Source organism: Patiria miniata, unplaced genomic scaffold (assembly GCF_015706575.1).
Source record: "Patiria miniata isolate m_02_andy unplaced genomic scaffold, ASM1570657v1 HiC_scaffold_19, whole genome shotgun sequence".
NCBI lineage: Eukaryota > Metazoa > Echinodermata > Asteroidea > Valvatida > Asterinidae > Patiria > Patiria miniata.
The window spans coordinates 2,920,784-2,981,731 of NW_024037057.1; the positions used below are offsets into that span (position 1 = coordinate 2,920,784).

General features: G+C 40.2%; 2 protein-coding genes across 2 annotated transcripts; one reads left to right on the forward strand and one right to left on the reverse strand.

Moving 5' to 3' along the window:
* Nucleotides 1–35: 35 nt before the first annotated feature.
* Nucleotides 36–1,085, forward strand: LOC119726014 (neuromedin-U receptor 2-like). The gene has a single exon (XM_038197634.1). It carries the CDS (start codon nucleotides 36–38, stop codon nucleotides 1,083–1,085), a length of 1,050 nt encoding a protein of 349 aa, XP_038053562.1.
* Nucleotides 1,086–16,295: 15,210 nt separating this feature from the next.
* On the reverse strand, nucleotides 16,296–58,473 carry LOC119725327 (nuclear pore membrane glycoprotein 210-like). Its single transcript, XM_038196718.1, is given in 25 exon segments — nucleotides 16,296–16,430; nucleotides 16,824–16,952; nucleotides 18,488–18,589; nucleotides 23,520–23,621; nucleotides 25,157–25,260; nucleotides 26,221–26,413; nucleotides 31,282–31,381; nucleotides 33,518–33,638; nucleotides 35,311–35,482; nucleotides 36,250–36,312; nucleotides 37,179–37,324; nucleotides 38,165–38,251; nucleotides 40,431–40,539; nucleotides 40,943–41,098; nucleotides 42,358–42,498; nucleotides 44,142–44,282; nucleotides 46,942–47,054; nucleotides 47,953–48,015; nucleotides 49,531–49,659; nucleotides 50,364–50,496; nucleotides 52,079–52,229; nucleotides 54,133–54,229; nucleotides 55,449–55,580; nucleotides 56,160–56,296; nucleotides 58,301–58,473. Coding segments are annotated over 25 exon segments (3,126 nt in total). The 3' UTR covers nucleotides 16,296–16,298.
* Nucleotides 58,474–60,948: the final 2,475 nt, after the last annotated feature.

Below are 60,948 nucleotides of genomic sequence, written 5' to 3' on the forward strand. Positions count from 1 at the left end.
GTACTCCGCAAAAAGTCCCAAGACAATTTTTGAGAATGGAACCGGCTGGGCCTGACGGTCTGGTGTGGGCCAACTTCACGGAGTACAGTTATTACTACATGTACTACGTAGATCCCGTATTGCAGGATGCCTACGATTGGTCGGATGTCATCAACGCCATATCGACGAAGGGAATCATTCCGTTTGGCCTACTGACAAATTTAATCTTCCTGTTTGTGGTGATTCGAGTGCGTGCCATGCACACGCCGATTAACATCCACTTGTCCAATCTGGCGGTGGCCGACATGTTGTTTCTGCTTATCAATGTGTTCCAGTACGCGACGGGAATCGCTACTTTGGCCACCGGCGTCTTAACTTATCTCCCTTACTTGGCATCAATGCTTTTTGTCACCGCAATGGCTGCGGGTCGCTGCTTTGCGATTTACTGCCCGTTCCGGGCGCGGACGGGCCCAACCACATGCCGCGCCGTTGTGGTCGCAGTTGTGGTCTGGGTGGTCTCGCTCCTGTTCAGCGTGGCTTTCAACCTAATCGTTTACTCGCAGAGCGTGGATGGCCTGGTTCTGAACCTCCTTTACCTGCTCATCAACCCGATATTTTTAGTCGTCAACGTGGTTCTCTATGCTTGCGTGATCGGTGGGCTCTTCAAGCACCGGCGGATTAACGCGAGCACTGCTCTCAGCCAGCGTCGACTAGTCTTCATGCTGGTCACCAACACAGCGGTGTTTTTCGCATTCCACATCGCCGCGACATCCTTCAACCTCTACGCCATGTTCAATCCGATGCCGAGGGCCACCGCCGTGATTGGCCACGCCCTCATCTACATGCTCTCGTTCCTCAACTCCAGCGTCAACCCACTGGTGTACACCGCCACCAACGCCGAGTACCGGGCGGCCTTCCTGAGCGCTTTCACGTTTCCATGTTGTCGTGGTTGTCGGTTCGGCAAGAACAAGCAGCGAACAAACTACATCGCGATACGGGAACGTGCCCGGACGGCATCAAACTCAAACGGACCAATGAACTGCTACGAACTCCGGGACATTAATCCAAATTCACTCACTACAGACGTTCCAGAGTTTGTGACTTAATTAAAGAGAATATATACAACATTTCTTTTTGCTGTAATTTTCAAAAATGGATGGATTTGGTGGTTATCATTTTGTAGCAAATATTGTCACACGGCCCGGTTTCAAGTTTTGTGTCCGTAGATGCAAGGAAAACCAAGAACAAAAATCATGTTCTTGTAGTCTGGTTCCCTGACCCCTTTTCAGATGAAACGGAGCAATTTATAGACGTCGGGGAATTGTAGGGTCAGGAAGCTGGCTTGTACCCGTACGCGTGTTTTATTATATTTTTTGCAGCAAACATCGTATTTTAACCAATCACATCACGCACCCTTACTTGAATAATTTTTAATTATCACGCTGTGTGGATGGAAGACACTTAGGTTCTCGTGGTGTTTTCCCTTCAACTAAACTTATCCCAAGCAACAAAAAGATTTGATGAAAATGGCATGATGGGTTTGAACCACAGATCTTGCGATCTATAGCTCACCCCGCTATCCACTAGGCCACTGAAGCAGCTTGACGAAAGCCGTTCCTTGAAATGCTTTAAATGTACATGAATGACTGAGTGATAGCAATGGTGTGAGGTCATTGTTATTTTTTTATTATGAATAAACATCGAACTAGCTGAATAATCATGATCCATTGACGATGTGTGCTGCAGATAAAAACCCGTGCACAGCTGCGTAACCGATTGCAAACAAAATGTAGACCAACTAAATTTGGTAAATTGGGGGCAGTGTTTTCCAATGATGGATCGGCCGACCATCGTTGGAAATTAATACAAAAATTTCACCTTTCTTGAAAATGTCAGCACAACAGGTGCCATGAATTTACAGGATGCTTTAGACTGTCATTCACTAACAGTCCAGTAAGCTATTTCATAATAATTCGGCAGATTTGTTTTTTGATGTTTGCAAATGTTGTATATACAAAATGTATACAGGGTGAGTCAAAAAAACGGAAACCCAAATGTCTGGCCCATTGTTTTCGTGAAGTTCTGCATGTTGCACTTTCAAAATCCAGGATATGAAAGCCCAATTCATAAGCTTTCTTTTAGTACAAGAATTATTCAAATCACTTACGTACTTTTCAATTTACAGGGTTTTAAACACAACCGCCGTTTTAAGGTTCTGTCCACGGAGCACAAGAAAGTTCAGTGTTCTTTCAGCAAAACGAAAACAAATCACATAAGGATGTGTGTGAATTGTTTTCGTTTTGCTGAAAGAACACACACCTTTTTTGTGATCTGTGGACAGAACTTTAAAACGATGGTTGTGTTTAAAACTCCGCAACTTAAAAAGTACATGAGTGGCTTGAATGATTCTTGCACTAAAAGAAAGCTTATGAATTGGGCTTTCATATCCTAGATTTTTAAAGTGCTACATGCAGAACTTCACTAAAACAATGGTCCCGACATTTGGGTTTCATCTTTTTTACTCACCCTGTATTGCCTTTAAGAATTCTAACATTTACATGTATCTTTGCTTTTGCACTGACTTCACTTGAACTTTAAAAGTAATGGACACCTTTGCAAACATTCAAAAATGAGACTTCCACATATGAAATATGCTATTGTACTTGATTGTAGGAATAATGGTACTGTATCAAGCATGCTGTGAAATCATTGCACCTGGTACATGTATGCTGTCATTTTCAAGAAAGGAGGAATTCCCATCATTTCCTTGTGATGGTACGGACCAAACCATCGCGAGAAAAGAAACGCCTTTTTCAATACTGCCCCCAAAGGATGCGAATTACTTTTCCTGGGGGAAAAATAGGCATCATACATCACAAGAGGGTGCAAGTCAAAAGCTGTTCAAACAGTCACACACAGTCAAAATTCACTTCCACTTCCCCTGCTAAACTTTTAACAAAGGCTAGTCACCAGCAGTCAGATCATGTCAAGCAAGCACTGTGACTAGTCAAACTGAGTTGTGGTCACAGCTGTTTTATCACTCACCTGGAGTCAAAGTACAGCTAAATCGAGTTACATTTAGTCACAGCCAGTCAATCCTGCTTTATGTACTGGGAGGCTGGGAGCTCTTAACTGTTGAAAACAGTCACTTAATTGATTTTGACTGAAAGGACAACTTGGCACAGAATGTATGTTTGCATAGGAGGGTTAATAAACATTTCCGAAGGGAAGTCGAGAAAAACAAAGATGCATTACAGACTTCTTAAAAGTATACATGTGTCATTTTGGACAGACTGTTATTTTTTGTTTAAAGGGAATGTACAGCATTTGCTTTTGCTGCAATTTTCAAAAATACTTGGATTTGGAGGATTAGTATGTTATAGAAAACATTGTTAAACTGACTTGTTTCACGTTTTGGGTTCGGAGATGCTGGAAAATCCAAGAAAACCAACCATGTTCTTGTAGTCTGGTTCCCTGACCCCACTTAAGATGAAACAGAGCAATTTTTTATACACTTTGGGGAATTGTAAGGTGAGAGAATCAGTCTAGCTGGCTTGTTCCATTTTCACAGGTGTACAATGTAGAAACAATTGCAAAGAAAATGCGGAATAACTCAATATGAAAAATTAGGAGCACTTTTTGAAAACAGCCAGTTTTCTCCAACACTGGTCGGCCGACCAGCGTTGGAAAAATACAAGTTTTCTTGAAAATGTCAGCACACCAGGAGCCACGATTTTACAGCATGCTTTGGACTGTCATTCCCTGACAATCCAGTAGGACATTTTGTGATAATTTGCTCATCTCGTTTTTTGATGTTAGCAAATGTTGTATCGTCCCTTTAATATTTTTTATTATATTCTTGTGCCTTGAATCGCCAAAAACACAATTTTTGCAAATGGCGTCCATAATATCTGTAACCAAGTACATGTAATGTACCGTATGTACATGTACATTATAAATTTAAAATATTTATTTATACTGGTATGAAATGGTAGACAGCCCCTGTATTGTTGGGTTCATAAAAAGTGCAGTACTCATAGCAGTTGTTCATATTTGTTTAATTTATTAATTTATGGTTCAAATTCAATTATTCTAACCTAAAGCAAGGGCTTACATGTGTAGATGTACATGAATGTTTATAATCAACTTAATGATGTTGTCTGCATATGCTGGATTTGTAGTCTGGTAGTGGCCAAAATTCCAAAGTTAAAGCTAGAGTAGACCAGTTAATAATAATGCGTATACATAAAGCGCACGTTCGGTATCCACCATTATTAGTGCTCAAGACGCTACATCATTACCGGTATTACCCTACTCATTGGACCAACGTAACATTCCAAATACCATCTCAGCTCCCTGGGGAGTATACAGCTGCATGCTGCCATTTTGAGGCACAAAGCAGCTAATATCAATCACAATAACCATCTCTGCCCTTACAGGTACCCAATTTACTCCTGGGTATTAAAGAAAGTGTACATGTACATCATTGGCTTTTGCTGTAATTTTCAGAAATGAACTATTTGGGGGGTTAGTATAATACATGTAGATCAAATATTGTTACATTGACATGTTTGAAGTTTTGCGTTTGGAAAATGCTGGAAAAACCAAGAAAAACAAACATGTTCAAGTAGTCTGGTTCCCTGATTCCACTAGAGATGAAATGGATCAAAAATGCCGGAAAATTGTAAGGTAAGGGAACCAGTCTAGCTGGCCTCGGTGCACCCGTTCATATGGAGTAGTTGAAAAACAGTTAGGTTTTCCAATGGTGGTCGGCCGACCACCGTTGGAAATGTATACAAAAGTACCATTTTTCTTAAAAAATGACTTCACACCAGGTGCCATAATTTTACAGGATGCTTTAGACTGTCATTTACCAACATCCTAGTAAGGTACGGTATTGCATAACAACTTGGTAGATTTATTTTTTGACGTTTGCAAATGTACATTTTTTGTAATTTCCCTTTAACAGATACCCGGTAACTTGTAAAGACTTGCTCAATTTTGTATCGGTGTTCAAACCAATCAATATTTAAAATATAAATATAACGGACCGAAATCCTGAATAGTTCTGAATTTTTTTTTCTCTAACCCCCTGTTACTTTTATCAATTTGCACAAAAGCCAAAAAGTCCTGTTTTTGAGTACAAAAAAAATCTATGAGAATATACGGTAGTAATGAGATATAAAATATACGGCTCGGGTAAATATTTATTACAGCATTTTATGAACCCTCTCCGACTCTCTGTCTGTGTGTGGTCATTAAAGTGGAATCACAAAAAGGTAATTTACGAACCACAGGAACAATATTTCAAAATTTAATTGGGATTCTTCTTTGGGGGGGTTCATAACAATGTATACATCTACACAGAGTAATTGTCAAACTAGGGAATCAATCATTATAACTTTTAATGAGAAGTTTCATCAAAATAAACACACCTGAGGGGTAATTTCACGCAAAAGTGGACACGGCTAGAATGTGGAAACTGTATGAAATCTTCCAAACTACAAGCATCACAACGTCAAATGTGGTGTCAAATTAAAGGGGACAACAAGATCTTTCATTTCAGTGGTGTGCCAATGAGATGGAATGTAGTTAAAGCTATAGTCCATCATTTGCAGCCATCCGAAAAGTAACTGGCATAATTATTGTTGAAAAACATACTTGGTTGAAAGATAGTAAGGGGACTAAACTCCCTGTGAAATTATTCTTTCTGGCAAGCTGTCATTTTGAAGTAATCAATGAAAGAAGGCCTTTCCAACGGTGCGTCTTAAGACGCACCGTAGGAAAATTTTAATTAGTAGTTCGTTTTGTTATTCGGCGAAACGCGCGCAAGCGTTGGCACGACGCACACGCGCGCGCAGTTGCTATAATTCGTCGGATCAGTGCGCGACATCGCGTAGCTGCAATCGGCTCAGTGAGAACGTGTCTCGGACGCTGAATTCAGGCCCAATTCAAAACATGATTCAGCAACTTTTGATTTGAAACTGAGATCCTAGAATGCTGTTTTTCTCGGAATATACAGCTGAAACTGACCTGAAACTTCATCAGGTTAGCTGTTCAGTATCCTTCATTAGATTTTGAACACTTTTATTGCTTCAAACGAACAAAATGCACAAATTACAAATGATGGACTATAGTTTCAAGTGTGATTTTGGGTCCCCCCAAAAAACTTGTTTTTTTGGCTAAAATCAGTGATTTGTTGAACCTTGTTTTAATGTGCAAAATGTGACTGTTATTGAGAGTTTGTGTGTGAAAGGCAGAGAGAAAGGTCCATATATATTACGAGAAAAGAGTTTCATCATGTTGCAGTTCATCAAACTCAGATTTATGCCGTGTTAAAAACCAAGAAGAGGAAGTAACGTGAGTGACGTAACGTGAGTGACGGTACCTCCCTGTACTCTAATGTCCCTTGCATCTAAAATACACACTTATTTGATTAAAAATGGGTTTTTATATACATACATGGGTTGAATGAAAGGTAAAATAATGTTACTTCTGTACATTTGAGTACATGTACATGTACATTTGTATAATTATTTGTACAATTAAAGGGAATGTACATCATTGGGTTTTGCTGTAATTTTCAGAAATGAATTATTTGAGGGGTTTAATAGTACATGTATAATAGATCAAATATTGTAACACTGACATGTTTGAAGTTTTGTGTTCGAAAATGCTGGAAAAACCAAGAAAGACAAAAATGTTCAAGTAGTCTGGTTCCCTGACTCCACTAAAGATGAAAAGTATCAATTTATAGATGCCGGAAAATTGTAAGGTGAGGGAACCAGTCTAGTTGGCCTGCACCCGTTCATGAACATGTAACCAATAGCAAACAAAATTTGGTCTGAAAAAATGGTAAATTTGGCGCAGTAGTTAAAAATAGTTAGGTTTTTCCAAAGGTGGTCGGCCGACCACCGTTGGAAATGTACACAAAAATACCACTTTTCTTGAAAACGACTTCACACCAGGTGCCATAATTTTACAGGATGCTTTAGACTGTCATTTACTCACATCCTAGTAAGGTATTTCGTAAAAACTGGGTAGTTATAGTTTTCGATGTTTGCAAATGTTGTATATTCCCTTTAAAGTGATTTATCAAACAAGAACTTACAAACACAAATTCTCTTTGTTTGGCACATTACAGCACTTGCACTTTTGTAAGCTATATTGTAATCTTCCCCTTTGCAAACAAATGCACGTATACATGTGTCGCACGGTCAATTAAAAAAAAAAATTCAAGATGTTACTAGCTGCCCGTCAGTGAGCTTTTAAAGATCTCCAATAAACATGATAAATCTGCACTCATAATACTGGTCCTCGTATCTTATTTTTTTCCCCATTTTTTTGTTTGGTCAAAGTTGTCCCCAGAGACTGACAAAACAGGCATGCCCATGTTATGCGATACAGGCCGTAGGAGCCAAATAATTGGTTTTTGAATGAGGAGTCTTCATTCTGAAGCACGCCTGCCATCGATAAATCATTCGCTTCATCAGCGTTTCAATAAACATGAAAAGTGCACACGTGTTGTTTCATGTTTTATCACATGACAAATGGTGGGGGGGGGGGGGGGGGAGTGTACTACATTGTAGGCACCTGTATTTCGTATGTGATGACCAAAAAATTCCATTAAAACTAAGTGGATTTTTATGCCGCGATGATGAAAGTACATGTAGTCCCTTGTAAAAGTTGCATCGAACCTAGCCTTGGTCAATGCTCTCGTCGTTATTCGTCCCGTACGCGGTCAATCGTCGGCATATATCCTCACGCGCTATGCACATGCATGTAAAAATACAGCGCGAACAGCGACCTCACGCGGCCACTATTTTTATGCAAATCAGTTGGAGACGATGTCGAGCCTTGGTTCAATCGTCGGCCAAAGCTTATGTTTTTCTTTACTTTGTGCTAGATTTCTAGCGCACGACCTCGTATGCGAATACAGATAATGTAGGCGGGGCTAATATGTGGAGTGTCCAATCACACTTTGGTAAATCCGGACGTCATCAAATTATTTGCAGCTTTTCCGCCTTTTGCGGACGTGACAGGAACCACAGTTTTTGTGCATTGGTGCCGTGTGCAGAGACACACAATGTGTACGTGTATGGACTATGTACGGTGCTACGTTTCACTATGCAAGTTTCCACACAACGATCAACCAATAAGAAAACGACATTTAAGGTCAGCTAAGGCTATTAACATAATGAGCACCACCCCCAAAACCTCACATGGACGATTTAACCAAGGCTCGACATCGTCTCCAACTGATTTGCATAAAAATAGTGGCCGCGTGAGGTCGCTGTTCTCGCTGTATTTTTACATGCATGTGCATAGCGCGTGAGGATATATATGCCGACGATTGACCGCGTACGGGACGAATAACGACGAGAGCATTGACCAAGGCTACATCGAACCCGCTGAATTGATACTGAGACAACATGTTTAAAGGATTTGGTGTGCATTTACAGGTAGTACAAAAACTGGTATCCTATTGAAGTAAAACACTGGGTACCCAGGTACCCGTAAAAGAAAGCCAACCCCAAAATTCAAATCCCGGAAGTTGTCTGAAGAGCTCTATAGCTGTACAGTTAAACTGCAACTTTCGCGATCATTATCTGCTGCGCGTATGGTAGAAATGCAAATAAATGTTAAATGTATGTTTTGGGATTCCATGTAGCCTGGATTTCATTGTAAAAGTTCACCAAGAATGGCATTCAAAAGCTTTTTTTTTTTTCATTGTCTGAGAAGTTACTAAGTAACTTGTAAAGTTGGTTAGGGGTGTCCGATCCCATAATCTGGAACTGGTTCCTGACATTAACCCTAACCCCCTAGGCCCTTGTTGCTTACAACCATCCTCAATCCTCCAAAATCCTCCAAAATTTTCCAACTCCGCCTAAATTTTTCAAAACTGTCAGACAGTCCTGCCTCAAAATGCATTCATCCTCAATCCTCCAAAATCCTCCTCATCCCAAAACTTTGCACTCGTGTTTAAATGAAGGATAACCAACGCCAAATCCTTCAAAATCATCAGACAGTCCTGCCTCAAAGTGCATTCATCCTCAATCCTCCAAAATCCTCTTGTGCTTCAATCACCATTCATCCTCAATCCTCCAAAATCCTCATGTGCTTCAATCACCATTCATCCTCAATCCTCCAGAATCCTCATTTGATTCAATCACAATTCATCCTCAATCCTCTAGAATCCTCCAAAACCGCCAGGAGGATTTTGGAGGAGTGAGGTGGGTTAGGGTTGCTACCGGTAAATAGCTAACCACGGAATTGTGCACTTATGATCCCCATTCTGTTCTAACAGCGCTAGCATCAAATCTGCGCTAACCTTGTAAGCACAAACTCCATAGTAACTGGATGTGTGCAATGCATGTACCGGTACACACAGTACATAAAACTAAAATTCCTTGCTAGCCCATAAAATAAGCTTAATCGTATAATGTATACACACAGAATGTTCTGCTTACATGTAGACCTAAGCAGGAATTCTCTGTGTACTGTACCAGTAAGCACTGTCAGTGCACAGATAAGTGTAATTCGCGCCATACACGTTCGTGAACACGCACGTTTGTTTATGGTGTAAATCAAGGATTTTCTTTTGTTCCTCTTCCATTTTTCCTTTGTTTGAACTTGAACTTTGTTGCAACAGCTCTCATTGGTTTTGTACACGTTTTACACGATTTGGTGCCTGTCCTCGGTTCACCGATGATGTTGCACGTGTGTGTCCTCGATTTACACCATAAACAAACACACTGGTACGTGTTAACCCCAGAGGACCGACAAACGAAGGGAGAACAACAGATCCTTTCAGTCCTCGGGAGTTGGGTCTTTTGTTCAATAGTCCTCTGTAGTAGGTTTGTGTGCTTAGTCTTTGGGAGAGTGCTTTATTACAGGGACAAAGGGGAACACAAAGCATTGTCCTCGACAGTGTAGTAAAACAAGAGTGTGTCACGCGGTGTGTCCCTCCCCCTAGATTTCTCAATAGAGGTCATATATGTACAAAGCGCCGTTTACTGTTCAAGCACGGACTCCCTAAATTACACATCTACCACTATGAAAATGTTGTGTTTTTCTTTATATTAACATAAATGTGTATAGACACATCTGGCATCCATTGTATGGGGAAAGACTTTCAAATTAATAACTCTTTATCCATACATGTACGTATACTTTATGTTGAAAGGAATACAACGCCCAGGTCCCATCTGTTTGTAAACGCACACAGTGTGTAATGAAAACAAGTTCTAAAAAAGCGAAAAAGCATTAGCAAGCCCAAGGTTAGATAGAACGTATTTGCAATTCTGGTAATTGAATCAGGATGGACTAATTCTGTGTCTGTAAAAACTTGGACATTGATCCTACCATATAACAACATAAACAAAATAACTGAAAATAAAATTACTATGGCCATGATTACAGTATAATCGCATTTGAATATTTCAATGAAAGGAAACAATTTAATAATCTCCCTAAATTTTTTAACAAATTGGGATGGTCCATTTGCACTGAGATTCTTGAGGTTATTGTCTGCACAAAATCAACCCCAACGTCCAGGGCTGTGATCACGCGATTTGAAAGTAATCAATTTAAAAAGGGGGAACAGACAAATTACATGTATGTTGCAATTTACAGTGACTTTGTTGGCGATGGAAGTGAACCCAAAAAACCTCTCAAAAAGAAACAAGAAACAAGAAGAAAAAACAAGAGAGAAAAAAATCCTGCAGATTATATTTTCAATAATGCTTAATATTGGTTTTCTTATGATTCTATGAATAGTTTGGTTGCAGTACCCTCTACTACGTCAGACTCGAACCAACCATCCAATCCCGTTAGCTCCGTGGTCGAGTGGTAAGACATCTGCATTAATAAGCAGGAGGTCGTGGGTTCAAGTCCCACCCAGAGTGATTTTTTTTGTTCACACAATCACTATCACAAACCCAATATTGAATTTACATCCCCCGTCACAAAATTCCATCTTATGAAAAGTAGTTAATTCAACTCAATACAACATCTATTTCCACACTGTGGAGGCATCTTCCTAAAAAGCCGAAGTTTGCGGTGAATGTGCCCAACAATACAAGACAAAACAAGACAAACAACACTAATTATAGAATTTAGAAAATAATAAAAAATATTTCAATATGTAAGGGTTCAACAAAGTAGACACGACAATAAACAACAGATCAACAACAGCTAAGGCCAAAAAAAAAAAGTCTCCGGTTTCTGGTAAGCGCGCGCGTCGCCGTAGCCATGCGCGTCGGCAAAATGAAAATGTTTTTTTTTCAATAAAAGATGATGTCTCAAAACCGCCAAACTCACTGGTTTGACTGGAATCCTGCTGCTGCACAATTATAACGTGTTTTTAGATGGGGTTATGATCGAGAATAAGTTTTATGTGGCCTCTCCGGACTCCCATACATTTGCACTAAGTTTAGTCGGGCACCATTTGCAATCATCAACCGACATTTGAAGCAAAAAAGACAGGTAAAAAAAAAAAAGCCGCGTCGCCGCACCACAGAAACACATACCAGAAACCGGAGACTTTCTTTTTTTGGCCTAAGCCAACTTAATAATGAATCGGGCACTCTGAGAATTAAGTAAGAAAGTTGCTAGTTTATATTTGAATGTACATATGTATTACTTGAAGGGCAATTAGTTAAAGACGGTGAAAGACAGTTCCAGTTTTGTTGGTCCGGAGAAAGAAATGGTATGTTGAGAAAGAGTTGTTTTGACTTGAGGCATACAATTTGGACAAGGACCTAGTATTATAATCATGTATGGATCTATTAAATTGAAAAGGTTGTGTAACGATCAAGGAAGTTGGTTATTTACAAATTTATACATAAAAACATCTTGCTGAAAGATATTAATATTCGTAAACAGAAAAAAAAGGGAAAAAACATTTATTGTTCTGGTTCCAGCACTGACATATATTGTTTTGAAATGAATTAAATCAAGAGAATTTATTGTTTTACCATCATGTCGGATTTGCCATCATTCTGTTTTCATGTTTAAATGTTCAGGAGTTTTGTTTTTAAATGATAAGAACATTAAAGGGACACTAGGTCCTGGAACAGCCCCATTGGGCTACAAAACGCGCATTGAACGAGACTATGGTAACCGGAAAGAACAAGTAAAACTAGGATAGAAACATCCACACAACTATTCTTTAAAAAAACTGGGCGTTTTTGTGTTATTCCTGTATTATGCGTGCGAGAACGAATTTCGGGGTCCACATTTGCGACCCCATAAATTCGAGCCGTTTGGATGCTAGTTGTGATTTTCATTCGTACGCGTAAAATGTCCGCCTTTTGCGGATGTTGAAGAAACCACAATTTTGTTGCATTGGTGATTGGTCACCACTGTTCCCGAGACACACAACGTGTATATCATACATACACTGTATGAGAACGACACGAAAAAACGTATTCGTACTCCGTCGTGTCCGATGTAAACAACCGGGGTTTAAGACATTAGGTTTGTTTCCTTTCAACCACATGTTTAAAATAGGATAAGTAAACAATCCAAAACATGAAATTTTCGGAGATTTCAGGACCTACCGGTAGTGCCCCTTTATATGTAGAGCCACAGCCTAAAAAAAAAATACAATTATGTCATTCTATGAAATTTGGTTCCAAAGTGTGACGTTTTTCCTGCTACGCTGGTACTTTGTAATTTGCCATTGAAGTAGCATTAAGAATGGCTTCAAATGATTTTTAATTTACAAAAGAAAATGTAGTTGGGTACATATAGACCTGTTGTTTGCTATTCATAATCACTCTTGGAGGAAAATATTAAAGACTGTGACATCAGAATTATAAAATCATAAATGTCAGATGTAACAGGGACAGGAAAAAATAGCGGACCCTAAATTTGTGACTGGCTCCTCAAAAAAGGGTATTGTGTCGCAAAAAAGTGAAATTGAGTTATATACCGTACATGGTTGGAAAGCCCATAATGTAATCTTTTATTTGGTGTTTAATAGAGCTCCCTAGCACATCCAATTCTGGAGATATGACGTGTTTGCATATAAATTACTCCTTGGAGTTCAAATTACACAACTGAGAAAACAGGCTTTGAAATAGCTGCCGTTGTTGAAGAACAACAGAACGATGCACACAAAATGGATGTTTTTCCCACTCTGTTCATCAAAATCAACATTTATGTGAATGAAACTTTAAAACTGTAGATATTAAAGATGACATTCATGACAAAAAACAAAAATCACATTTTGACAAAATTTTCACCCTCTCAATGTTGAGCGGACCAATACACAATAATGCTCAGCGTGACTTAATGTATACCATATTTTGTGAAGCCGATCACATTTATAGAATGACGCATGCATCTGATAACTTTAGTATCTTCGCATGAGAAAAGGTCAGACATGGAAAAAACGCTCTTTTAGAAAGGTCGAACCACTTTATTAGAGAAAGGCGTAACGGGAATAAAAAAAAAAACCGGCGCCAGCGAGTTTTGCATTATTGATGGAAGAAACGAAGTAAATATCTTGATCGTATCAGCTCAGTAATTTGCAGGTCAGTGCTTGGCAATGAGGGAATGCTGATGATGAGTAAAGCCTCGTTTGTGGGAATTGCAACAGTACTATTCCCGACAAATGACCATGAAATGAATTGCGGCAAGAATTTGTACGTGAGTGCATCGTTGCAGAACGCTGGCCACTGTCCATTCGTGAAGGGACTATTAGTCATTTTCTTTTGACGGCACGACATTTCAATTCTGCAGGAATCTTTTAGGTCACTACAGTTGGGAAGCAGTTATATTTTTTATTATTTTTTTAACAAATTTTGCAGTCAAATTGAAAAAAAATATAAAAAGCAGGATTTGAATGAATAAGTCTCAGAAAATGCATACTACGGTAGCATTTGACAAATAGTCCAGTTCTTATCTCCAATTTTTTTCAGCCCCTCACCCCCCCCCCCCCCCAAAAAAAAGGGGGCCGTTGTTTGGGGGCAAAATCATCAGCTATTAATACAACAATATTTTGTGGTTTAAATATTCTTTTAAAGTTAATTCTTTTACTGTTTATAATGTCTCTGTTATTTCCTGACACCAGAGGGCGCTGTTAAAAAAATGTATCGGAACTGTGATGTACATAAAGGCACTTAACCCTAACGCTTTACTAAGTAGAAAAAAATGTCCGTCAAAATCCATCACTCACTCTGATTCACATGCTTCAGGACTAAATCTGTTGAAATCCACCACTGGTGCTGGTGGATTTTAATGGAATAGGCACACATGGCTTGTCTGCCAACATCCTCCAAATGGGGGTAAGGGTGGGGGGGATTTTGATGGAGTTGGTAAGGTTAATAGTGTTATTGTACAATTTAGTTCATGTACAAATCTACCAACTTTCTTATTTTTTCCTCAGATTTATGTATACTGTACACATTACGCATACTGAACATGTAAATCAGCTTCGACACCGTACATATGTAAGAAACACACACGCAAAATAGACAAGTCTGGCACTACATGTATGCATTGTGTGGTCAATCTGATGACATCACTATTTTGATTATGAATACAGAAATTTGAACTAGCCTTACAAACAAACAGCAACGCAAAGGCTGAAAAGAGGACAGCTGGGACAAAAATTGCAATGCAAGAACTGCAGTACAAAAAAAATATCGATTGTGTGGACAGTTTGGTCTTGAAACAGGCTTGTCTATAGTCTATGTAATAGACCACGGTGAATGACGTGGTCTATGTTACGAGCAGATTCACTGATTAATTAGGCAAGACAACCGCTTCTTGACCTCTAAATTTTGACCAATCAGCAGGCGCTTTCTATATCTGGTCTTCGGTCATTCACCCGTCATAGACATGGATAAAAAAATCCTGTGTCACACACCCTGTATCATGTTACACGCATATGCCCCCGGCTGTTGTTGTACAGTCAAACAAAACATTGTATTACAAAACACTGCATTCAAGTTGACCAATCAAACCATTTAGTCCTGATTTGGGAATGAAATGACATCACGATTTAGTAAGGTCAACTCCAATTGGTTGGGTCAACTCCAATTGGTTGGCGCGCGGCTTGCATATGCATGTCTAGACATATCAGACGTTAGGAGACTTGCTCCGTGGATAACGGGTGATACTCAGACTAACTTGTCTAGTCTCGCATGCCCGAAAGTCCATTTTTAATATGACACTATTGATAGTGACACTCAGTGACTTGGACAGTCAGTCCGTTAGTCTAGATTAAACCCAGTCTCAGGACAATAGGGCTGCCCTTCGGGTCTAGACATAGGGTGTTATCAAAACCATGTTCTCTTGTTGAGTAACACGAAAACTGGGTTCCAAATGATGGGAACCAATACAGGAACAGTGTTCGCGAACAAGATTCTCACTCCCCACTTATTGGGAAGTAGATGTAGAACGTCGAGAGCTAAGATGGCGGACTTAGGCCCCTACCGGAACTTGCGTTAATATTTGTGCATAAAATTGAAAGCACTCACTCAGTACAGGAGTAGTACTTTTAAGTACATATTTGAAAGGCGTATTCGAAACCAAATTCTCGTGTAGAATGAACACGAGAACGGGGTTTCGAATGACGAGAACCAACACGCGAACGGTGTTCATGAACAGGATATCACTCTGGACCCACTTAATGGGAGTAGATGAAGAACATCAAGAACACAAACAACAAAGATGGCAGACTTAGGCCCCTACCGCAACGTGCGTTAATTTTTGTGCATAAAATTTAAAGCACTCATTCGATGCAGGAGCTGTACACAAATGTTTATACTTTAAACGATAAAAAAAAAAAAATACTACGTGATCACTGAGTGCGCTTGTCTTTGCCAATTTTTTATAGCTGTTCCAGGATTTAAAATATGGGCTCCGTGCGCGAACAAAACAGGGCACCCTTTTACCTAGCACCGTTCCTTGTGTGTCACACACGTACACCAGGGCATTTTTACAATGTACAGGCAGTCAAAATATTGTAGTCAGGCAAGATGGCGTTGTTCGGTCACCCCCAACTGTACTTTCTTTGTCGGTGAGGAGGTACTTGTTAATGGAGCAGATATTCGTAAGATCCTTGGTTTTTCCTTCTTTTGATTCAGCGTTTTTGTACGGCGGCTGCCATCTGGAATTTTTGCCCAGCTGCACTCCACATGCACTTGAGCATTGTAATCAGCAACACAAGAACACTGTTCATGGGTCACTCGAGAACGGAGTTTCGAATACGCCCAAAGTGGTGGGATCAAACTATCACAGTCATACAAAAATGCAGCAAACATGTACGCTGTATGATGAAAAAAAAAGTAGTCTCGAAAACCAGCCTACCTTATGGTGATGATGTCAGAGCCAGTCTTGGGTTCCAGATTCATCAGAGGGAAGTAGGAGACCGAGAGCGGCTGACCGGTGGAGTCTAGCACCTGGACTGCCGCTGTGATGTCATGATCAACTTGGACCTATCGGGAGAGACGTGTCATGTTGAATTGCAAGAACTTGGATTTTACATCAGTTGTGATTGGTTAAGAGTATGCACCAAAATATTCTCTTCACAAATACATAAATCTAGCTTTGGAGTCTAGCACCTGGACTGCCGCTGTGATATCATGATCAACTTGGACCTATCGGGAAAGATGTGTCATGTTGAATTGCAAGAACTTGGATTTTACATCACTTGTGATTGGCTGAGAGCATGCACCTAAATATTCTCTTCACAAATACGCAAATCTAGCTTTGGTATATTGTTATCATTCATCAATTATTGTAAAAATTTAACTTTTAATCTCTATGGATTTTAAATTTAAAAACAAAATCATTAAAACAATTGAAAACATTTATAAAATTGCCCCTACCTTGTCCACAACTTTGAGCTCAATGGTGTGGACCCCGGCTATGTGGATCTCCGCTGAGGCATGCTGGGAAGTCTTCAAGCAAAGGTCAAAGGCCGTCAGGGTCAAAGTGCCGTCATGCATGGGCGCCACCTGTAAACAAAACAGGATTGAAAGGAATAGGTTGAAGATGCATTTCCCGTGCTATTTTCACGTTTCACCTCGAAATATAGATTTCGTTTCGGTTTGCGGTAACACCATGTGGTAATAACTACTGCTTAGAAGATATTAGTTCTGAAAAGAACTTTCTCCTGACGATGACTAGAGCAGGCTAGTCGAAACGTTGAGACTAAAGACAAGTTCGTTTAGAACTTACAGCAGGACTGTTCTTATCAGAACAATTGATAATAAGCAGGACAAGTTCTTTTCAGAACTAATATCTTCTAAGCAGTAGTTATTACCACATGGTGTTACCGCAAACCGAAACGATACCGATACCCCGCCATGCAAAGCCTCAAATCTTATAGAAATATAGATTTGTTTACTCAATTGCTATTTTCGTAGCAATAATAAAGAGTTCTTCACTTTTTCGCGTGAAAAAAAAAATGCACTGATGTTTGGTTATTGAACTATTTCTTCACAAAATTGTCATAATTAGTGGACAGACAATAATTCGGTTCTCGCAGAGCGGGTCCAATTGTGTACAAAATGAAAGCCTTTTTCATTTATAATATACAAACTTCTCTGCTAGAAGAAAAAAAACCTGTTTTGTTTAAGAGCAAGGGACTAGCATTTTTAACAACCAAGTACTGACTAATACATGTACTTTGAAGTTTGTATGTCTCTGCTTCTTGGGTGTGGGACTTTTGAAAAAATGAATTTCAACATTGTTCATGCAAATTGATACTTCCTGCATAATATCAATAATGGGCTTTCCAACATAGGCACATAACATTGGCCCGGAATAAAGTACATGAAACATATGAAGTTTCCAGTTTTGAATAATTTCTATGTACACTCTTCCGTATATCAATCTTTGCATGCATCAAAGTAAAAAATATATATTCTTGGAAAACCACAAATGCAGAGTGTTTTGTTAAAAAAAGTAAAGTCATTTGCAAGAAAATTTGACTAAAATTGCATGTTCTTTAATATTAATTCTTTAATAAGCTTGGATGGTTACCTTTGAGATCATTCGTGACCTACTAAGGCAAAATGAGGAATGTCCCCCAAAACCTTGTTTTGAGTAATCGACGCCTGAAGTCGGATATACTAGAAAAACAATGTGAAAATCGTTTTGACTGTTCTGTATTTTTGAGTAGCCAAGGTATCCAAGGTTCACACTATGCATTTTTGTTGTAAAAAAACACCCTCAAAAGTGGGAAAACTGAAGAACTTTTTTTCACTGCTGTTGGCAGCACAATGCATGTCTTTTTTCAAAGTCGTTTTTCTCGAAATGAGGTTAGCGAAACTTGGCAGGACACTGTTGAAGTTCCTGCGTCATTATCTTTGGAATAAATTAAGTTTAAGCAATAAATTTGGTATCATTGGAAAGCCAGTGATTTGCGCTTTAACATGGTGTACATAACGTGAAAAGTCAATGGTTGGGGTTATTCCTCATTATGCTATGGCAAGTCACATTTTAACTCCTCAGTGAGGTGGCGGGAAAGTTAAAGGGATGCTCTCACCTCAATCTTTTTCCTCTTGTCGTCGTAGTTGATTTCTGCAATGCCTGGCATGCTGGGTTTGATCAGGAAATGGCCCGAGCCTCCTTGCAGCATGAAGTGCACCTTTAAGGACCAAGCAAAGAATATGAACCAAATAAAGATTACTCAATTTTGATATTAGGGACGTCAATATTCATACTGTCTTTTTGTATTGTTTTCTTTTCCTTTTTTGACACCAAAATGTATGGGTATCACTAAACAATATACACGTTGTATGTCTGTAAATGTGTTAATGAAAATAAACAAACAAATAAACAAACAAATATTAACCACAACCCCTTGGATATCTTTACTAGAATCTGCCAAAATCCACCAATTATGTCACGCCAAAAATGTAGGAGTTGGTGACTGCTCAATATGGAGATATCCTGAATCCATCAAAATCCTACAGTACCGCTAGGCTTACAATCGTCCATCCATCAAAGTTCACCAGTTTTCAATATGGAGGCATCCTGAATCCATCAAAATCCTGCAGTTACGCTAGGCTTACAATCCTCATTCCATCAAAATATGGAGGCATCCTGAATCCATCAAAATCCTGTAGTACTGCTAGGCTTACAATCCTCAGTCCATCTAAATTCTTCAGTTTTATATATGGAGGTATCCTGAATCCGCCAAAATTCTCCAAAACAGGGGTATGGATTTGGATGGATTCAGGGAAGTTGGGGTTAAAAAGTTACAACTTTCACATTTAAATACATTGTAGTGTCGGCATTTCTCATTGAAAAGATGACGTATCAAAGTATTTGCAGTAAAAAATTCATCAGAGTAAGCAGCAGCCAATTTCACAAAACTGGGCATACACGTAGCTTATGCCATGTGTAGGATTCACGCAACAAATTTGTTGCAGGGCTTTCGTGAAATGTGTCATTACTGAAATGTTATGCAATGTGAATATCAAAATGTTGCGCGATGTGAATGTTGTACAACTTGTGCAATAAAATGCAGCGTAAAGTGGAGTTATGCGATAGCGCAAAGTTTCGTTCAAAGCGGCTGCAGGTCATGAGTCCCGGTCAAGGAAGCCTGTAAGTACATTTTCTGACTAACTCACTAGTAAAGTTCTTACAACATGCAATTTCTTACAACATGCAATTTCATCCAGAGTTAATGAGCTGTTGATTGGCGGATCGATAAAGGTAAGAAATTCATTGCGACTATTGAGAGTATCACAAATAAATCCAGACTCAATTTTATTTTCCCCCGAACAAATATAGGAAAGAATGTTGCAACCTGACGCCATTTTTTCCTTCATATCATCTCAAGAAAGGTCAGTCATTGCAAAAATGCTCAAAAGACATGATTCCGATTTTGTTAGGAAATACTTGGAAAATGTTCGTTGAAGTGGCGTCCGTATACTGCATTCTTTCCCAAATATAAATTCTGTCATTTCAGTGTGTTTTAATAATCAAATCCTCATTTTCAATTAACAAATTTTACTTTTCCTTTGCGACTCATGGCTCTTAATAAATTTTCCTTTTTAAAGATAGAGACCCATCTATTTTCTAGCAATTCGGTGAATGAATGATACGCTCAATGACTGCAATCTTAGCTGCTGGCCCCCAGCGTTCAGTGCCTATGCCATACGTGTGGAGCTGCCTAATCAATCAAACTAAATCCGTAGATTAATTTGGATTTATTCCAAGTCCTGCACCAGAAAGCATGAAATATGAATGGCTTTTTAATACTTGTGATTTCACAGCTGCATTTTGGTGTCTAGTTCACAAGAAGAAGTAGGGTAGTCTCTTGGATTCGTTGGCCCATTTTCGTGGAGCTCAGAACAGAAATTCATTAGGCACTGGGAAAGTCATACAGGCGTGAACCAGAACGTACATGGGGTACTATGTACCGTCCACGGGGCTCTCGAAAGTGGTCAAACCGCGCCCTGCCCTACCTTGTGCAGGCGCGGAGCCATTACTTCGAAACTACAATTTACCATGAAAAGATAAATTGTAGTGCCAAATAGTGATCTGGTACACGGTACCCTCTGGAGACATGTGCACAACAGGGAACAAAAGATTGTGTACGTCTCCACAGGGCAATTTCTATAGGTTAATACATCTCCACAAGGTTATCACGAAATAGATATATATGGATTTTACTCAAAAACTAGGAATTTCCAAGGCATGTTGATCAGTCGCAAATTGAAGTATTTTATGTAAGGGATATTAAGCCCGAATTTGAGCCCAGGAAATTAATTCTGGTTAAAATAGTGCATTTTGAAAGTACACTTTTAAACTCGAAAACTTTAGTACAAGAAAACAAAGAAATGACTCCACAAGGATACAAATGCCAGAATGTCAGTAGTAGAAAATAACCTTGTAAGGGCAAGGGTTAATAAATAAATTCATAAATACCAGAAGACAATTTACCCATTCCTATTGGTCGAGAGCAAGTCACGTGGCTGGTTTTAAACGGTTGATAAAACACTGACTTGTTTTAAACACTTTGTTCCTGCACAACTGCATTCTGCGCCACATCACGTAATACGCGCTGTGCGTGCACCACCTTCCATAAAAGGAGATGTTTAGCACTACGCGCGTGAGGCAGATATCATAGACATGGCAAGAGGGGCGTTTCACGAAACATGAGGTAAACTTGTTGAACAAATGTTCGGCCGGTTTAAACAAGCACGTTTAAAACCGGCTAGGGCCTGCAGGGCCCAATTTCATAGAGCTGCTTAAGCACAAAACTTGCTTAAGCACGAAAAAACATTGCTTAGTAAAATTAGGTTACCTGCCAAAACTCCATGTGATGTACATTGCTTGTGACTGGTATTTAGCTGTTGTTTACTTAGCATAACAATCGCATGGAGTTTTAGCCGGTAACATGATTTTATTAAGCAAGACGTTTTTGTGCTTAAGCAAATTTTGTGCTTAAGCAGCTCTATGAAATTGGCCCCTTGTCGCGGATAATGGCTCAAGCCGAATATCAGCGTCCAGGCCCCTGGCCGGTTTTAAACGTGTTTTAAATGTTGGTCAATTCACCACAGGCCAACTTGAGGAAACGTCAAAGACTACAATGTCAAAATCTGGAATACCTCATTCGCTGATGATCATGATGTCAGGCTCTTTACGGGCCATTTGCGTGATAGATGATGGCAAGGCCCAGCCAACCATTCAATAAGTTATGGACCATTACCCAAGCGAAGAGGCTAGGGCTAGCATGGTATCAGGTGCAGATAGTCAGTGACCATTTCCCCAAGGGCTATGACTTACGGCTAGCCAGAATAACGTAAGGCACAGATTAACCCAATGTAGCCATTTACAGAAATGTCTAATGGCTAATGGCTGGCCAGTCATGGACAATTACCCAAGGGCTACGGCTAGCACTAGGCAGCTATCAGATACAGGTATTAAAGTTATTAGCCATTTATGAAATAGTTAAGGCTTTGGCTAGCCAGTCAGGTATGTTACAGACCTGTACCACAGGGCTAAGGCTAGGGCCAGCCATCAGGTGATTTATGGCCAGTTAGCCAACAGCTAGGGCTCAGCTGTTTCAACAACCCAACCTTGTTGATAAGTGAGGTTTCTACATCGAAATGCCATGCTATAAGTGTGCTGGTACTTTATCATCCTAATAATGCTGATAACCAAACCCCCGATTTCTACACCACTCGTTCAATTGAGCCCAAGTTTCAAAATAGCAAACGTCAATGCTACAAATTTGGGCAGGTATTGAATCATCTTTCAACTTAACCTTTTCCCAACAGGAAAATGAATTTAAAAACGGGGAAAAAAGTCCATGGACAGGATTTCAAAATAACAAACTTCAATGCTACAAATTAGGGCAGGTATTGAATCATCTTTCAAAGTTAACCTTGTCCAACAGGAAAATAAATTTTAAAACAGGGAAAAAGTCCATGGACAGGATTCAAACCACTTTCAACATGTACCTCCTTAATATGAATCCTTCCCTCTGTCACAAGTTGGCCATTTTTGTCGAGTTCCCTGAATGTATTTCATTAATTGTTAACTGTTGAGTGGGATGTCGCCAGACTATTTGTGCAGGCACAATGCAGCCTTATTTTACTGTCATTTCTTTTTAAAATCTGGCTAAACATTAGGGAGCGTTTAATTACAAATTTGAAAGTATTCATTGAAGCAGACTGGAATTAATTAGTAATTAAGTTGCTTTCATTTCTCTACACAAGTTCCAGAAATCAAGATTTTACCTCACTCTCAATCCAATATGGCCGATTCGTGAATAAAGCCCATACCATACGACCAGTTCGACTAATTTTTCTTGTTTTGTTTGTGCCCACAATGTTACATTTACACAATACTGCTGGTGTGTGGCTTTGGTCTGCGGGTAAAGCTGCAGGTTGTGGGTTCGAATCCAGCCTGGGATCATGGTGCGTGTGCCCTTGAGCAAGGCACTTTGTCACTCATTGGTTCTCTCCACCCAGGAGTAAATTGGTACCTGTGAGGGCAGAGATGGTTATTGTGATTGAATTAGCTTGCTTGCGCCTAACAGGCAGCATCGAGCTGTATACTCCCCAGGGAGCTGAGAAGGTATTGGAATGTTTCATTGGCCCAATGATCAGGGGTAGTAATAATGTAAAGCGCTTTGATATTAGTTAAAAGCGCTATATAACAACCCGTTATTATTATTATTATACGTGTAATGGTACCATTAGGGAGACACAGTATCGTAATTTCTTCGCACGATGGGAGACATCGGTCATTAGGGAGACATTTTCATATCTCCCTAATGTCACAGCCCCCCTTTAGAGGCAAAACTGTGCTGTCGCAATTAGGTTATATTTGTTGCTCGTGGTCTAATTAGTAAACATACCGAAATTCGTGGGAAAAGGACAAGGGAATATTGGGTTAGGGCACATCTAAGTTTGAAAAATTTTGTGCACAAGTCTATGGGGATGTCTCCCAAATGTCCAATCCAGGGTAATAGTTATTATTATTATTATTATAGTCAGCCAAGCCATAAGTCGTGGGCCATTACCCAACGAGTCATTCACCGGATGATGTGTACCTACCCTGTTGGACGGATGGTTGAATATGGCGATTTGTTGCGGGTCGATGGTAGCCTCCTTGACAAGGTTCAGGTCCAGCGAGGCGCTCAGTGGGTTGAGTTTCAACTGTTGCAAAATAAGAGGAAAGTTAAGTCTATACTAGCGGAAAAGTTAAAGGAATGTACAACATTTGCTTTTGCTGCAATTTTCAGAAATAAATGGATTTGGAGGATTAGTATGTTATAGCAAATATTGTTACACTGACTTTTTGTTCACGTTTTAGGTTCGTAGATGCTGGAAAAACCAAGAAAACCAATCGTATTCTTGTAGTTGGGTGCCCTGACCCCACTTAAGATGAAACGGAGCAATTTATAGACTTTGGGGAATTGAGAGATCAGATAATCAGTCTAGCAGGCTTGTACCCCTGAACAGGTGTGTAATCAATTGCAAAGAAATGCAGACGAAATAAATATGAAGAATTAGGAGCACTTTTTGAAAAAGAGCCAGTTTTCTCCAATGCTGGTCAGACGACCAGCGCTGAAAAAATACATTTTTTTCTTGAAAATGTCGGCACACCAGGAGCCTTAACTTTACAGGATGATTTAGGCTGTCATTCCCTAACAATCTAATAAGGTATTTCGTGATAATTTGATCTTCCCTTTAAGAGCCCACTTCAGACTGAAGCGCAGGAATGGAAAGCAATTAAGGAAAAAAAGTTACTGCTGGAACGAAACAATTCCACATCCATGGGCGGAAAACCACACAGAGTTATGTAGATTGATGAGAAAGGTTAACAAGGCTACATGTACAACACCATACTCTCTTGCATTGACTGGTCAGAATGCAGATTTATTGCACGGTATTTTGAAGGGAAAAAAAATGTACCTCAGACTTTGGATACATGGGGCGTTAACTAGGCCTGGGCGAGTAGTGGATTTTCCTACTCGGGTACTCGCACAGAAATTACTCACGATTAGTCGAGTACTCACAAGTAGTTTACCAAATTCTCATAAAAAAAACAGAAAAGAATGGCATAAACACATACATGTAGCGCTATATTAAATTGCTTAGAGCGCTAACTCATGTACATGTACAAAGTGATGCCTGCTGGGCGCATCCATGTTTGTACACAAACCTATGGGAACTAGAAATTGTGTACGTATTTTGTACGTCTATTTGCATATCTGTGTTTGTATCCCGTACCAGTGCATCGTCATCAAAGCCGATACGCCCAAAACTGAAACGCACGATCAGCAAATGAGCATTTCATTTTGCTCTACGAAAACGGTGCAACGCATACGCGTATCTGCTGCAGATGATTAACCGTGACTTTTTTCGTTAAAACCATCATGACGCGCTTAAGTTGTTTGCGTACGTTCTACTTGTGCGTTGCATTTAGAGTACACTTTTAAAATTCAATCCATCTATTTTGATTGTGTTCTACAAACACGCACATAAATTCAAAATGTCTGCGCCCAGGACGGCTTCAAAGCGTCTCCGCACGTAAGAATGAGGAGTAAGCGCTGTAATAATTTAATATAGCTCTTTGCATAAACATTACTAAGGAAGTTACTACGAATAAAAAAGCATGAAAGACACCACATTCTCCAGCACATTCTCCAGCACTGAGATATCTTTACTATACAAAATTTCAAACTTACTGGCTGGATGTTGTATTTCTTGAAGAGGGCAGCATCGTAACTTGAAGAAGAGGCGGTGACAGTCACTGTGCCGAATTTCTCACTCATTTTGCACACTTCCCAGGCTGAGTTACAAAAGCAATAAAGGAATCAGCAAGTCAGCGTCGCCATTGTAGTAGGCAAAGACATTTTAAGAGCTCAGTGAGTAACCCTTAAAATGTATTTTTCAAGTCTTATACAGTGTGTCTTTAAAAAAAATGCAAACAAAATACAACGGAATGCGGACATAGAATGTGTAACCAACACAGATAATATAGGTATGGTTTGAAAGATACGCCTTTCCACTTTAAAATGAGACATCAAACGTCCAAATCTGATAATTTTTGACTTAGTTATGTGTAATTTCACAAGAGAGGTCAAATTGACCATGGGAGTGGGACCAAGTTTTTAAATGCAGTGATAATCGATTTTGGATGTGCAAGTGTTGAATTGCGGATAAACTGTCGTTGATTACATCCATTCTCCCTCAACATGTCCTCCCTCTCGCTCGATACACAGGCGACATCGTCTCTCATGCAAAAAATGTTTAGTACGTAAACATGTTTACAAACTGATAGCAAGAAAGTGTTTGAAATTGTGTTCACTCGCTAAACACATTTTTGTTGTAGGCCAGTCAATTATCCACAGAGGCAATTAGGTCACCTTTGTCCCAAAGCCTAAAATTGAAAACTTGGTCCCGTGGTCAATTTGACCTCTCTTGGGCAATTACACATAACTCTGTCAAACATTATCAGATTTGGACGTTTGATGTCTCATTTTTAAGTGGAAAGGCATATCTTTCGAACATACCTATATTATCTATGTTGGTTACACATTCTACGTCTGCCATTCCGTTATATTTTGTTTGCATATTTTTTTGAGACACACTGCACATCCATCATCTAGCAACGGTCAAGGAGACTACAGACTAGGAGTTTTGGATCATTTTTTTCTGAATCATTAATTAGCTATTATGGTTAATTGGATCTGTCACGGACATTAAACTGCCTTTCATTACACTGAAATTGCCCATTTAATTGACACACCTTTCAGAATCTTGGATCCCCTTATCTCGCCGTCCACGTCCGAGTACATGGTCAGGGGGTTCCGGAAGGTGGCCAGGGTGGTGTCAGAGCTGGCCCAGGAGACTACAGTCGAGGAGAAGTTGTGGAAGAAGTTGCCGTGGCTGTCCACGGCCCGCACCATGATGTCAAGGTCCGCACTGTTCAAAACCGGAAGCTGGGACACACAAAGAACAGTAAATTGAGCATTGGGGAGCAGATTTCTAGTTGAGTCTAATGTTGTGCAAACCGAACATGAAACCGACACTGACCCGGATGGGTCGGTTTTTCCATCATTTCAGTTGGGTCGGTTTGGTTTCAGTTTTGCATTTGTGATTTTCAGGTTGGGTCTGGTCGGTTAAGCCATTTTGGACCGACCTGAAAAAACCGACCCGGGTCAGGTCGGTTTGTCCATAATTTCAGTCGGGTCGGGTCGGTTTCAGTTTTGTGTTTGCAATTTTCGGGCCAGGTTGGATCGATTCGATTAAGCCATTTTTGGAAAAACCTGAAGTAAACCAAAATAAACGGAAACAGAATGGATATTCACATGGTGCACTATTTAGTGCAGAGACACTGCGCGTGGTGCGACTACAAATGGTGTGCGGTACGTTTCAATCGGTATATAACATAATAGGCCCACCAGTAGGTTAAGTTGTTGCGTGCCGCACGGCATGATTCAGTTATTGAAAGCCCAGATTTTTTATGCAAAGCAGATCAGTTCAGGCGCAAAAGCGGACACATTTGCCGAAGCTACGTATTTGGGGTTTTTCGGGTCAAGTCGTTTTCCTTGAATTGTTGTCGGGGTCAGGCCAGGTGGGTTTTAGGTAGTCCAGTTCGGTTTTGGTTTGGATTCTGTTTATAAAATAAATGTCTCGAGTCGGTTTGGCGTCATCAACCCGACCCGATGCACATCACTAGTTTAGTCCTCACAAGTCAATCAAAAATCCTCACAAGTTCTTACAAATTGGGAATGTCTTTTGTGGAGAATTTTCAAAGTGAAAACCAGGCTTCATGGAAAAAAAAAACAGATTCATGTTGATGACGCTTGCAAAATTCAAATTACACCATAATGCTACATGGATTGAGCTCACTGTACACACTTTTATCTTGCTGTATGGACTTACCAATGAGGTAGTATTATTGTGCAAACCTTTATGAACAATGTATATAGCAACAAAGTGAACTATACTAATTCATCTATTCCACATTATACAACACCTGAATAAATCCCAGTCATTTGATTGGTGGATCGTTGATCACATGTCATTGAATTATTCGTACCATACTGTGCAGCGCACAGTGCAATGGAACTTCTATTGCACTGTGAATAGAACTTCCATTGCATGGTGTCGCTGCTGCTGGTGGTGGCGCTGTTTTAAATCGAGATAAATTGAATATGATTGTTCTTAACCTGTCAAACAGTTTGCATTAATATAGATATGATGAACTTGTCGCACTTTTAAACAGTTTTTAACCTGAATAAATTGGCTATTAAAAGTCAACCAATCAGATGACAAGGATTTATTCAGGTGTGATGTAAAACAAATAATGAATGTTTCACGTTCGTGCAATGGAAAGAAAAATTTCATTCGCCTCGTGGAATGGAACATTTCATCTGTCACCTCATGAAATTATTCTTACCATTGCACTCACAAACATTCATTATTTGTACACAAACGCTAATTGTTTCAGAATATGTCAAACTACAGTCCAACTTAATAAGCACCGTCGATATCAGAATGTTCAATAATCAATACATTGGAAATCCAATATCGAGAATATTCGATATATCGATTATCCCATGTATTTAAGTTAAAGCCCATAAAGATGACACTTTGATTATTAAAAAAAAAAAAAAGGTCCCAATTTTCGACGGTTTTCTCTGGAGCATATTGCTCAAACTCGTTAAAGCAAATCTTAGCACTGAGAGTTTGTTTAGAATGGGTGGTTTCTTTTGAGGTTTTACGTTGGGGAGACCGCAAATTCCAATGCTGCGAATTCCAATATATTTCGATATGGTTAAAAAATTGTTGTCGGAGATATCAATATCAAAGTAATATCGAATAATCGGTAATATCGATTTATCGACGGTGCTTAGTCCAACTGCAAGTTTCTAACAAGCTCTTGGGAAACAAATGTAAAAGGATAATTTTAATACACACACATTTTCTCAATTATTTGCTGTGAGCTATTAGTAAATAATAGTGAGGTGTCATGCAAACATTCAATAGTCATTTTCCCACGGTAATTGCGAAGCCAAATCCAGATGATTTACAATGATTTGGAACTTGAGCTTCCAAGAAAAAGTTCCAGCTAACTAGGAAAGAAACAGTTACCGAAGAAACCACCTTTTTAATGTCTAGACAGAATCACCCAATTTGAGTCTCATTGTTTTGACTCAAAGCAAACTCTAATATTTCTCTTTCATTTTTCATCGACAAAGTAAAGTATGGACAACAGTATTACATTTTATAAGCACATTTGATGTCCAAAGGTTTTAGTGTTGAGAAGCATTTTGGGCATTAACCCTAATGTACCTGAATCCATCAAAATCCACCCCCCTGTTTCAGGGGATTTCGGCGGATTCAGGATACCTCCATATTGAAAAAGTCGGGGGATTTTGATGGATTCAGGATTGGAAGCCTAGCGGTACTGCAGGATTTTGATGGATTCAGGATACCTCCATATTGAGCAGTTAGGGGACTTTGATGGATTCAGGATCTCAACAGATTTACTCCCAGCTAACTGGTGGATTCTGATGGACTCACTGACCACCAAATTTTTTGGGCATGGCAAAATTGATGGATTTTGGCGGATTCAGGATACTTTCTAGTAATTATACACAAAGGGTTAGGGTTAAAAGATGGAGCGACAGTAACTCTGGTGACTTCAAACTCATTTTTTGGGCTTGGGTCTTAATTCTTGCATAATTTTAAAGAATCTGCTGGGAATGTAGTTTTTGTTACTTTGTTTTATCATCTGATGAAATAATGTTATGCTAAAAATCTGAAGAAAAAAATAAGAATGATTGAGCTCAGAAGAGTGGTTTCATGCTCAACGATGAATTATTTGAAACTTTGATGAAAAAGAGAAGGAATGCTTATGGAGCCTTGCAGGTTTTGGCGTCATTGAAAAATGCTGCTTAAAAAAAGCTTAGGAAAGGCAATGTTCAGAATTCAATTATTAACCCTAACTCCCTATGCCTTTTGCTAGGATGGAGCCTCAATCCTGCAAAATCCTCCAACTGGCCTCATGGGAAAAAAGCATATAGCCTCAATCCTGCAAATTCCTCCATTCTTCTTTGAATATGGTCCATGGAGGGGTGTCCACTGCCTGAATCCTGCAAATTCCTGCGGCAGTTACTGGCAATATGTTGAGGCTTGGCCAGTGACATCCTGGAGCAGTACGGAGGATTTCAAGCATAATCCAGGCCTATATTTATGCATGGCCGAGCAAAAACAACACAAGGTCCAGCCCAAGACCTTGACAAAGTGCATCCTACGAAAGCAGTAACGCACTTTTGCCATGTAACCTCAATCCTCCAAATTCCTCCAATTTGGCAAAGAGGATTTTGAAGGATTTAGGGCGGTTAGGGTTAACACTGGCATTTTCCCTCAGATGACCATCCAGTGGGATACATTTGAGAGAGATGGGCAAGTAAATGGAAAAGCAGAAAGCTTCAATTAACCTAAGCTTCAGACTTAAAAACTTTCATGTCACGTGGAACAGGGACAGGAAAAAAGCGAACCCCAAATTTAGAATGGCCTGTATGTAAAGTCAATGAGGCTTGGCTGCACTCATGAATCAGTTTGATACTGACGGCAGATTTTGTGAACTGACAATATCCGTTTTTCACAGTTTGTGGCATATGATTAGGTCTTCCATGAATTTAAAAAAACATTTATTGTCAGTAACGGCAAGAATTTTTTAGCTACATGTATTCATGGCGGGAAAAAATACTTTTACTTTCCTTATGTTAAGCATAAGCGCAAAGATTTGTTTTTTTTTAATTTTATATGTTTTTCAGAGGTGATATCACAAAATAATCAAACCTTTATTTCTCCTTGTTGCTTTGTGGAGACAAGCTGGAAAAACCATGGCAAAAAAAAACTTACAAAGGAAAATAATAAAATTTTGTATTAGGGCAATTCCGTAAATTCGGACGTACATGTCAGACGCTTTAATGAGCTGCTCTTGGAAAAGTGAATGCGATACATCACTAACAATGTAGTAGAAACCTATTATAGACAAAACTAAGGTACCGGTACCACCCCCTTAACATCTTTACGTTGGATTTTACAGAATTGCCCATTAGATAAAGTCTGCTTTTAGTTCAAACATTAGCAAGGCAGATCTTCGGGACAAACAGCATGCGCGTACTGTTTTAGTTCGTTCGCGAAGTACGCACAACTTCCTGAATGTGCAAAAGCTATTAGCCACAGCGTCTTCGTGTGAGCATCATGCGTTGTCAGCTCGCGAATACGTTCAAATTCAACTTGCGATGGTCTCCGAGACTAATCCCGCCTCCAATAACTTTGGATACATTCGAAATACGCAGTGAATGGATCGGGAACCAGTCCAGGTCACCCCAAACTCTCCTTTTCTGGTCGTTGATGGGGTACTTGCGCACATTTTATTAATTAAACAGAAATATGATAATATGTAACGATTGAGAACATCAATATGTAAAGATTAGTCTTATTTCACTTAATTTAACCTAGTTGCAAAGAAAATTGCTGGAAGCAGCATTCAAACCTTGAACTTGTTTAACCAGAGCAAACCGGTTCAATCCGGTTGTGAACTTGCTTTAGTGCACACAAATCCTTTGTGTTATTACCAGTCCAAACTGGTTTGATCCAGTTTAAACTCGCTATTATGTACTTCACTCTTCTGTGAGACCAATCCAAACTGGTATGGACCAGTTTTCAGTAGTTTATTCAAGTTCAGAGTGCCTGGGCAGAGCTCTTAAAGTCATTAGCTTGTTACCCGCCCAGACTGGTTTGATGCAGTTGCGACCAGCTCCAACCGGTTCCGTCCAGTTCTTACCTGATTATTGGAGTCCAGCGTGATTGGGCAGGGCTCTTCTAGCTGTGGCTGGTTGATGACTGGAATGAGCTGCAACCTCACCGGCGACGTACACAGGAACCTGAATGCAAATAAGACAAAGCATGGTTTTCATTGGGGCTGTTCCTTTCAGTAAGCCCCCCCCTTTTTTTTGTCATTCCTTGTTTAACACATAAGCCCTAAACTACGTTAATTGCAAGGAGTGATATAAAAAAGCATTTCAACAAATGAAACATGACAAATAAAACTGAAACTTCTACACTTTTTGCTTTTTTAGTTTTAAGCATTTCATTGCCAAATATCTCAATAATAGGTCTCTCTCAAATGCGTCATTTCCTACAGACCAGCCACGTGCATCGGTAATATGAGCATCAACTTGCACAACTCGCATAGGCTGCATCGTATTTTGAACACTTTTCGAGCAACAAACATTGTAGAACATTTTCAGCACTGCCCAACGCGTGTTTGATGGCGTAAAATACGCAGTTGCAGTTCTCCTACATAGATTGTTGTCTTTGAGAGACACCAATAAAAACAAATTTAGAAACAAGTCAGGTGTGTTTACAAACACAAATGCCCCGCAACCGTGACTGTTTCCATGACATAACACCACTCTAACATCAACTTACATGTACCTTGGTCAAATGGAACGTTCATTGACAGCATTAGTGTCTTCTGTAGGTTTTATATGAATTGATCCCTAATCCCTATGATCTCAGAATAAATACAAGATTTCTATTGTTTTAGCCACTGTGACCTTGACCCTTGACCTTTCGACCCCCAATGCGATAGGCTTCTTAGGATTGCCAAGGACAATCCACAAACCAAATTTGAAATTCATATGTAAAGTATATCTCAAGTTATCACGCTGACAAAATTTCTTTTGTTTTTGCCACTGTGACCTTAACCCTTGACCTTTTGGCCCCAAATGCAAAAGGCTTCTTAGGATTGCCAAGGACAATCCACAAACCAAATTTGAAGTTCATATGTAAAGTATTTCTCAAGTTATCGCGCTGACAAAATTTCTATTGTTTCAGCCACTGTGACCTTGACCTTTCGGCCCCAAATGCAATAGGCTTCTAAGGATTACCAAGAACAATATACATACCAAATTTGAAGTTCATATGTAAAGTATTTCTCAAGTAAACGCGCTGACAAAATTTCTTTTGTTCTAGTCACTGTGACCTTGACCCTTGACCTTTTGGCCCCAAATGCAAAAGGCTTCTTAGAATTGCCAAGGACAATCCACAAACCAAATTTGAAGTTCATATGTAAAGTATTTCTCAAGTTATCGCGCTGACAAAATTTCTATTGTTTCAGCCACTGTGACCTTGACCCTTGACCTTTTGGCCCCAAATGCAAAAGGCTTCTTAGAATTGCCAAGGACGATCCACAAACCAAATTTGAAGTTCATATGCAAAGTATTTCTCAAGTTATCGCGCTGACAAAATTTCTATTGTTTCAGCCACTGTGACCTTGACCCTTGACCTTTCGGCCCCAAATGCAAAAGGCTTCTTAGGATTACCAAGGACAATCCACAAACCAAATGTGAAGTTCATATGTAAAGTATTTCTCAAGTTATCGCGCTGACAAGATTTGTCCGGACACACACACCCACACACACACCTACTTGTTTCACATGACTAGTGTGGACTTTCCATTGCTTTCGTGTAGTTAAGAAAAACCAGTGAAAAAACTCATTTTTCTCAAACTGTGAAAACTCTTTCAACCCAATTTTTTTTCTATGATTCCCTTTAGTGTTTCTCTTCATTCTGCTACGGATAAACCTAACCCAAAAATGCCTCTAAACCTGTTTTCCAGAAATGGGGAAACACTGTGTGGATGTGGGGTAAGTCCACACAACGTCGGTGCTACCTACATTATGTGGACGTCTTTTGTTCGGAAGTCCACACTGCGTATGTAAGACAAACTCACCCACCCACACACACACACACCCACACACCCACCCACCCACCCACGGAAGGACAAGGCGGAAACAGTATGCCCCTTCGGCTTCGCCACGGGGCATAAAAAATGTAGTTCGACATTCAAATACTCCTTTCTTTTCCCTAGCCTTTTTATGCATTAGTCCAAAGTTTACTCCAGTACAGAATGTTTCAATATTTCAATCTGTCTAAGAGGGTGTTCTAGTGGATAGAAACATGGAATTATAGTTCTCCGACAATAAATCAGAATCAGAGTTTTTGAGGAAACTTACTTGATTGTGGCTCTTGATATAGCAGGCTGCCTGTTCTTGGCCGTGGGGCTGTTGCCCACGGTGACTGTAAACGTCTGCTCTCCAAGCAGAAGGCACACGACGTTGAAGACGTGATTGTTTTCTGCAACACACAGAATTGGGAAGTTTCATAGTGAGCTTTCCAAGGGTTCCCACCAACTTTTAAAAGAAATACAATTCCCTGATGAGTTTCCCCTGAAGTTTCCCTGAGAAATTTCCAAATTCCATGAGAAATATTTTCACTTTAATGCGGTTGCTGGGAAGTCAAGAGGTGGTTGCAGCAAAGCAACTAAGATACTGATTGTACTCATACTACACAAACACTAAAAAAGTCACCATAGTCAAGGAACACAACTTGGACACATGGCACAAGACGCATACATGTACGCCAAACTGTCGAAAACCTTTCCCTTTTGGATCACTGTCAAACTGCCCGAGTTTTCCCTGTCAAGATGGTTCATCTCTCAAACGGTATTTTCGCTGTAGCACAGTCGGGTGCCTGGCTCAACGATTGGGCAGTAACATTGCTCTTACGTGGCTTTACGACTGAGGATCACACACAAAGGGAGCACAAAGGTTCTTTTGCGATCTCTATCGAAGGTCCCTTTGTCCTTGAATGCCGGAATACGCGCTTAGTCTATGGGAAAGGTTTAGATAAGGGAACAAAGGAAAACACAAAGCCGATCCTCGGAAGCATAGCAAAAAACGAATGTGTTTTCGTAACTAAAAACTTGACAGGCTTAGTGCGGCGTGTGTATATTGTGATCTGATACACCGTGCCCTCTGGAGACGTGCACACAATAGAGAACAAAAGTTTGTATACGTCTCCACAGGGCAATTTCTATAGATGAATATGTCTCCACGAGGTTTTCACGAAATAGATATATGGATTTTACTCAAAAACTAGGAATTTCCAAGGAGGGTTGATCCGTCGCAAATGGAAGAGTTTTAGAAAAGGGATATTAAGTCCGAATTTCAGCCAAGGAAATTAATTCTGGTTAAAATAAGAGCATTTTGAAACTTCACTTTCAAACTCGGAAACATGAACAAAGTCTCCACAAGGATACAAATTTGAGTGTGCGTGTACATACGTGCCAGCAGGTTTGTTTAAATGAAACATTTCTATTGTTCCTTATCATAGATCTTTTCTTTATACTCTTTAACTTTTTAACAACAGCTCCCATTGGTTTCGTACACGTTTTCTAATCAAGGTCATCCTCGATTTGACTCCTGTCCTCAATTACTCGATGATGCTTCACATGTGTATCCTCGATTTACACCATAAACATGCGCATGTACTGTACAATCGTTTACACAGCGGTTTGTACAGTACATATTGGATATGCTCACCTATGGAGTGCGCACGCTTCAATCCACAATGTGAATGAGAACCCTCCCAACTTTTGTGGCGTGTTTCTGCCCCCCCCCCTCACCCCATCCCCCCTCCCAGATTTGAACTGAAACTAGCTGCATTAGGTAAACATAATATATACCCAATCTCAGCTAGGTCAAGACTAGGGCCCAATTTCATAGCACTGCTTAACAGAAAGCAGAAAAGTTGTGCTTACTATAGCAGAAAATCATGCTGCTGCTTAAGCACTATTTCATGCTAACGGTTGCGCGCGCATGGAGATTTCTATTGTTACATCACTGATGTGCCGTGCTTACTGCTTAACAGTCCCTATGAAATAGATGGAGGCTCGGTAAGCACAAAGTTGGCTGTTAAGCAGCGCTATGAAATTGGGCCCAGGGCAGTTGGCCTTGTACTATCTTACTGTTTGAGCCGAACATCTTGACGTGTTTGCTGGAGACCCAGTCGGGGTGTTCGGCCGCCAGTGTCTCGTAGTACCGGGATGGGTCCAGCACCCATGGCTGGGGGCCTCCCGTCAGGACGAACGTCTTGGAAGCGGCTGGTGTCACTACGGCGATGCTGTCAGGGTCTAAGACCTTGGGGAAAAAAACAATATAAAATGTCATGAATATATATGAAATACAGTCACTGTACTGGTAGAATTTTTTGTCATGAGAGAAATATTCTTAAATAATTTTAACTTAATACTTTACTTTTTTTTTATTAAACAGCATCAAAGCCTCAAAGCAAAACATCAAAGTCTCATGTGATTTGGAATTTATAAATAAATCCATATTTTTGATAAGTGAATTATTTTTTTAAACCTCTCAATCTCTATTGAAGTGTTAGTTTCTATCTTTCAAGCCCTTTTCAGAATTTGTTTGATCTGATAATTTTAAGAAGATTCTCGTGGAAAAAAGTTTTTAAAATGTAAATTTCAAACACAAATCAAATAAGCCATTACCAACATTCACATTTTGCATCAAAATTCAAAGAATATGACAAAATTGTAATACAGCTGCTCTATACAAAATGTCAAGAAATAACAAGAAATAACATGTACATGTAATAACATTCAACATTTATAAATATGAAGAAAAAAAATACAAAAAATTATTGTTAAAAAAATACAAAAAATTATTGTTAAAAAAAATAAAAAGATCATAGAATTCAAAGATACACAAAATCAAAATATCCAATTAAAATTTTTTACATATGTTAAAATTCCAAACTAAAACCCCAATTTTAACACAACTAGATTTCATATGCCCGACAACAAATTCAAACTCCGTAAACTCTTTAACAAGAAACTGCTTTCAACTCAAAGGCAACTCATTTTTAACAAGAAAATAGTTGAAAATACCTCACAACCAATGAACTGCGGGCTGTATTCATTTTGTACGCCTGTGCACTTCGAAATTGCTGTCTACAAAATGTTATATTTTCAAAAAAAAACGCTTCTTTCACTATTGAATGTCTGTATACAAAAGTTGTGATTTACTTTAAATGATTTGGTACGGATATGTGGTGGGATTGACCCTAAAAGGGCTGGGGGCCGCCACCCCCTCAACTTTTCCGCGATAACCTTGAAAAAACAAATTTTCGCGACCCGAGCTGTTATGATTTTTTAGCCTCGAGCCATGCGCATCTTTTGATACCAAAAACATAAAAATCGGACCAATCTTGGGTATGTTTATGAAGAGTTGCTCTATGCATGTACCAAGTTTCAAAATTTTTCGTCACTCGATAGCCGAGATCTTAGGGGGGGGGGCCGGAATCGTCTTCTGACAAGGTTTCAGGTACGCCATGTTAAGTGGCAAGTTCCGAAGAAAAAAAAATTTAAATTCTGAAAACCAGAGATAGCAATTCTGGTTCAAGGCATATCAAAAATTTCCCCCAAAGTGTGCTCTTTATCAAAGACTCAGATTACATTTGTATCGTGACAATAAATACAAGGGAAAACAATCCCTTACCAGACAGGGTATTTTGGCTAGAAACCCTACTAAACGCAGCAACACGCAATGCTTGTAAAGAATGACAAGCCTGCTCAGTGCAGCAAGATCCATCAGCATCAGGTCAAACGTTTCAAGGCAAAACTGCCTCAGAGTCTATAGTCGCTAACTGCAGCAGGATACAACTGTGGCATTGTTCAATGGGACTAGCTCTCATTGTTTCAGAATTGGCTGTTTATGCACTGGTGTTGGTGGCTCAATGAAGCAATGTCCCACGGACTTTTACACCTGATGCACTGTGTTGCGTCTGGCAGGGATAGGGTTATTGAAACTGACTTACCTGCAACGGGACGTAGGCAGCAACGGTGATGGCTGCCTGCAGTCGCAGGGAGCCCTGCTCGTAGGTGACAGTGACCTGGGTGTGACCTGGGTTGAGCGCCCTCACGGGGATCATCCTGCACGCACCGTCGACGAGACTGGAGATTTCTGGGTACGGAAATGAGCAAAAACGCAGGGCACTGATACATGTTGCTATCCAAATCTTACAACAATGCCATGGCAGATCAAGCATGTATGGATCGGGATATCTTCTTGATCGCAACCACTTTGACATTTGCAACATATACAAGCCATTTTGGAAACGACATGCAAGTTGGGAAATGGATGGCAATAAAAAGACCAGCAGCTGATTTCACGAAACTTTACGCAATGGTGTAACTCCACTTGTGCCACAATTTATTGTGTAAGTTGCGCATCATTTCACCCTTCGCAACATTTCAGTTGTGACACATTTTAAGAAAAGCTTCATAGCTTTGTGTTTGAGGTGCATGAATTGCTTTTCACTTGTGACAGAATTTTTTTAGTTGCCGCAACGATTCTGAAGAAAATCGGACAAAATTGTTTTCAAAACGGCAGGCAGAGGTGATTCAACGACTGTTTCATGAACAAACAAAATCATACACAAACAGGTGTCGAAAATGCTTTTTTTTTTTCCTTTTCCAAGATATTTAAATTACATAAAACGTTGTGCAGCTAATCCAAGTTTCGTGAAATCGATCTTGAGTTTATTGCGCAGTAAGTATTGTTGCGTAAGTCCTAGGCATGGCATAAGTTACGCACTGTTTTGTGAACTCGGCCGCAGAATTGATTTTCTTTCATGAAAGTTGCCAACCAAAAGGCCAAAGACCACTAAAGATAATGGCTACGAGAAGAAACACAAACAAAAACGGAATGAAGAACCCTGCAAATATTATACTAACATTTTGATAAAACCAATAAAATGTTTATACATCAGTGAATGTTTTTTTTCTTTGATGTTCAACTCACCTTCAGTTTGCTGGAAGACAGTGGTATCCGACAGCGTGATGGTAATGGGTAGTGAGCTGCACTCTGTCATGGCCATTTTAGTTTTGGCTGAAAACAAAGTTATTAAAAAAGAAATACATATAAATGTAGTATTACTTTTTCCTATTACTTTACGGCACTCTGCATCGGAAATTCGATATTTTATTTGAAAACCTGTGTCGAAATGTGCATGCGGAAGCAAAAAGTGGTTAAGGCTCTGCATGAAAAAAAGCACACCTGTAGCTGTGATTTCAGAAAAATAGAGTACAGCATATCTTGTTATTCTTCATCCCCATCACTTATGACAGGAATTGTGAAAGAACTTGTGATGGACTTTTGGTCTTGTGATGGACTTGTGATGGCCTTGTGATGGCCTTGTGATGGCCTTGAGATTGACTTGTGATGGACTTGAGTTGGACTTGAGAAGGAATTGAGATGGGCTTGAGATGGACTTGAGATGGACTTGTGAAAGACTTGTGACAGACTTGTGACGGATTTGTGATGGACTTGTGACAGACTTGTGACAGACTTGTGATGGACTTGTGATGGACTTGTGATGGACTTGTGATGGACTTGTGATGGACTTGTGGTGGACTTGTGGTGGACTTGTGATGGACTTGTAATGGACTTGTGATGGACTTGTGATGGACTTTTGATGGACTTGTGATGGACTTGTGATGGACTTGTGATAGGCTTGTGATGGAATTGTGACTTAAAATGGACTTGAGATGACCTGTGATTACTTGTGATGGACTAGTGATAGAACACTGATTGTTTTGAGTACTCACGTGGGGGAATGAGTGCGTACGCAGCCAACGGGAGCGTGAGCTTCCACGGTGGACTTGTGATGGACTTGTGATGGACTTGTGATGGACTTGTGACAGACTTGTGATTGACTTGTGATGGACTTGTGACTGACTTGTGATTGATTTGTGATGGTCTTGTGATGACTTGTGATGGACTTGTGATGGACCTGTGATGGACTTGTGATGGACTTGTGATGGACTTGTGATGGACTTGTGACTGACTTGTGATTGACTTGTGATGGACTTGTGACTGACTTGTGATTGATTTGTGATGGTCTTGTGATGACTTGTGATGGACTTGTGATGGACCTGTGATGGACTTGTGATGGACTTGTGATAGACATCTGATGGACTTGTGACAGACTCGTGATGGACTTGTGACGGACTTGTGACGGACTTGTGATGGACTTGTGATGGACTTGTGATGGACTTGTGATGGACTTGTGATGGACTTGTGATGGACGTGTGATGTACTTATGATGACTTGTGATAGACATATGATAGACTTATGACAGACTTGTGATGACTTGTGATGGACTTGTGATGGACTTGTGATGGACTTGTGATGGACTTAAGATGAACTCGTGATGGACTTGTGATGGACTTGTGATTGACTTGTGATGGACTTGTGATGGACTTGAGATGGACTTGTGATGGACTTGTGATGGACTTGTGACAGACTTGTGACGGACTTGTGATGGACTTGTAATGGACTTGTGATGGACTTGTGATGGACTTGTGAGGGACCTGTGATGGACTTGTGATGGACTTGTAATGGACTTGTGATGGACTTGTGATGGACTTGTGAGGGACCTGTGATGGACTTGTGATGGACTTGTAATGGACTTGTGATGGACTTGTGATGGACTTGTGATGACTTGTGATGGACTTGTGATGGACTTGTGATGGACTTGTGATGGACTTGAGATGGACTTGTGATTGACTTGTGATGGACTTGTGATTGACTTGTGATGGACTTGTGATGGACTTGAGATGGACTTGTGATGGACTTGTGATGGACTTGTGACAGACTTGTGACGGACTTGTGATGGACTTGTAATGGACTTGTGATGGACTTGTGATGGACTTGTGAGGGACCTGTGATGGACTTGTGATGGACTTGTAATGGACTTGTGATGGACTTGTGATGGACTTGTGAGGGACCTGTGATGGACTTGTGATGGACTTGTAATGGACTTGTGATGGACTTGTGATGGACTTGTGATGGACTTGTGATGGACTTGTGATGGACTTGTAATGGACTTGTGATGGACTTGTGATGGACTTGTGATGGACTTGTGATGGACTTGTGATGGACTTGTAATGGACTTGTGATGGACTTGTGATGGACTTGTGATGGACTTGTGACTTAAGATGGACTGAGATGACGTGATTACTTGTGATGGACTAGTGATAGAACACTGCTTGTTTTGAGTACTCACATGGGGCAATGAGTGCGTACGCAGCCAGGGGGAGCTCAAGGGTCGATCCCACGAGAGCTTCCACGGTGGTATCTAGGAAGGCCATGTCGCTGGGCGGTAACACGTACACCTGAAATGACAATCGAAAAGCTGAACTTTTGACAACTAACAGGGCTTTAGGTAAAATTCAAGCATCTCTGACACAGGCTTGGTTTTTCCAAGCTTTTGTGTACACACAAGGCTAGTATACCACACTGGAATTTTTAAAAAAAAAGTGCGCTTTAATATTGCATGGTAAATATGCAAAGTGTGCTTTAATATTGCATGGTAAATATGCAAATTGCCCTTTAATATTGCATGGTAATTATGCAAATTGCGCTTTAATTTTGCATGGTAAATATGCAAAGTGTGCTTTAATATTGCATGGTAAATATGCAAAGTGCGCTTTAATATTGTATGGTGAATATGCAAAATGCGCTTTAATATTGCATGGTAAATATGCAAATTCTCAATGCAATAAACAGGTATCTCACCTTGCTCAGGCCAAAGTGGGCTGCATTGCGGTTGTCGGCCGCCGTCACGTTGGTCATGCCCATCTCCGTTGCCGTGGTAACAGTACCGTGGACGTTGACGGTGCCGACATTTTTGTTTCCCGATGTCCAGATGTAGGTTCCAGTCCCTCCTGTGGCCTAAGAATAAAAGAAGGAAAAAAATGCTACGAACACTGCAACAAGTCTTGTGAATATTTAATTCCCAGACTTAGAATGTATAGCTTTTTCTTTTTTGTGTGTATTATGGGGAGCGACCCCAACCTGAATTTATGGTATTAAGGCCCAGGTATGCATGCGCGTCGTCGTAGCCATGACAGATTACGTCTCAAAACCGCCAAACTCACTGGTTTGACTGGAATCCTGCTGCTGCACAATTTTAACATGTTTTTAGATAAGGTTGCAATCAAGTATAAGCTTTACGTGGCCTCCATGGACTCCCGTATATTTGCACTAAGTTTAGTCGGGCACCATTGTCAGTCATCAGCCCACATTTTAAGAAAAAAAAACAGTAAAAAAAAAAAAAAAGCCGCGTCGCCACACCACTTTTGGGGCAAGCTCCATACCAGAAACCGGAGACTTTTTTGGGGGCCTAAGGGGCAATACCAAACCTAAATTTCAGATGTATTAGAAGTCCACGAAGTTGGAATTGGGTTAATCTTATCATGACTGGAATCCAGTTAACACCTTGGCATTACAATGTATAAGCTGTTGATCCAATAAGTATTTAACAAAGGTGGGATTTAACTTAGCATCCCCTGCCAGTCAGTGGATTAACTTAACAGTTCTGAGGTTTTGAAATACTTTTAGACCATCAGCATTTTAAATTTCATCTTTCTCAAAATTCACAAATTTGATTTTCGTACATTCAAGGGAAACAACTCAAGAAATCTGCCCCAATTTTCATTAAAATATGTCTGATCAAAAGTACCATTCCGGGGTCCTTCTGTTTGTTGTTGTTTTTTAAACCCATAGTTTTCGAGGGGATCTTGTGACACAAAAAATTACACAATGCTTATGCTATCTTTGAAATGCGAAACACAATGTCTCCACTTTTACCACCAAAATACTGACTGTTCACAATAAATATATGTTAATGCTTATATAGCGCTTTCCATCGTATCAACAATCTAAAAGCGCTTTACGATTATTCCCCACGTTCATCAGGCCACGAGACCACGCAGCAGCCGATATCAGCGCACATTATGTCCTCTACCCTCACAGGCACCCTCTGGGTGGCGAGAGGCAATTGTAGTCAAGTGTCTTGCCCAAGGGCACAAACACCATGTTCCTGGCAGGGTTTGAACCCACACATCATCGTGCGCGAGTCAAACCCCGTAACCACTTGACCATGACAATCTACATGATATTCTTTCTTCTCATAATTGCTGCCACCATACCTTCAGGGTGTACTGATAGGGAACTGGTTTCCTCGGTTGCCACGGGAACACTAGAATCTCAGGCTGGACTCTGATTGGATCGAAGATTTCGGCCTCCTGGGTGTCCCTGATGGGCACCTTGAATGTCGCCAGCTCACCGTCCTGTAGGCAAAACAAGAACTCGACTTGAGTGGAAAGTCTGTGAGCTTGTAGTGAATGAATTTGTTATTTTGGTTTTGAGTAAAAGTGCTCTGAGGGCAGGCAATTAAATTGTGAAGTGAGTACAATAAGGGTATATGTGTGCTTGGGAGGTAAACACTATGTTTTAAGAGGTTGTGGAATGCTCGAAGACATTTCTGTCATTTTTCGGGTATATGTATCCTAAGGTGTGATGAAATAAAAACGACTATTGTTTCTGTCATAAAATGAGTACGAAAGGTACCTTTGAGAGCTGTTTTTCAGGTCCTGTCATGCCTGTTTCGACCCGAACGTGCAATTTGTGTAAAAGTCGTCGTTGCGGGCAGCAAACAAAACACAGTAAATCGTGACGTAATAAACAGGACTCCCGATGCAGAGTAGCATATACGAGTCCTGTTTATTACGTCACGATTTACTGTGTTTTGTTTGCTGCCCGCAACAACGACTTTTACACAAATTGCACGTTCGGGTCGAAACAGGACCTGAAAAACAGCTCTCAAAAGTACCTTTTGTACTTATTTCATGACAGAAACAATAGTCGTTTTTATTTCATCACACCTTAGGCTACATATACCAAAAAAATGACGGAAATGTCTTCGAGCATTCCACAACCTCTTTAACAATGGTTGGAGTCTGGAATGCTGATAATTAGATGAGGCGAAGCCTAGGGTAATTATTAGCATTCCAGACTCCAACCGGTCTTAAACATTGTGTTTAATACCGACCAAGCACATATTTATTCCCATTCATAAATACCTTTTAGGTAAAAAAAACCAAAAGTTTTCGGTGCAAAGGTCAAACAAGTCAAAAATTTACTATTTTGTTCAACAAGTTTACTTTCTGTTTTTCGAAACACCCCTCTAGCTATATAATGAAGTGTCCAGCTCACGAGTAAGACGTAAACAACTCCTTTAATGGAGATTGCGCGTACTGCGCGATGACGCGCAGATGCAGCTCTGTGCTGAGTGCGTTGTGAATTTTGGACTACGAAATACTGACTCACCGGTAGTTTTGCGCATGCTTATGTGAGGATTGTGAACTTTCAACCAATAAAACAGTAAAAGGCACTAGATTTCATAGGAGTCCAAATTTCATGTGACACTAAAAAGTGTTTCAGACCAGCTAGCTATGTCTTTATCATCCGTTTAAGACTGGCCACGTGATGGGCTCTCAATCAATGAGAATGGGGAAACTGTCTTGGGTATTTATGAATAAAGCTTAATACTAGGCTTCTGTTTATGTTCGAGTTCAGACTAGGAAAAATGCATCACATGTTGTTTGATACCACAGGCATACAAGTTGTCAAATGATTTTTTTTGGGGGGGGTTCTCAGCTGGGTTTTCATCTGCCTCTTTCCTTATTGCTTAGAGTACAGTTATGTATTTTGCTCAGCAAAAAAATGTGTTCATAGTTGAAAAATATACCTTTTTTAGTTGATCACATTAATTAGACATGTGAAAGTGGACTGACAATTTTGCCTCAAATTTAAGGTTTAAAGAAAAAGAATACAAACATGTGCGTTGCCAATATGCCATTGACAATTTTTTTAAAGCCTGAAGTCAGGCAAGCAATTAAAAAGCCGGAGAAGAAGAAATCAGGGCAATTACAGGTTTGACGATGGCCACCAATGCAGCTTCAATCTCCGTCAAGCCGCTCTGTAGAGTCCGCACGTAGTGGTAGGTGCCATTGACGGTGGAGTGAAGCACCTCGAAATACTCCCTGGCAAAGTCAGCCTGGATGCGGATATTCTAACAAATGAGGGATAAGAAAATAAGTGAGTGTCTTGTACAGAGGGTAACAAAGATGGGCTAAAACAAAGCCAAGCAAAACATTTAACATATTCAGAGGGAGAATACAAAAACAACAATAAAACAGTTTTATCTACATGTAGCTATTCGTAAGATGGAATTTTGCGTTGGGGTGATGTAAATCAATATTACATGTAGGTTTTGCCTTTTACCGATGAATAAACACTGTATACTCAGTGTGTTATACTCAGCCATCACTGTATACTCGGCCAACCGATCCCGTAAGTTCGGTGGTAGAATGGTAAGACGTCTGCAATACAAAGCAGGAGGTCGTGGGTTCAAGTCCCACTGAGTGATTTTTCCAACTTACATTTGGGAGGTAACACAGTGTTTATACGTCGGTGAAGGGCAAAACCAAATATGGAGTTTTATCTAGATTAACATGAAAATATATCAAATGGTTATGGAACTTACTTTATGAACTTTTTCATGAGTAAAGAATAATAGTTTCAGATTCAGATTAATTTACACTTTTGATGTTAACAATAAATATTTCCATGAAAAAAAGTAAAACTGCTGCAAACTGCTTACTGACTGGATGGACCTGAAATATATAAATCTTAAAATTAATGTGGCCTGACGTTGCGAACTTAGCAAGTTCTTCTTCAGAGGCTAAAACATAAATATTTCCGTACATGAAATTTTTTAACCAAGAACTGTGAGGTCAAGGATTCAACGTCTGTTCTCAGGTTGAAAGCTTCAGGTTCGGAACTTTAGTGTTGAGTTCAAAATTAACATCCAATTACAAATCTAAACACTATTAAACAAAAGACGAACTTCCATTTTTACAGGAATATGCTTTTTTTGATTGATGAATTATTTTAACATAACTCCTTCATGCAAATGTTTTTAATTATAATTGAACAACACCGTCTATGTTATGTAAAAGAAAAAGTCAACACCCTCAAATTAACAAATTCATAAACACTAAATTTCGACAACAACAAAAGGTTAACCAAAAATACAATGTTATTTTAAAACAGCTATGAACATGTGTGAATACTCCATTAGGCCAAAAAAAAATAATAATCGGTCGAAGTTCTGGAATTGATGCGGCGATGCGTTTCTTTTTTCTTTTTTTTTTGGTGGCTTTTTTTTTTTTCAAGCTTCAATTGTACAGTCAAGGTGGGTACTACATGTATTTTGCTTTTTTGTGTCCTCATTACACATTGGTGTCCTCCATAATTTGCCTTGGTGCCCTTTATCATTTGCCTTGGTGCAATTTCCCCATTCCTTGGTGCTCCTTGGTACAAAAATTTGAGGTGCAGCAATAGAGGGCGCTGTTGTAGCTTCCTTGTTAATTTGAAGAAAAAAAAGGTTGACGCTCATGATTAAAATCGACGCGCGCGCTGACCAGAGACTGAGTATTTGGGGGGGGGGGGCCTTATATTAATAACATGGTATAAATAAACCAAAAAATCAAATTTGTAATATTGAAGAAAAAAGTTTTCTGTTTAGTGAACAGGAACGTAATATATTGTAATGTCAATGAAAATGTTTTAATAACTGGTCCAAAGTATTGAACCAAATGTACAAATTAATGCAAAATTCCCAAGTGGGATTTATGAGGGAAATTGCCTTCCTATACCTCACAGGGTGAGGGCTGTATGTTAGCGATATTGTCCTCACGATCTCCATAGCGATTATCCAGATGACAGGCCGACCAAGTCTGCTTGTCAGGAATTATTCAGGGGTTAGAATACTCCACAACATGAAAAAGTATTCAAATCTATCAACGTTGTACAGCTTGGGAGGGAGAAGGGATCTCTTCGTCTAAATTTAAGACTCTCTTACTCCCCAAATTTAATTTTGAAATATATATCTTCATGATTGTTCACCACTGTAAAAACTGGTTCACACTTCACAAGAATGTGAATGTGATTGCAAAGCAAATTTGAAGTCCCAAATCATTTGTCGTAGTGAAATTTGGCCCAAGTTGTAATGTGTTCAACACGTGCAACTCCGCAGTGGGAATACTTGATGTGTCGTCACAAATTTCCGTTCATTTCGCTTTCTCGGCTAGTATGAAACAACCTTTAACCCTAACGTACCTGAATCCATCAAAATCCACATCCCTGCTTTGGAGGAGTTCGGTGGATTCAGGATACCTCCATGATTTACAAGTTGGGGGATTTTGATGGATTCAGGACAGTAAGCCCAGCGGTACTGCAGGATTTTGATGGATTTGGGATACCTCCATATTGAGCAGTTGGGGGACTTTGATGGATTCAGGATCTCAACAGTTAAACTCCTTGGCTATATGTTTTTGTGTGTACGAAGTATGTACCACACAGGTGGATTCTGATGGACTCACTGGTGGATTCTGATGGACTCACTGGTGGATTCTGATGGACTCAGGACACCAACATTTTTTGGCATGACAAAATTGGTGGATTTTGGCGGATTCAGGATTCAGGGGTTAGGACAAGTGTAACAGAACTATAAACCTTTCACCAATTCCATGGGGCTGTCTTAGAACAGAAATGTGTAAAGCCAGTTGCCAGCCAAAATACCATTGCTTCTAACAGATTCTGTGCAAAAGCTCCATGAGTACATATGAAGATGAATACACTTGACCAAAGTACGATGGGAGGCTTACCGGTATATCGGCAGGGAACATCTTGTGACTATCCCTGTCATAGATCTCTATCAGGATCTCATACAATCCTCCCGTCTGTAGGACCCAGTTCTTACCGGGAAGAACCACAAATCCTGAAATTGAAAAAGAAATGAATAAATGTAGTGCCAACACTCCTCCTGAAACGGGTTCAATCTCAAACACAAAAGGCAGCCTTTCACAAGATTCCATTGATAGTGTGTGTCCTTGGGCAAGCCACTTGTCACTAATTGCTTTTCAAAATACAAGTATAAAATGGTACCAGTTTTCAATGGTACAGTTGCTTACTGTTTCTCAAGTTTCATTTTGGATGCATTCTCAAATAGTTGTTGCTTTCTTCGCAACCAGATAAGTCATCAACGTCCAATTCCTGCAACAGCCTATCCCCACTCTCGTCAGAGTTTCAACTTCACCAAGTTTCACGACACAGAGTTTATAAAAATGTGGACGTCATATCCGTTTCCTAAACTCGTAATTGATACTTAAATCACTGCAATGCTAGTATTAATGCACTGAGCCCAAATGCTGGTTTTATGGTTTAACCAGTTTGCGTCAGAGGACGTGATAACACGCACTGGCTGTTTTTATGCACAGGCACGGCTGACGGGTTAAAACGTCAACATTGCCTTGATTTGCCTCCGGGTGATGTCTAAATACGCTAATCCCTCGTGTCTTTTGTACACACACACAAAGTCAGTGAAGTCTGTGGAGGCAGACCGTGTGTTGATCTTGAATTGGCCGTTGTGCACAGCCTATTGTTGTACAATTTATGCTCGAGTGCACACCCTAGACTATTGAAACATATGAGGTTTCGGCAAGAAATATGATACAAATACTGTTGAAATGACTCTTGCGAATCAGTATTTTTGGTGTTTGGCTGTACATCAGAAGTTGGCTGGAAAATTTTGCCTTTTGTCAAAATCGAAATTTTTTCAGCAAAAATAATCCCGGCACGAAGTGGTTGAAAAGTACAGTTTTATAACATGGGCTTACCTAGATACTTTGGTTCTATGACGTGAATGGTAGAGCTGGGCATGCTGGCTGAATCTTTGATGTCTGTCAACCAAAGTTAAAGGAAAACAACATCCTACACAAGATTTTGTTTATAATTTGAAAAAGAAAAATAAGCTCCAACACTGCTTCTGTCAACGAGATCCGACAGCAAAAATTGTGTGTTGGATTCGGTTTCTCTGAGTAGTGTACAAAGATTTTTCGCCCCTGTTACGGTCGGTTCATACTTCATGTGAGGCAAATGCGGTGCAAATTTGACGTCACAAAGCATTCGCTGTAAAAATCACCGGAGTTGAAATGCGTTGAAAAATTGCCCTGAAGTCACAAATTTGCGCTTTCGCGCCGAGTATAAACCAACCTTGAGCCTCGGCAGGCTTCTATAGAGCAAGACCGAGCGAGGACCATTAGGCCAAAAAAAAAAAGTCTCCGGTTTCTGGTATGAGCGCGCGTCACCGTAGCCATGCACGTCGGCAAAAGGAAAAAGTTTTTTTTCAATAGAGATGATGTCTCAAAACCACCAAACTCACTAACTGGAATCCTGCTGCTGCACAGTTTTAACGTGGTTTTAGATGGGTTTATGATCGAGAATAAGCTTTATGTGGGCTCTCTGGACTCCCATATATTTGCACTAAGTTTAGTCGGGCACCATTTGCAGTCATCAGCCGACATTTGAAGCAAAAAAAAACAGGTAAAAAAAAAAAAAAGGCCGCGTCGCCGCACCACTTTTTAGACAAGCTCCATACCAGAAACCGGAGACTTTTTTTTTTTTGGCATTAGTCGACTTATGGTTGATTCGTGATGTAACTAACGCCTGCGCATTAATAGCAACGTGCAAACGCCTCCTTTCAAAAGATGGTCAAAACGTCATCACAAAACTACTTGTTTCTGGCTCCCTGCTTTCTTTTATGATCACGCTCAGTGATGGTCTAAATAGTCCGATAGAGTAGTCCAACCACCCTGCGTTCGAGTGAAGTTAGTCAAACTACAGGGTGGTGCAAAAAGAAGGAAACCCACTTTTGACAGGAATTTTAACCTACTTACTTAACTTATTTGAACTGGGTTTTTTTTATAATGTAGTGAAGTATAGCTCTTCAACCATACGTAGATAAAAAAAATTCTTTAAAACAATCGCAAGAATAGTGTTTTTATGCCAATTTGAATACAAGTCACCAAAATCACTGTTGTCCACGTCTAAGTCTAGTGTAGTGCTGTCTTCAAATGGAGCTCTGGAGCTCAGTCAAGTGGATGGAATAAAGCTGTCCGTGGACAAACAGGTTTGGCACATTTTTAAACTACCGCATCTCAGAGATGAAAGATGCATTTGCAATCATTTTTTCGTCACTTATGTTTAAAGATCAATATTTTAATACAATTAAATTGAATTTCTGAAATATGCTCAACAAGTAGGTGAAATTGGCTGTCAAAAGTGAGTTTCCTTCTTTTTGCACCACCCTGTAAGGTTAACAACAATTTACACTCGAGCTTGCTCACAGATGCTACATGAACAGCTAGTAATCAATTGCCAGACAACATCCACTTTTTTTTTCGATAAAAGGATACTTTTATCTCGGAGAACGACTTCGGTGGTACCCAGCGACACACCGGTAACCGTTGACATTGCATCTTCCAGACTGGCAATACCGCTGTCGCGGATCTCCAACTTGTACTGCGTTGATGGCATGGGAACAACTATTTGGACAAAAGAAAAAGGGAAGGAAAAAAATTAGACAATACAAGAATGCAACTGACAATGAATTTGCAAACTTCTGGGTTGTAAACACTGAACAACAATTTCTGGAAATCTCCAGAAAGTCTCCGGAAACTTGCAGGATTCCAGAAACTTGTTTGAACTTCCGGAACTTGCAGGAACTTCAAAGACCCTACGGGAACTTTTAAGAAATGCCAGAAACTCCCTTAATGCTACCAGAAGTTTTCAGAAACATCACAGTAATTCCAGGAACTCCCAGGAACTACCAGGATCTTTCAGGAGATTCCATTAACTTCAGGAACTTCCAGAAATTCCAGGATATTCCAGGATCTACAAGGAACTCCCACAAACGTTTAAGAACAAAAATTTAAGAACTTCCAGGAACTCCCAGGAATTTCCAGGACCTTTCGAAAAACTCCATGAACTTCAGGAACTTCCATAAATTTCAGGAGATTCCTGGAACTTCAGGGAACTGCTCAGAACTCCTAGAAACTGCAAGAAACTTCATGGTCATTCCATAGGTTCCTAGAAATTCCAGTACTTCACAGAACTTTCATGAAATTCCAGTGCTTCATGGAACTTCCAGACACTTCCAGGAGATTCCAGAAGATCACAAAACTTTCAAGAACTTCCAGAAACATTCCAGAACTTCAGGCTTTTTTTCCGGAACCCTTCAAAGACTTACCCGTTATTTTGCCCTGCTTCAGCTTCTCCACCTGGTACCTGACCTGGGCATGGACCAGGATGTAGATGTCATGGGCAGGGTTCAGCATCAGGTGGTCGATGACAATGACCCTGGTGACGCTGGGCTTCACGTCCTGAAATAACAATTGATGATATGTAGATGGTGAGTGAACTCTGGAACAGTATGAGGGATTTCGACAATTCAGCCCTGGTGTGAAAAGGGGCCTGGTAAGCTCACCCGCTAGCAAAAAGCCCTTTCGTACCGGCCCAGGAGGTTGGTCCGGTGGCTGATCATGAACTCTTCTATCCCGGGATCTATTCTTTGCAAGTGCTGGCACATGTAATCTATCCCAGAAGAAACCTGTTTGTGGTTTTCATCCCTCAGTACGAAACAACAGAACCCCAGTGCTGGCACAGATCAAAACCTGCGCCATGTGGTTTGACACACAATGGGACCATATTAAAGTTACAAACACCTTTGCAAGGATTTTATTTCCAGAGCCAAACAATAGAGCCCCCTCACTTCTTCTTTTGTTCTGCTCTGGATGTTCCCCATGGGGTAATCAACTGATGGGCCTGACTGACTTCAAAGCTTCTGGTCAGACAGGCCTATGTAATCCCGGGACATACCGTTATTTCGTTTTACCGTTTTGGATTTCCTCAAAAACAAAAACAGTAAACGCACCGTTGACCGTTTTTTCGTTTTACAGTTTTGTAAAACGGTCAAATGGTATTATGTTGTCTTTCTTAATTGTTGAAAGCGATAAACGGTTAGTTGCTTCATTTCAGAGAGTTGTTTTACAAGAACATGACAATGAAAAACGGTCAATAGTCCTGTCGACCATTTTTTGATTTAGGTTCGGCAATTAAGCAATGCACCTAGGAATGTTAATGCGTCCTCATGGGATCGAGTCATTGCCTGGGACCCAAATTGCACTCCTTACATTTCGTTCTCACAACATAGTTTTCGAACTGGCTATTGAAGAGCCGCACCGAACTCCAATTTCCTTCAAATATCTGCAACTTCTTCAAACGTATTACCATCCTGTATCCATTGTGAAAAGTAATGTCCTCCTCAAAGTTTTCCAGCGCCATGTTTGCTTGCAACCCACCAACTGAATCGCATGAGAAGGGGGTCAGGGTCACGCCAGGAATCGCACAATTAACGCATAAATTATGCCGAGGTAACACTTCTTCGTGTAAAGCATGCATCCCCCTCCACCCCCTTGCCCACTACCATAAAATGCACCACGGACTGTTAACAATGAAAATTAAAAAAAACAGTCTGTATTCAATACTGACCGTTTTGCTGTTTTTCAAAGTTATGTATAAAAGCCGTAAAACAAAAATCATTGATCGTTATGCTGTAATGAATGTTATTAAACTTATAAAACGGAGAAACCGTATTTATCTTAATACCGTTTGACCCTTTTACAAAACTGTATAACGACAAAACGGTCAATGGTTCATTTACTGTTTTTGTTTTGAGGAAATGCAAAACGGTAAAACGAAATAACGGTATGTCCTGGGATTCTATGTACTGGACAAGACTGGGCTGAAGACCGGACGGGCTCTAGACTGGACGAGGTACCGGGGGGCCCTTTTCACACCAGGTCTATAAGGGCACAACCCCTTACCTGTTGTATAGTATGGGTGCATTGTTAAAAATTACCAAAACCGACCAATTGCCAACTTGAAATCAAGTCTAATACCAACCTTGAACCCCGGAGAGGTCAGCCTGGCCATGACCTTAGCTGACCCCGCCCGGATGCCCTCAATCAGGATGCGATCCCCCTGCTTGCCTCGCTCCTCCATCCCCTCAATGTACTTGGGTGGGTCATAGGGCGACTCGTGATAGGTCACCAGCCTGGGGTCAAAGGTCAAGATAAAAAGCCAAAGGTCAAGATAGGTTCAAGGGTGAAGAGTGGGGTCACGTGTAAGTAATGGACAAACATTAAAAGGGGTATTTCAAATGCCGGTGTCATGTGAAAATCTTACTCCTATGAAAATCGCACTATTTTCCCTATTATTGGTTAATCCCTCGCACGTGACAGGTCACTCTCCCACTTATGATTCTAAATATAGCATATTATCGTACTTAGGCATGCGCAATGGGCCTTATTCACGAGTTGGCCATTTTTGTCGAGTTCCCTGAACGTATTTCATTAATTGTTAACTGTTGAATGGGATGGCACCAGACTATTTATGCAGGTACAATGCAGCCGTTATTTACTGTTTTTTTTTTTTAATCTGGCTTTAAACATTAGGGAATGTTTAATTACAAATTTAAACTTATTCATTGAAGCGGACTGGAATTAATTAGAAATTAGCTTGCATTCATTTCTCTTCGCAAGTTCCCAATTTCACCTCTCTTTGATTTCAATATGGCCGACTCGTGAATAAGGCCCATACTACCAATGAGTCCATATTTCACGGAGTCGGATATTCACACTACACCGGCTACACTTTTTATTACATCAGCTTTATCTTTGGCCTCGGAATCAATTTGGAGTGCTTCATTTGCGAACCTCATGGAAATTCCCTAAACTTTGGCCTCATGCTATTACAGTTGATCTTACTGAAGCTGGGTGGCATGGGTGGCTTGTGCGTGAAGCGCTCACCACTATGACCCTGGTTCGAATCACGGCCACAGACCATACATGCCTTGTGTGAGTAGAGTTGTGCATTGATTCTCTCCTGTGCCACGAGGGTTTTTCTCGGGGCCTTCCCGTTTCCCTCCCTTCGGAAAAATCAAACACTTTCGATCTCTGGCTGTGCTCCGTGGTCATATTTGGGTCGATGTGGCTGGCTGCCAGAGGCACCTTTACATGCCTGTGGCGCATCCGCGTTGTAGCCGCGTTCTTCGCAATTCAGCTTCTCAGTTGTAAGGATGATTAGCCCCCAAAGTATTATTATTATTATTAAGCGTGAACCCATTTGAGCAGGAGGGACTTCCCTACCCAGTGAGCAGCTAAAAAAAGCCACAGATCAGAGATGAAACTGGCCTTAGCAAAACGAATCTGAAATTGGAACTTGGGTCCGAGCTGCCACAGCATCGGGCAGTGCAGCACAGCACATCAATGTCATAGGTCAGTATTTAACCTTTTCTCCAGCCAGAAAAGGATCTGATCAGCGTTGGTCTAGGTGTTTTACACTTGTGCAAATTTTTACGTGCCACTTTCATCGATTTTTCTAGGAAATTATAATAAAAATAAATTTTTGTGGGATCATTAAAAAATCTGAAATTTCATTGGAAAAGTTTTTAAAAATCTGATTTCAGATTAAAATCTGGAAAGTTTCATCTTTGCATAGATAAATCCATAGGCAAAGCCATAGACAAAGCCACAGACAAAGCCATCTAGACACAGCCAAAGACAAAGACAAAGCTATAGACAAAGCCAAAGCCATAGACAAAGCCATAGACAAAGCCATAGACAAAGCCACAGACGAAGACACAGATGAAGCCAAAGTTTCAAAAACCTCCAAAGTGACTTTTGTGGAACGTAATGAAGCAATCAGTTCTCAAAGAGAATCTGAAGAATTGACATGTATCTATTTTCTTAATTGCATATGGAGCAATTCAAATACCTGTTGTTTATTAAATTGATGATTTTTAATCTGATGAATATAAAGTTGACAGAAACAGCTGTTGCAAAAGCTGTTATCAACTTTTTTGAAATAATAAAAACCATATTTTGTGAAATGACACTAACTGTACATTGTTGGCAGCCAGACACTGAGGTGCTCTGCTCTGTTACTTGGAGACTTACCTCAAGATGGTCTTGGCATCGACCACGATGTCGGCATCGTTGTCTGAGAGAAGTGACCATTCAAACTCTAAGCCCTCCAAACTGCTGAAGGTGTTTCCTGTAATTGTGGCATAGGAATTACATAAAGTCAGACAGTCAAAAACACTGGTACTTTTCTAGCCTTTTCAAATCCCAATGTTCCGATCCCATCCAAAAAATGCCTGATGCTGTGGGTTTTCTGCCACAAAAACTGAGCATTTCTTATCTTGGTTTCTTCTTAGAAATTATTTTCTAGTACTCGGACATTTCGGAAACTTTGCTTTCGGACTCACTCACCCACAAACTTACATTAACCCTAACTCCCCACCCTAATTTACTAGGAACCATACCCATTCTGGCAAATTCCAACACCCACATGGGAAATCGTACACACACACTGTTGGACTTAGTTTCTGGAGGTACATGTATGCCAACCCCAGTGTAAAAGACCATCAGTTTAGGGGTACTTTACCTATCCCAACAGATTTAAACAAAACCTGCTGTTGAACTTTGATGGGTTGAGTTGAGTTCGGTTTAGGCCCTGTCACACTGTCTGTGATCTTATATGCGCTCTCACTGTGTCCTTGAAAAACAGCTGGGGCGCAACAACAACTACTAGATTGCAGCGACAACTACATACGTCGCCTGATGGGCGCCAGAGGGTCTTAATGGTCTCCAATGAGCGCCAATGTCTTTGAACATGCTCAAAACAATCGCAACACCTCGGCGCTCTGGCCAGGGCGCCCTAATGACGCAACTCGGGCGCTGTGCGAGCGTGAATTGTGCGACATTGAAATGGCATTGAGGCAGCTTAGGCGCAAGGCAGTCGACGTAGTCTTCATGAGAAAGTAACTCGACTGCGATGAACTTGTAGAATAATTTTTTTAAACTGGACTTTGTATTGACCGTTTTGTCGTGGTATTTATACAGTGCAAGTGACGTCACATGAGCGTATTTTGGTTGAATAGAGAGCGCGACGTATGCTACTAGGACGTATCAACAGCGAGCAGAGCGTAGTGTGAGCGCAGTGACAGCGCAGCGGCAGCGACTAGATCGAGTAATTGAGCTTGACAGGGGCGCATAGAGAGCGAGTTGAACGCATCGTAAGCGCGGGAAGAGCACAGTTTGAGCGTAGCTTGAGCTTCTTTGAGACAGAAAGTTGTCATTTTATTGCATCCTCGCTGCGATTGTTAAATTTATGAAAAAAATTGGTCCCCGTAAGGTCTCCTATGAGAGCGCATATAATGTGACAGGCCCTTTAGGGTTAAAAAGATCCTATTTTCTAATGATATACAGACCTTCGTCGTCTAGTGCCCTGACTTCAAACTCCTCAGGTGAATCACCAAGATACAGAACTCTGGTGGTGGTCACGATGTCTATCAGATCGATGGTATCGACTATCACGTCACATCGGATGATCTGACCGCTCGCTGAAAGAGATGACAAATGACAATTTCTCATACAGTAAAACTTTTCTAATAAAACAAATACAACGGGGTCAACAATTTTAAGATTGTTTTGTATTGGTCGTCGGCTACTGCAACTCCCAGCCACCATTAAAACTGGGTCTGCTATTTGTGACTGAACTTACCTGCGTTGAGTGAAAATCCATGTCTCTCAGAAAACCGAATCATACCGTACGGTACTCACAACATTTCCGAACTGTATTTATTTTTTTTTTTTCACGATGTCTAAGCATCATGCCCACGATGAGTAACAATTTTGTACCGGTTGTTGTATTACAAAAACGCGGCATCGAAATTGACCAATCACAAACCGAGTCCTGTTTTTGGAATGAAATGACGTCACGCATACTTAGATATATCAGACGTTATACAGGAGACTTGGCTAACCTGACCCAAACCGACCTGAAAATCGCAAATGCAAAACCGAAACCAACCTGATCAAACTGAAAATATGGGCAAACCAACCCGAGTCACCCGACACAGCCGAAGTCGGTTTCAGGTGGGGTGGGTTTTGGGTCAGGTTTGCACAACATTTACACCGACCTTGTTCTTCAGCAAATATGACGCTGGTCATCTGCGTTGGGTGCGTGGACAGCGCCGTGACTTTGGCCTTCAGAGAACACTTTCCATCTTTCCCACCGATGGGTTTGACTGAGGCCACTTCCGGCCGCGATGAGCGCCTGACAAATGAAAGTTGTTGAGCAAAATTTGTCAAAGTAATCATTTTTGTGGAAAGAATTGAAAATACAGGGGGTCTCCAAAAATAGTAGCAGCCAATCCATAATAATATTAAAACTAGGCCTACTAAATACTAGGACTCTCGTTTTGCAAATTAAACAATATAGATAGAGACTAAAGGTGTGGTAAATACTCTACACAACCCTGACAACGGTCTTTATTCCATTTCATTTGGAAACCCCAGTCCAGAGATACAGCTCACTATTTAATGAACTCAAATCATGTCACTTGAATTCCAAGTTTGGCAACTTGTCTTGGTATCTTCATCAAGACGAACTGATGAAGGATATCACTCAATGCTCAACAACGAAGCAGGTCGTTTCGTACCCAAGTCATTTCGTACCCAGTCAATTATGATGCACAAAGGAGATTAAGCCAGTCATGCAAACCCGCTCCTGTTAGTCACCGACGCGCGGCATCATCATAGAGATGTATCAAGTTCCCAGGGATTAAGATTGCGTCCTACATAACTGGCTGTCTGTTTCACTGTCAATCATTCTGATGAAGTCTCGACCAATGCGGTGGCGCGCATTCACGCACAGTAGCTACCGAATGTGGGCCCTCTAGTGGCGAAAAATCCTTTGGAAAACACATTTGGTTCCCGTTTTTATGACGATTGTTTTCCCTTTTTGAATTTTTAAAACTCATATTGAAAGAATATAACACTGAAATAACACAATAAACCAATTTAAAATCTATCGTATGGGGATCTACATAGTTTTGTTTTCATTTCAAAGGAAAAGCCGTATCCCCTTGAAAACCCGGGTAACTGGAGAATATATACATTAATAGATACATATTTTGTCCCTTTTATTTTTTTTTCTCCGATGAAGTTTGAAGTAAGTATTCATTTTTAGGGGGTGGGGGAATAAAATTCAAACTCATCATATTAAGTAGAGCCTGTTAGTCCCAGAACATTGACCGGCAATTGGCCTTTGAAGATTTGCATCAAAGGCAGAATAAAAACGGAAATAAATGATTAATAAAAAATTACATTTATTTTGTTTTCCCCACAGATTAGAATTGAGCCTAATTTTTTATGCAATGCGAAATTGTTTTTTTTTTTATTACTGCCAAAACAATGCCAAACTGAACACATTGAAAAGCATTGAAAATTTCACAACTAGTGAATTGCATTTTATTACTCACAACAGTTTTTTTAATTGAAATCAAAACTTGATAATTATAGAAGAGTGAAAACATTAACACCAGGGTAGATTCAAACATTGAAAATTTTAAAAACAATTGAATTGCATTTTATGACTTACAATAGTTTTTTAATTAAAGTCAAAACTTGATAATTATAAAAAGTACAATTTCGAAGAAAAAAAAAGCAACCAAAGAAAATCACGCTACAATATAGAACTTAGAAGACAAACATCGTCGATCATAACCCAAGCTCAAAAGACCCACAAACCGCAGGGTAGACAAATGGTAGATAAAATCCAAGCTCCAAGAAGAACAAAAAACATGCAGTGGCAGGTTAAAAAAATCAGACAAAACAAACCCCAGTGCTGTCAACACACCCGTGAACCACCAAGAGTGATTGACAGTAGAATTGTTGTTTTGGAACCCTTTGTCACGTGTGCAATGTCAATGAATCCTGGGTGCGAAACGACCTGGGCAATGCTGGGTACGAAACGACTTGGGCATGTTGGGTACGAAACGACCGACATTCCTCAACAAAATGGTTGTCGGACTTTAGTTTATTTCCCTTTTTAAAAAAATCTTCCAAAGCCGCGGATTACAAAGAAGAAATTGAATTCCATGTGATTTACACACAATGACAATTGTGAAAATGAAAAACAAATGTTAGGACTACTTTGTAAAAAAAAAAATTGAGCAGCGCTCAATAGGTGAAAATCGCGTTACGGTACGGTTGCCGTAACGTCAGCCAACTGGCACATGCACTGCAAAACGTTAGCGGTTATCGTACGTTTACCCACCAATTATAACAGCTATCGGAGGCTTCCAGAGTGAAATTTATCGGCGTTGTGGCAAAGTAAGGCAACATAATCCTCGGCACGTTGAGTTTGTGGCCATCGCACAAACAAATAAAGGAGAAAACTGCGATGAAAAATGCGATCTTATTAGAAAGAACCGCCATTTTTTAGCACATGGATTGGGCGCTGCAGCAATGGTCGGTTCCCTGACCCCAGATATCGCATTCGAATATTACACAGGACACTTACGGAGACCAGACTGCGTTTCAACGATCGCACGAGCGCGCCCTCAAGGGGTTGGATGGAACAGATTTAAGCGGGCAACCAATTCCCTTATTATTGGACAAGTGATAAATCCCTATACTTCAAAATTCTTTTTAAAATACTTAGGACTCTCACAGGTGTTCAGGCTATAAACAAAAATGATGATCAACATGTCGTCTTTCCTTTTTCTTTTTATTTTTGGTGGGTTGACCGATGACTTTTTGGTGAAAAAGGGGAGGGGGAAAAGAAAGAAAACACGAAGAAAAAGAGGTGTGAAATCACATTTACCATTAAGTTTTTTTCCTATATGAACATTTCGGGTGTCATGGGAGCTCGTAGGGTGGGGGGAATTGTCCTCCCGCCCACCCCGATTTTTTTTTTATAAACAGCAAAAATGCTAGAGAAAGTTCAAGGATTTTCGGGGGAAATGTGCATTGCCACGCCATTAAGCTTTGAAGACGGCTTTGGGGCTTTCACCATAGAGCAAGGAGCCTGCGGGGGTGGTGGTGGGGTACGGGTTTGCGGAGTTTCACCCGAATTTTCTATATAGCAATACAAATGATGTTCATTCTTAATGAAACATCACCCGAAATCTATCGGAAAACTGAATCACTCATGTGCAAATTAATAGTGTCGAATTATTTGCGGCCCAACAATGAATAATCATACGCGCCGGCCGGCAGATCGGTTCCTGCTCCTCTTAGAAAAGGTTCCGATGCGGCCGTGTATTGCGCATTGATACAACTGTCATGCAATGAATAGAAAAGCCTTTTCAGAGGACTCTGCAACCGCCTCAATTAGAGATGTTTTAAAGACACCAAACAAAAGCCCCCCCCCCCAAATAATCAACTTACGGTCAATCTTTAGCGAAAAGAAAATCGATTGTTTTCCGGGCTACTTATTTTTTATTCACTTGTACTCAATGAAATTACGACCCGGGGGGGGGGGGGGTGCCACCCCCTCAATTTTTCCGCGATAGACTCGAAAAAAAATTTCGCGACCCGAGCTGTTATGACTTTATAGCCTGGAGCCTTGCGCATCTTGTGAAACCAAAAACATAAAAAAAATTCCCATATACGTAGTGCACACAGAGCAGAACTTCCATTCGTGCACATGCATAATTAATTAGCCATAATTCCACAACCCTTTTACCTAAAGTCATGAAATGTTTTGGGTATGATGTTCATGATAAGTTGCCCTATATGCATGTAGCGAGTTTCATAATTTTTCGTCATTCGAAGGCCGAGATCTTAGGGGAATCCCCCCCCCCCCTCCCGGCTGGGAGTGAAAGATGGTCAAAATAACCCGGCCCCTTTAGGGTTAATAATTCAAATTCGTCCAGCACAATCGATTTAGTGCACTTCAAATGATTAATTAACGTCCGATAAAGTAGGTTACTCGACAGTTTCGCGTAAAACTAGGGATACCTCATGCCACCTGCTAAATTTGACGAGGTACGGACTTAAATTCTAACTGAACCCGTTGCACTTGCGCGTTGCACGCATTATTCTCGCGGAATTAGAATATTTTCATGGTAACGGACTATTGTGACGTTTGCTTTCAATGAGTCCCATTCTTGACTTACATTTCTTTGATGACGTCACTACTTTGGTAGCTCTCAGTCACAAAGTATACCTTCTTAGCACCATAGCAGCAACACCCAAAAAGCATGTTCCAAACCTAGCAACGCGTTGCACAATTAATAAACAAGACGCGCATGGCAACGCAGCCTCAAACAAAACACGTGAACATGATGCGCACACAACATTACGTACAAAGAAATCTTCAAAGAAGGAAGCGAATAAAATAATGGTAAGTTTCTCTCGAAAGTACGACTACCAGCTCTTCTTTTTGAAATAAAACGGGATATTTTTCAAAGCTGAAGGCCTATACGTCCCTCGAAATGCAAGATGTGAACACAGCGGGACATGTCTACCGCCTCCTTATGAATGCTGGCAATGAAGTTCAGACGCCCAAAATTGGTAAGTGAAAAATATTGAGTTTAATTTTAGTGCCCAAAAAAATGCTCTCTTTTTCCATAAAAAACACATTGTCTTACAAATTGTAATTAACACTGAAATTGTGATATATTTGACGGTTTCAACGCTGGGTTTTGTAATTCAATATCTAAATAGTTTTAAGCCGAAGTGTCGTCAGTCTCATAATTGAAATGTGTCAAAAATGAAATTGAAATGTTTCGATTACATGACGATAGCTTTTGCGTTTCGCGACCGATCGGAGAAAAAAAAAACACCCGCACGGCAGACGAATCACGATTTGGTCTCGAATAGTTATAAACTGTATGCCTACTGTCAATTTCTTTAAAAGATCGATTATTTATGTCATTAAATGTGATCGATTTTACCGTTTTGATTTCCCCGGTTATG

Excerpts from the sequence above, each read along its gene's own strand:
- LOC119726014 (XM_038197634.1), top strand. The coding sequence starts at position 36 with ATGGAACCGGCTGGGCCTGACGGTCTGGTGTGGGCCAACTTCACGGAG.